The sequence below is a fragment of the Vicia villosa genome, linkage group LG6 (genome assembly GCF_029867415.1).
Source record: "Vicia villosa cultivar HV-30 ecotype Madison, WI linkage group LG6, Vvil1.0, whole genome shotgun sequence".
In the NCBI taxonomy this organism is placed as follows: Eukaryota; Viridiplantae; Streptophyta; class Magnoliopsida; order Fabales; family Fabaceae; genus Vicia; species Vicia villosa.
Genome location: NC_081185.1, coordinates 163,427,044 through 163,499,132, shown reverse-complemented (window position 1 = coordinate 163,499,132; position 72,089 = coordinate 163,427,044). Strand labels below are relative to the sequence as shown.

General features: G+C 33.6%; 7 protein-coding genes across 8 annotated transcripts in view; 5 read left to right on the top strand and 2 right to left on the bottom strand.

Annotated features, from left to right (window-relative positions):
- Window positions 1–24,429: 24,429 nt before the first annotated feature.
- LOC131613073 (replication protein A 14 kDa subunit B-like) lies at window positions 24,430–26,212 on the bottom strand. 2 transcript variants are annotated; one of them, XR_009287561.1, is made up of 4 exons: window positions 26,090–26,212; window positions 25,163–25,433; window positions 24,859–25,019; window positions 24,430–24,615 (listed from the first exon to the last, which is right to left on the bottom strand). XR_009287561.1 is itself a non-coding variant. In XM_058884788.1 (3 exons), the coding sequence occupies exons 2-3, from the start codon at window positions 25,428–25,430 to the stop codon at window positions 24,955–24,957; spliced, it is 333 nt and encodes a 110-aa protein (XP_058740771.1). In that variant the 5' UTR covers window positions 25,431–25,433; window positions 26,090–26,212; the 3' UTR covers window positions 24,747–24,954. The 2 variants fall into 2 exon arrangements, 1 of the variants encoding a protein (XP_058740771.1); XM_058884788.1 differs by lacking the exon at window positions 24,430–24,615 and having other exon boundaries at window positions 24,747–25,019.
- Window positions 26,213–28,798: 2,586 nt separating this feature from the next.
- On the bottom strand, window positions 28,799–30,635 carry LOC131613072 (probable small nuclear ribonucleoprotein G). Its single transcript, XM_058884787.1, has 4 exons — window positions 30,500–30,635; window positions 30,344–30,366; window positions 29,244–29,365; window positions 28,799–29,130 (listed from the first exon to the last, which is right to left on the bottom strand). Exons 1-4 carry the CDS (start codon window positions 30,532–30,534, stop codon window positions 29,068–29,070), a joined length of 243 nt encoding a protein of 80 aa, XP_058740770.1. The 5' UTR covers window positions 30,535–30,635; the 3' UTR covers window positions 28,799–29,067.
- Window positions 30,636–37,843: 7,208 nt separating this feature from the next.
- On the top strand, window positions 37,844–38,523 carry LOC131613071 (protein SMALL AUXIN UP-REGULATED RNA 12-like). The gene has a single exon (XM_058884786.1). The coding sequence runs from the start codon at window positions 37,921–37,923 to the stop codon at window positions 38,302–38,304; it is 384 nt and encodes a 127-aa protein (XP_058740769.1). The 5' UTR covers window positions 37,844–37,920; the 3' UTR covers window positions 38,305–38,523.
- A 9,265-nt stretch (window positions 38,524–47,788) lies between these two features.
- LOC131613070 (auxin-responsive protein SAUR15-like) lies at window positions 47,789–48,407 on the top strand. Its single transcript, XM_058884785.1, has one exon. The coding sequence runs from the start codon at window positions 47,871–47,873 to the stop codon at window positions 48,261–48,263; it is 393 nt and encodes a 130-aa protein (XP_058740768.1). The 5' UTR covers window positions 47,789–47,870; the 3' UTR covers window positions 48,264–48,407.
- Window positions 48,408–48,948: 541 nt separating this feature from the next.
- LOC131615221 (uncharacterized) lies at window positions 48,949–52,473 on the top strand. Its single transcript, XM_058886698.1, has 4 exons — window positions 48,949–50,709; window positions 50,779–50,837; window positions 51,295–51,705; window positions 51,807–52,473. The coding sequence occupies exons 1-4, from the start codon at window positions 48,949–48,951 to the stop codon at window positions 52,471–52,473; spliced, it is 2,898 nt and encodes a 965-aa protein (XP_058742681.1).
- A 6,668-nt stretch (window positions 52,474–59,141) lies between these two features.
- LOC131613069 (auxin-induced protein 15A-like) lies at window positions 59,142–59,528 on the top strand. The gene has a single exon (XM_058884784.1). The coding sequence runs from the start codon at window positions 59,142–59,144 to the stop codon at window positions 59,526–59,528; it is 387 nt and encodes a 128-aa protein (XP_058740767.1).
- A 12,473-nt stretch (window positions 59,529–72,001) lies between these two features.
- Window positions 72,002–72,089, top strand: part of LOC131613068 (uncharacterized) — a 2,350-nt gene continuing 2,262 nt past the window's right edge. Inside the window, exon 1 of the mRNA XM_058884783.1 lies at window positions 72,002–72,089. This exon is cut by the window's right edge and continues 1,451 nt beyond it. The gene's annotated coding sequence lies outside the window, so the exon portion shown is untranslated.

Sequence of the window (72,089 nt, the reverse complement as noted above, 5' to 3'; positions counted from 1 at the left end):
ATAGGTAGCTGCTGCAAAATAAACAAAACAAATATTATTGATTATGTAATGTTAGTTGTTAGAATCTTGGTTGAAACTGTTTATTGGAAAAAAACGCAGAAGGTTATGAATTTGGTTTTGTGCCGATGAGAGTTCTAATGGCATTTGATGGCTTAAGAGTTTTGTGATGCTCATGGTTTACATTTTACAGTAGATTTTTCTGTACATTCTATGCATGTTTGATTGGAATAATTTGAGAACAATTGTTTTGTTAACCATGAAATTTGTTACCGAAAGCCCAATGGTTATGATATATACATGTTACGAAAATTGTTTGGTAAAAAGTTATGTACAGGTTTTGTGTTTAGTAAATTATAAGTCACGAGTACTATCATATGGTTAAAATGAATGTTTAGTAAACAACAAATTATAATATAAAACGTGTCAAAAGGATGAAGATTGTTAATTGTGAATATTAATACAAACGCCAGAAATATTAGTATGAAAATACCAAAAAATATCAACCATCAGATAATCAGCATATGGTTAAGAGAATAAAAAATAAAAAGGGGCCTCATATGGTTAATCATCGGCCAAACATTTGAAAATCATTTGAAAAAGGGGTGGCCTCAGGTGTCATCATTGGCCAATAGTTTGAAAAAAAATGTTTAAAAACGGGGAGGCCTCATAGATTAATCATCGGCCAAAACAAGAGTTTTTTTAAAAAAAAATGTAGAAAGTTTGATGAAGAACGTATGTAAAAAAAAAGCTTTTAAGAAAAAAAAGTTTGTGAATGAAATTGTGAGAATGGTGGATTATGAGAGAATTGTTGGTTAGGTTTAGAAAATTGTTGATGAAAACTGTGAATGTGGAGGGCTCTATTTATAGAGTGGAATTAGGTCAAAACCGATCCTAAAAAGGAAATGATCCAACCAAAGGCCCATGGACCTTCCTTGATGACCAAGATTGAGAACCTGGCTGTACTTGTGTCCAGGTTCGTCCAGATGCAAAAAAGATTAAAAATAGTTAAAAAAACTAATAAAATGCACCCAGCAGGATTCGTACCCATGACCTTCTATATGCAAGTCTCTCCTTTTTACCAATTGTGCTATGTTAATTATTTGAAATAAAAAACCAATTGAAAGTGTATGAAGCATCAGCCAGCATTTTTCTATTTACTAAAATATAAGCAATTTTAAGAGTAAACTACTATATTTTAAAATAGACTTTAAATCGAATATTTATAAAATTCAGGATGTCAGTGTGAATAAACCCAAGATTTTATAAAACCCAATTTTTGAAATAGTTTTCAATTTTGAAAAAAGTGGGCAAATTTTGGGGTATGACAGCTGCCCCTGTTCAATCTTCTTAAACCTGAGGATGTAGATTGGCTTGTTTGCCTATCGTAATCTGAAGGTGGAAGAGGATTGAACACTAGAATACCCATAAATTTGCCCTTGCTGATGCAGGGACTAGTGCTATTGATGGTTTGAATGGGCTTAGAGATGCCATTAGTTTGATTGACAGGATGCTGTCGAAGGTGGGCTTAAAGATGCCACTCAGGTGTTTGACAAGATGTTTGTCTAAAGCAGATGTTCTTCAGACTGAATCATTTGCATTTAATGTATCAGGAGGAGGAATTCATCAAAATGAAGTAATGTCTTACATAAGACTACCTGGAGAGGTTCCTGAAAGGGTATATCAATGACTGATGTAAAGAAAATTAGGCTTTAAACAAAGCTCGGGAAGAATTGTCTTGTAGAAGATCAACTGAGAAACTCCTTGAAAGAGCAAGAGATGTCTTAGAAAAGATTGGATAAATATGCTAAAGCAGATTACCTAAAAATGTGGAGACATGTCTTAGAGAAAACTACCTAGAAGGGCTCCTACAAAGGATATGAAACGTCTTAAACAAGACTACCTGGAAAGGCTCCTAGAAAGGATATGATATGTCTTAAACAAGACTACCTAGAAAGGTTCTTATAAAGGATATGATATGTCTTAAACAAGACTACCTAAAAAGGCTCCTAGAAAGGATACGATACGTCTTAAACAAGACTACCTAGAAAGGCTCCTAGAAAGAATATGATATGTCTTAAAAAAGACTACCTATAAAGGTTCCTAGAAAGGATAAGAAACGTCTTAGAAAAGACTACCTAGAAAGGATTATAAACGTCTTAGGAAAGACTACCTAAAAAGGTTGATAAACGTCTTAGAAAAGACTACCTAGAAAGGTTTATAACCGTCTTAGAAAAGACTACCTAGAAAGGTTGATAAACGTCTTAGAAAAGACTACCTAGAAAGGTTGATAACCGTCTTAGAAAAGACTACCTAGAAAGGTTGATAAACGTCTTAGAAAAGACTACCTAGAAAGGTTGATAAACGTCTTAGAAAAGACTACCTAGAAAGGTTGATAACCGTCTTAGAAAAGACTACCTAGAAAGGTTCCTATAAAGGATGAGAAATTCTTTGATTGTTTCTGAATTATCTTTGGAGAAAGACTTGGAATGAAGCATCAGAATTGTATTCGTCTTGAATGAGTGTTAGGATTGAATCGTTGATACGATCGTCTTTGCACTGTACTTGGATGATAATGTTCTTTTGATTAGGAAATGACCTGAAAAGGCAAAAATTAGTTTTATGCAGTGTCATGATGCATGTATTGTGTAATGAGGTTCTCGAAATAAACGAGAATGTTGTATGTTATGTATGTAATGTGAATGAGGTTCTCGAAATAAACGAGAATGATGTATGTTATGTATGTATTATGAATAATGCATGGATGGACTATATAGTCGAAGCATATTGGTAACTTTGTATAGTAATTGCTGGTTGAGAAAATAAATCTCTGTATGCTGCTGGAGATACTGACAAAGTGATTGAGAGTTCATGTCTTCCGTTCGAGGATATCCAACTGGGGATTTTTGATCACCGCTCAGGGACGAGAATAACTTGAGTGATCTGATCCTGATATATCCTGGGGACAAGAGAGAAGAATAATCTTCTAATGTACCATCTGTTCGAGCTCTGCTGTGAGTGTCAACTTTTAATGGGGATTGTGAGTTTGAATAAACCATGTAGGAGAAGAAGATTCTGTCGGAGAACCGGTAGTGTCGCAGATATAAACTCCCTTGAGGAGCCAAGTCTCTGTTGGGAAGAAATTATTTGAAGCTAATCTTCTTGAGGATTGCTATGTGGGGATATATTGTGACAACTACTCTGTGGGGAAGATTCCCAAAGATTTCAACTTTTCATTGCCCCATGTCTTTGAGTACTTGCAGTTGGAAAACATTTTTTAACCATATATTGTCCTTCGCTTGTGGGAGTCTACCTGTCCCTAGATTCAGTAACATGGTATGCTTGATGCTTGAAGTTACTGGATTTAGAACTTTGGGTGAGAGAGTGATATATACCAGTAAATAAGTGGCTTTTACTGAGATTTGTAATTGATGCAATGTGCCTCAAGTGATAGACTTGCCCCTCTGGCTGTTCAGCGTTTTGAGAGACTCTCTGAATCTTGGCTTGATTGCCCCAGATATCTGAGCGCTCGTTTAACGGAGTATTTTGACTACTTTTGTGCCCCTGAGGGTGATCATGATTTGAGATGTTCTTGCTTGGACTCAACGGAGTTCTGAAGACAACTTATCCCTTGAAAGGATTAAACTTTTCATCATCAGCTCATGATGGAAGCTTTCCTGGTGTCAAATACTTGTTCATATGCAAAGAATGTTTAGTATGAGAAATATAATTCTAATGCAAAGTTCATGTTTGTCTTGAAGTTTAAAGAAGAATTTTTGAAAGGATGTCAAAACATCGATTTTTTTGTTGTTGTGAAAGGTGGTGTGATACCAACTCAAGCGTTTTAGCAGAACTCCTAGGAGTCAGTTTACCGTATTCTCGTTACAGTATGCTTTCGAATTAGCCCTGCTTCAATTAGGACTTTTGAGGGTTGTAACGTGGTCAGGTTCACGGTTTTAGAAAAAAAGGATTTTTAGGCTCAAAATTTTATTGGTGCCCACCCCCTTCGTGATGTTCTCCAACCTACGTTCAGTCAACTCGATTTAAGCATCCATCCTTCAAGAGGAGTTTGAGGTGATTGAGGAATCAATGAGATGTTAGGACATGGCAGTCACTTTACCTTTTGTATTTGGTATTTGATCACATGACTTTGTTCTTTTGTTGGGGATCTCACCTGTTTCCCTAGCTTTTGCCTGGACAAATTCTTTTGAATTTTAGGTTTGCAGTCCAGCGGGATGCCCTAATTTTTGCTTAAGTCACTTGTTTTCAAGTTTGTTGACTTAGCGGGCTTTCTTTTCTCTTTTTTTCAATTCATCATTTTTTCTTTTTCTTTTTTTTTTTTGAACAAGTCGTATGATCCTGAGATGTCTTTGATTCGTTAGAAAGATTGTGACTGCCTCATTCCTTGGTTGATGAGTGATAACCATTGTGGTATCGTCATGTTTTGACCTCCTAATGTGAGGGATAACCATTGTGGTTTTGACTTTCCTCAACCTTTTGAAGGATAACCATTGTTGTATCCTTAGATGCGAGCTCCTGCTGAATTTTGAACACTCAATCAGGTTAACTGAACACTACCCTGCCCCTGGGTTAAGTGTGAGGGTTTTTCGTATAGAAAAGAAACTCCTACTTCAAGGCTCAAAGCGGTTGACAAGGGATTAACTTCCTTATATCTCCAGTGTTTGGGGATTTGAAACAATGCCTGTACATCATCGACAAGGTTTTACTCGAAAGCACATCATTTGAGATTATGAGTATTATGTGTTCGTCATTCTCCCTTCAGAGTTATCATGCTTTATCACCGAGAGTTTGGTATCACCAGCAAAGAAAAACATGTTAGAGCGAGAGAGAATAAATTTTTTCAAGACAAACATATTCAATGCATCATTATTATAGTTCAAAAACAAACAATTATGACATATAAACAGTATTGAATCAAAACAAGAAAGACTACGCATGAACATGCATGATGATATAGAGATTGTCAAAGTTGAGGAGATTTTCTCCGTATGGACTTATCGCTTCAGAACATCCATTGAGTCAAAGAAGAACTTCAAATCTGGCATGTATGTGTGAATGTGACAACCATTACAGCAATCAGGTCTTGAACCTTGTCTCTAAACGGCCGACAATCATCAATCGAATGGCCAAGTTCCCCAGTGTGGAAAACAAACCAGGCGTTTGTATCTGAAACTGCAGATTACTTCTAGGGAGAGGATTCCGACGAAGCCACACAGGGGTTGTAAGTGTACAACTTCAGGGATAATAAGAATAAAGTAGTAAGAAAGTGAGAAGCTTGTCCTTTGGAAACCTTGGTTGCAGCTTCGCTTGAAGAACTTTGACTTTTTATCTTTGGACGTCCTTCTATAAGAATCAAGCTCACCATATCCAGTGGGTCATAGCCTCTGATTCTGGGTACGGTGCTTTTGAGTTTAAAGGCATATGACTAAAGGAAGATAACTCCTCTTGCCCCTTGATAGGAACTGTACCCTTGAGTTTGAAGGCTTCTGGCTAGAGGAAAATAAATCCTCTTGCCCTTTGACGGAAGTTTATTGTACTTTTGAGTTTGAACATTCTCTGGCTAAAGGAAAATAAATCCTCTTGCCCCTTGATAGGAATTTTGTTCTTGATAATCCTCCTATAATAGCACCTAAAATTGTGCGCCCTAAATCCCTAGGATCCTTGAAAAAAGGTTAGTTGAAGATGCCATATGATGAGGTAATGTCATGTGTATGCTATAGATGAAAGTGCAAATCACACAAATAGCCCTAGAAGTATAGGGTGGCGAACAACAATAGCCCTAGAAGTAATGACCATATGTAAGTCCGACAAGAAATTTCAAGTCGTTAGATATAAACAAAACTTGAAAGAGGTCATAATTGTTAAATAAAAGATATACACAAGTCCTGCAAGGAAATCAAGTTGTTAGGGTATAGACAAATCCTGCAAGGAAATCAAGTTGTTAGGGTATAAGCAAATCCTGCAAGGAAATCAAGTTGTTAGGGTATAAACAAATCCTACAAGGAAACCAAACAGTTAGATAATGAATACAAACAAGTCACACAAGCATCCTTAGGTTTAAAGGATAGCATGAAGTTCATAGTTAAGTACCCTCCCCACTGAAGTTTAGTTGGTTCAACCTGTCCTAAAAGAATAACCGGGTTCTATGGTGCTCATATCCCTGATATTTCTCGCGGGCATTGTCTCAACATGGCACTCGATCGGCCAGCCAAAAGCATCCCTAGAGTCCAATCTCAATGAGTGTAGCATCGAGTATCAACCGGCTTCAGTCAGGAATCCGAAGCCAGCCATCTCGCTACTTCTTATAAGCCAAAGTGAAGTTCAACTAAGGTTCTAAAGGCGAATTAGTGCTCATGACACCACGCGGTAGCCAAATGTCTCCTCGATCAGATTCAAGGGCCATCAGGACAAACCAAAGCGTCGCACTAACGGTGGCCACCAGTTCAACCATAACGATACATGTCGTACAGTTTCCCTGGTCTCATGCCACATACTTAAGGTACACTAGATCCGGGTGTAGGACCTTTCACACAATAACAAACCCAAGCAATTCCCTTAAAAATAAAGCATACAAACAAACAATTAAAAACATTTATAATGAACTAAGCCCTAAGGTAAACCCCTCTTAAAGACTCCCCAGCAGAGTCGCCAGTTCTGTAATACGGTGAACTGACTTTTATTTTTGTAAGCAACAATGTTGCGGTGAGCAAGAGTCGCCACCGACTTTTATTTTGTCCAATTTTAGGAAAGGTAAAAAGTACAGAAAAAGACCTTTTAAAAAGAAAACGGGCTCGGGGGGTAAGTTATGAAAAGGGAAGGTGCAAGCACCCTTTTCATCCGTAGTTATCTACGGGCTCTTAATTTGCTTAGCTCATGTTTGTTTATTGCTTGTTTGAAAAAGAGTTTTTGAAGAGAAAAGGACTTTAGCTTAAAAGCGTAGCCTTTGTTTTTTGAAAGAGGTGTGAAAAACAATTTCTTTGTTTCGAGCAAGCAAACTAGGAGCACTACCCTATACTTTGTCTTTTCTATGCTTTTTAAATTCCCTAGGACTAACCATACCATTTATGGGTAGGTAGTTCCTTTTTATTGGACGTGTTCGGGACATCGAAGGGTCATCGTATGGTCATTGAAGGCAACACTGTATGGATACCTTAGCAATTTTCCGAAGGGACTATCATCATTTACCGAAGGCAACCTGAGGGACAAGATCATATTACTGTAGGCAACATCGAAGGGTCATCGAGGGACTTATGATCTTTTTATCGAAGGGACAATGATGATTTGATTTGATAAGAGTCTTTGCTAAGAGTACCCTTGCGCTCGAGGGACATGACCATTATTCGAAGGCAACAAAGAGGGGTGTACCCTAGGGGTGAGTGTGTGCAAGTGTGTTGTATTCGATTATTTATTTATCTTGAATTAGTGAGCTAATGTTCAATTATTAATCTTTCCATACAATCCTAAGCATACATCTAGCAGGTTCATAGCAGTTTATATGAGTGCGGAAAGTAAAGGCAGAAAGTAGAGTCCTACGCTATTACAAGGCTTCGGGATGGGGATTACAATAAAAATCTGGCGGGAAAGTAAAGGTGCAGAAAAGTAAAGGTGCAGAAAGTAAAGTACTAATTAACTATTACAAACCCAAAATAAAATAAAGAAATAATATGTACAAAATTAAATAAAATTCCAAATGATAAATGTCCATGAAATTTGAAAGTCTCAATATTGAGTGGTACCTTGCAATCGAGAAAATGTTAGTACGGATATACAAAATAATGCATAAAAATGATAACAAATTTAATTCAAATTAACTAAAAAAATCTAAAAAATTAGCACATGAAATATGAAAGAAACATTAACACACTTTTTTTTTTTTGATTTTTTTGATATTTTAGAAACTAAAGTAATTATAATTTTGTATTTTTAACATGAGAATTTAAACAAAATATTTTTGGTATTTTTTTTTTAGCTAACTTAAATAGATTAACTACACAAATGAATTAAAATAATTTTATTATATTGTGTAAAACTAAATAATAATAAACAAAATAATAAAATTATACGTACACAGTACCAAGGGATCCAACTCTTTTTCCTTAGACTTTTTCTCATATATATATTTTTATTTTATATAAAGAGAACAATTAAAACAAAGACTTATTCAAAAATCATTAATATATAAAATTGAACCATGAGGAGCCGCCCCATTTTCCTATTCTTGATAATAATTAAAAAAAAACTAATTCTTGCACAAATAAAAAAAATTGACTAAATCAACAACCAATGACAATTCAACATATGAGATATTTACATAAAAATAATTAAAAACAAAAAAACAGCATAACTATAGCGGTGACGATAAGAGAGAAAGAAAAACCAAATGAAAATCTCTCTTCTCCCTCATAACTGTGTTCTTCTTCTTTTTCTCAGTGTTTAGGGAGAAATCAACAAACAAACTCATCAAAGTTTCATACCATTCACTCTCATCAAAGTTGGAGAAAGAAATCCACAAACAAATTCAACAACAACAACACAAACACATGATTTCATAACAAAACATAAGGATTCGAAGTTACCGATGATGCGGCGAACGACGCAGACTCGCGGATCTGCGCGTGCGGATGGTGTCGGATTCGGTTGCGGATCAGAGGCGTGCGGGATGTGCTGGCTTGCCGGAATCGTGGATGATGGCCGGAACCACGGTGGTTGCTGGTCGTCGAGGTTTCTGCAGATCTGGATCGGAAATCTGAAAGTGGTGGCCATGGAGTGATGATTCCGTGTGGTCGCGGCTAAGATCCGGTGTGACATCGATCTTGATTCAGTCCTTTGGATTACTTCTTTTTTCTGTGTCTTTAAGTTCCTGGCCTATAGGTAGCTGCTGCAAAATAAACAAAACAAATATTATTGATTATGTAATGTTAGTTGTTAGAATCTTGGTTGAAACTGTTTATTGGAAAAAAACGCAGAAGGTTATGAATTTGGTTTTGTGCCGATGAGAGTTCTAATGGCATTTGATGGCTTAAGAGTTTTGTGATGCTCATGGTTTACATTTTACAGTAGATTTTTCTGTACATTCTATGCATGTTTGATTGGAATAATTTGAGAACAATTGTTTTGTTAACCATGAAATTTGTTACCGAAAGCCCAATGGTTATGATATATACATGTTACGAAAATTGTTTGGTAAAAAGTTATGTACAGGTTTTGTGTTTAGTAAATTATAAGTCACGAGTACTATCATATGGTTAAAATGAATGTTTAGTAAACAACAAATTATAATATAAAACGTGTCAAAAGGATGAAGATTGTTAATTGTGAATATTAATACAAACGCCAGAAATATTAGTATGAAAATACCAAAAAATATCAACCATCAGATAATCAGCATATGGTTAAGAGAATAAAAAATAAAAAGGGGCCTCATATGGTTAATCATCGGCCAAACATTTGAAAATCATTTGAAAAAGGGGTGGCCTCAGGTGTCATCATTGGCCAATAGTTTGAAAAAAAATGTTTAAAAACGGGGAGGCCTCATAGATTAATCATCGGCCAAAACAAGAGTTTTTAAAAAAAAAAATGTAGAAAGTTTGATGAAGAACGTATGTAAAAAAAAAGCTTTTAAGAAAAAAAAGTTTGTGAATGAAATTGTGAGAATGGTGGATTATGAGAGAATTGTTGGTTAGGTTTAGAAAATTGTTGATAAAAACTGTGAATGTGGAGGGCTCTATTTATAGAGTGGAATTAGGTCAAAACCGATCCTAAAAAGGAAATGATCCAACCAAAGGCCCATGGACCTTCCTTGATGACCAAGATTGAGAACCTGGCTGTACTTGTGTCCAGGTTCGTCCAGATGCAAAAAAGATTAAAAATAGTTAAAAAAACTAATAAAATGCACCCAGCAGGATTCGTATCCATGACCTTCTATATGCAAGTCTCTCCTTTTTACCAATTGTGCTATGTTAATTATTTGAAATAAAAAACCAATTGAAAGTGTATGAAGCATCAGCCAGCATTTTTCTATTTACTAAAATATAAGCAATTTTAAGAGTAAACTACTATATTTTAAAATAGACTTTAAATCGAATATTTATAAAATTCAGGATGTCAGTGTGAATAAACCCAAGATTTTATAAAACCCAATTTTTGAAATAGTTTTCAATTTTGAAAAAAGTGGGCAAATTTTGGGGTATGACATTAGGGTTTTTATACCATTATATTATAGTAGATATCACCTAGGACTAGGGATACCCTATAGTAACCGGATTGTTCTTGATTATAATAATATTTGATTTGATCACTAATTTCGAAGGACTTTGGGATTAGGATTTCAATGTTCAAAAGTTTGCCCACTAAGGACTTAGGAGCAAATACCCTTAAGAACCGGTAATTGATAAGTTGAACTTTGTTAATGAAATAAGGGTTCAGAATTGTTACATGTTAATGCACACACCTACCCTGGCATGTTACTCATATTTGGCCAATTTAACCTTTTTAAGTTTATTTGCAATTTAATTTGTAATCACAAAAACCAAAACCCCAAGGCTTTTTGTTTAATTGAAGTGCGACTAACTCAATAATCTCACGCAGTCCTTGAGATCGATATTCGGGGAATTTTCCCTTTATTACTACAGAGGCAAAATAGTACACTTGCTATTTTACCGATCAGTGAGTCTCATCACAGTTAACAAATGTTATTGCATCTTAAATAACAACACATCATAGTTATATCATTCATCCAATTTCATCATATTCAGATTATCAGGAACATCCATCATTTACACAAACATCAACAAAACACATCTTTCAAACAGACAATCATACTCAACATTAATTCAACAAAACACGCAACCAACACATCATCAATATTTATAACACCGGAATACTTCCAATCATGTTATAAAAGTATGCATATGTATGAACTAACACTATGCATGTGGTACCAACCTCATCAAATGGGAATAACCCATGACCGATCCAACATCATCAAGATACGACCCTGCCAGCACAGATTCCACACAATGGGAATCATGCCCTTCATTGATCCAACACATCATCATGGATACAACATCATCAATGAATATGAATGAATGCAAACATACATGAACATACTTATACCATCGTCAAGTCTAATGAGTAACATCATCAAATACTCATTTCATCATCATCATCATCATCATCATCAAGTATGTTTATATACGTTAGCATCATTCAAATACAATCAATCATCATCATCATTTAAAGAACATACATGTGTCCACACTAATCATCATCAATAAGAAGAACACACATGTATCTACATCATTCCAAAACCAATCAATCAACATCATATAATTCTCAACAAATCATCACATCATAATGTTTTTCAAAACAACATCTTATATTGTCACATTTCATCATATATGTCAACAATACATCATCCAATTAAACAAATCGTCACATGATTAATATTTCAGCATAGCATGTATTTAACACATCTCATCACATATATGTACAATACATCATTCACCAAGAAATAGAACCATATTTAAAAATAATTAGATTCACACCTTATTCCATCATTTAAACACGTAGGCTATCTCATAAGATTCATCGTGCTCGAAACGGCACTAAAAATAGACCTACGGTTCGAAAGTTACACATCATTTAACTTTCCCAAGAAAACAACTATCGCTACAGCACGCGGCGCAATCAAGGTTCGCGCCGCGACCTGAACCACACAAACGAGTTCGTGACGCAACATATGCATGCGGCGCGAAATGAGAAAATAAGTACGCCTTCGCGGCGCCAACACTAGGACGCGGCGCGAACTGGCGATTTCACAGACTTTCGGGTCTGCGTCAGATCCTGCGATCTCGCCCAATTTGAGTCCAAAACTAACTCCAAACATCATATACAGGCAGTTAATCATCAATTGCATCATTACTCATCATCACACATCAAAACAACACATAATCAATCGATAATCCATGCAATTTTCATCAATTCATAACCTCCCTAAACTTAACATATAATCCAATTGACTCAACAACATCCCTAATCAATATTATTATCTAAGAACACGATAATAGATGATAACTGGAGAGTCCCCCCTTACCTTAGCCAAGAGTTCTTGATTGGTCTCTCCCTCCATTGCTCCTCTTTCACGTTCTTCGTGTTCCAAACTCTTTTCACGTTCCTTTTTCCTTTCTCCCAATTTTCCTTATTATTTATGAAAAATAACATTTTAATTAGTAAAGGGCTTTACTAACATAGCACCCCCTCTTTACTAACACCACACTTTGCCCAATAGCCCATCTCATAATTCTTTCTAAATAATTCCACAAAATACCGAATAATTCCAAATAATAATTTAATTTCCGATTAAATTAAAATTAGAAAATATGGGGTGTTACATTAACCCCAATCTTATCTCTAGAATCTAAGCTAGCAGATATCCCCCAATCAAGATTTATGATGTCTATTTCTATAACAACACAAATCCAAAGCATTTAAGCAAATAGATCAAGGAAACACCGATTAAGATTTGTAAAGCAAACTTTATACAACAATAGAGTAACAAATATACATAGGTTTAGAGTAAACTTACAAACAAACCCAACAAAAATGGTTACAAAGAGAAGAGGAAGAGAAGAATACCTAATTTCTTGTGGTGTCAAACAAGATCAATCGAGCTCCCGACCAAGAATCATCCGATTACAAGCCACAAATGTTGTTTTCTAAGCTCAATCTATCAAAAAAATGACCTATGATGAATTGGGGTTCAAAAATACCCAAAACATAACCTAAAAAAATAATCTATTTTCCCCCTATTTATACAATTTTTACTCTAATACAGCGCGCGTCGCGCCGAATCTGTTGTCATGAAAAAATAGCTTTAGTAAAAATGTCATAACTTGAGAACCGTAATTCCGATTTGCGTCCGATTCGAAGCGTTGGAAAGTTTATTCAATTTCCTATCTAACAATGAATAAATAACAACCAAATTGATGATTTATTATTCTTTTATTTTGAGCTTTATTCGTCGACGAGTTGGTTTCGTTGCTCAAAATCGCGCGTTTGAAGCCGTGTCTTCGACACGTTATTGCTCATGCTCCAAATATGCAAGAATACCTACAAAAAGACACAAACTATCAAAAAGTATAAAGTATATGAAAATACAGCTATTCATAAAGTATACGTATTTATACACAAAACGGGAAATTATTCAAACGGTATTAACGAAAAGTATCGATAAGTGCAACAAATTATATACACTAAATAACGATATTTTTGCACTTATCAATTATCACCCTCCACACCAACATTATCATCGTCCACACCAACATTATCATCCTCTACATCAACATTAACATTCTCTACACCAACATTAATATCCTCAGCTTTACCCAACTTAATCATGTTATTTCTTCACTTACATATTTTCTTAGGATCTGAATCTTCGCCAATTTATTAGTTGGTGTTGCCCATTCAACTCTGATCTTAGCCATTGATTTGAATACTTTTTCTTTTCAAAGTAAATTTTTTTTTTTTAAATTAATTCTGAACATTTGATAAAGGATAGGAGAGGTTGCTGGAGTGAAAAGGCAGAAGGTGATCACTTTCCATTTTCTTATTATTTTCAAACACAGTCATAATTATTGTTATTAATTACAACACAAACTTAAGAGAAAAATTATGCATTTGTTTGTATAAATTTCAATTTTATTATTTTTAATTTTATATTTATCTAGTCCTCTTTTTAGATAGACTATGTACTAGATAGAACCGAATTTAATTCCTAAAATAATTCTATTATGAAGATCTAAATAGTGCACATGCATGTGGCTGTTCAAAAAAGGTAATGATCCCCAACAAATCTGCTTAGAAGAATAATAACAATTCTAACCAAACACATCTACCATTTAATTTTAATCCTTACAAGCAAGTACATTGACTGTGATTTAAGAGGGGAAATGGGCATAAAGAAAAGCACATTGCCCTGAGCTACAGTTTTGGTCCCCTCATAAACTTTTTTAACTCTCAACAGATATGTCATGGTAAAGCAAAGACACACCATGACTCTGTGTTACTTTACAGAGTCTTTTACACGAGCTTCTATAGTGGACTAAAAACTTGAGTAAAGTTTGAGGTAAAAACACCAATCTACAGAATATTCTTATTTCAATTTTCACATTTAAATTTAAAATGTCTGGTACAAACATGGTTTATAGGTAGGTTAGGTTCTTACGTACGAATTGCATAAACATGTCTCAACACAATTTTAGGTGATTTTGAACTACTTTATGGTTTTGTTTTTTTGAATAGCTAACTACTTTATGGTTATTTATTGATTATTGGTAGCTGTTGTGAGTGAGCAATCCATGAAAGTTGTATAGCATTAGACCAAAATAAATAGCTGAAAATTTGATTAGCCGTTTGAATAATTTTATTAGTTTGATATGCTTTAAAAGTCGCAATTTAACGACCTTGTTTGCAATCAATTTTATAAATTTTTTTATAAATTCTCCCCGCTTGTTCTTTCATTAAAATTAGGGCTACCTGTCCTACCAAGGCTATATGAACGAGGTTGATTGGGTCAAATTCGAGTATTCGGGTATATCGAATGGTTCAAACAGTTTTTTAAACAGTGGCGTTTTGTTTTGGTTGACCTATTCAACCATGAGTTTATGGGGATTGCTTCTCTTGTGGTAAAGAAGCTTAGGAATGTTCATGGCACAGTTTGTGAAAAAATTGAATCGAATTGAATTGAACTATAGTAAAAATTTATTTAAATTGAACCGAACCGTTTCAAACCGAACCGTTTCAATTTACTAATAATTAAACCGAACCAAAATTATTGGTTTGGTATACTGTTTCAAAATTTCAAACCGCACGAACTCTTAGAAGATAATTTTCCCAAATAGAACCATTTATTAAAGAATCGAACTGTTAAGCTATTTTTCAATTTTTTTATCTAATTTTTTTTAAAAAAATTTGTTTAAGTATTTTTCATTTTAAGTTTTGGTTCGGTTCGGTTTCAGTTCAGTTGTAGAACTGTTTGTGCAATTTGGTTTGGTTCACCAATTCGCTCCTCCTCTAATATCTCTTGATGAGCTGACCTAGGTAGATCTCCCGGAGTATCTAGTGTCTTGTAAGGGTGTGACACTCTAAAATACCATTAGACGTATCCGAATGCACAATTCGAGTAGCTATGAGGTATGATACCTCGTGCTTCAGTCGATACAAGATAATCAAGGAAATAATCATACATGGCATCTAGATTAATGCGAGTCATAGTAGGAGGAGCTGAATCAGAGGTGTCTCTTAGAATAAACTACATATTCTTGAACGGGCGCATGACACGCTCAAATAAATGTGAATACATCAAATGTGACCCACAAGTCAACCATCCAAAGTAGAAGACTATATATGTTCTTAATGTGTATGCTTTATGTTGTATACCTGCTCATCATCACAATTGGCCTCCCTTGTAACCCATATAGCTACATCATATTGTGAAACCATTGCTCTTGAGGTTGATGCAGCCTCGCAATCTTCTGACCACGGTTGATGCATTTTAAAGCATCATGATCCTGTAAAAAAATAAATCATCGTCCAAAACTTTAAATATTATAACACATGGTTGATACAGTCTCTCTCCCTCCCTCCCTCTTATAATGATGTAAACTTGATATTCATTCATCCTTAGTTTCACTCTTTGACGTATTACTACACAGCCTTGGACCAAAAGAAGCATAATATAAGATATTATACTATAAAAGTTATGATTTTTATTAGAAGTCCTTACTTTCCTTTTATTAAATTAATTTTGAATAATATTGTAAAAATTGATTGCATAAAGATTTTGATTTGAGTAGTCATGTAAAAATAGACTAAATATTCCTTTATCTATCTTTGTATTGTATGAGTTCTTTAAAAAAATTTTTTTTTTCATTCTAATGTATTTCAAATTTAAAAGTGGACTTGGATTTATACTTCCGTATGTTGAAGTTACTGTTTTTTTTGCTGTTATTGTCTGACCATTATTTTACAGTCTTTATGCATTTTGATCCATAGTTCAAAAACTTGTTCCATAGGTATTTTGGGTTGTTTGCAAGATTCATAAAAAAATCCAAGAGCGAACCTCGAGTTAAAAGCACACAGAACATATAGACTTTTGCTCTATTGAAAAGCAGACAATTCTATCCTCTAGCACATCAATCAACATCTGATCCAATTTGACGTCTGAACAACACACCACATCATATACGAGTAGTTTTAACCGCTTTTGGTATATAACGATGAAGCATGTTAATTCAGATATTCAAACATTTTCACTCACACATTACTTCTTATTTATGTGTCGCATCAGTAGTACTAATCCAGCACAACAAAACACAACTTCACTATCACACATTTCAGTTCTAGTTCCTTACCAAATCATGGTGACATTCAAAATTACTCGATCAACTATTCAAGGATAATATGATATTCTAGCCGATAAAGATGGCAGTGTTCCACCTCTTCCCCCAATAGAAGATAATCAAGTTTTCTTTTAATTTTATAATTATATTTGTTGGCTTAGTAATGGTCTCCTACTAATATTAGAATTATTCAATAGGCCAAATAATTTGGGAAAATTTCTTCACCCACCTCCTAACCTTCTTGGCCACCTCTGGTGAATTTACCACAATACCCCTATTTTCGGAAGTTCATTTCCGAAAATGTACTTTTTTTGAAAAAAAAGGTGTTTTCGGAAATGTATCTCCGAAAAAGTGTTTTTTTAATATAAAATATTGATTTCGGAGATGCATCTCCGAAATAAAGTTATTTTTCAGAAAATGTGGTGTTCTCGGAAGTTCATCTCCGAATTCACCCCCCTTGGAGGAATTCGGAAATGCACTTCCGAAAAAAGGTCTGGACAGAAGAAAAATAACAAACAAGAACGATTCGCTTTATTTAATCGGATGAAGACGATGGAGGAGACGCTGCAACAGGTTAGAAAGTCCTGATCCTCTATAAATCCATACCACATTGTAACTTACCAACATAATAAACAACAACAAAAAACTTATGAGCAAACTATACTTACATCATAGTGGTGTAGATCCTTATCAGCCACTCGCAACTGAAAATGATTAGCACGAACTTGAATTTTCCTTCCCAATTGACCGTAACCAGGTCGGTTATGGAACCTAACCGCCTTCTGAGACGACGGAGCCGACTCTAGAGTAGCCTTCTGTTTAACTTCGGCAGTCAGGCTCTCGATGGAGATCAGAGCCGGACTCAAGGAAGCAACCGGCGCTGCGACAGATGGAACAAACGGCGCTAAAACAGATGGACGAACAATCTGAGCTGCAACAACAGACAGAGGAGAGGTAACCGGGGCCGGAGCATATGACGGAGGAGGTGGATGTCCGGAGGAAGAAGAACCGGAGGTACGTCCACCGCAAGAGCCACGACCACCACCACCACGGCCTGATCCTGCAGCATTGACGGATGATTGTTGAGAATGTGCAGGATATGGTTGACTCCGGCGATTTTCGGGATGATTTCCTCCACCGCGGCGAGACATTGTGATGAAATCAGTAACAAGAGATAGAAAACGTTAAAGCAAAGAAGAAGACTTAGGATCGAAAATGATTTGGAATATTTTGAAAGAAAAATGGGTGAGAAGCTTTTAAATAGGAAAGTGTTTAGAAGTTAACCGTCTGAGAGTGGTGGGGAGAAGGAAAAGGGAACTTCGAAATTTCAAAAGGTTTTTTTATTCTTTTAATAAAAATACGTACTACGTACTGTAAGTAACAAAATAGAATTAGCGCGTGGCTGTGGAGCTTCCCAATTTTTGTTACGTAAGCTTTTAAGTAGGAAAGTGTTACCACATTTCTTAGAAGGTAACTGTCTGAGTCCTGTAATGGTTTTCTTACCTGATTGTAAAAAATAAATGAATTTTGATGCATTTCGGAAATGAATCTCCGAAATCTATAAAAATCTACAAAAAAAAAACTTCGGAGATGAATCTCCGAAACAGGAGTAAGTTGGGAATTTCGTTGGGGGTGACCCCCATAGGAAGATGGGTAAAGAAATTTTCATAATTTGGCTACTTGATTCCAAGTGGCATAGATCCATTCACAATCATTTAATTAGACTGCAATGGCATCTCAATCACGATGTAAGACTTTAGGATGTTTGGAAGAATGTGTTGTTATATAATATTTGTCCAAGAGTTTGAAATAACATATAAAAATTTACAATATTTTCAAAATCAGTTTCTCTTTTCCTTGAGTAAATTTTGATCAATGACTGCAAAATATACCCTTATATTCTCTATGATGGCAAAATCATATTATATAAGGGCTTTCACACCCAAGCTTTAGGGGACCTTTCAAAAAATGCTCAAGATCAAATAGGAATCCCCTCCATTATAAAAAAAAAAAAAAATCAGTTTCATTACTTTTGTTGAGTTTATAATAATTATTTGACTAGATACCTGTCAACTCGGTTTTTTTTTAGGCGAACTGACTCCTTGCTCTTTTTTGTCTTTGATATTTTTTTTATTTTTTTTGCAAGAGTCGCCACCGACTTTTATTTTATCCAATTGTATTAGGAAAGGCATAAAAGAACAGAAAAAGACCTTTTGACAGATTTTGGGTTCGGGGGGTTGGTTATACAAAGGGAAGGTTTTAAGCACCCTTTGTATCCATGGTTATCCATGGGCTCTTAGTTTTGCTTAGATCACTTTTGCTCTTGTTTGATTTTTAAAATAAGCTCGGCAAGACATTAAGCCTTGTGCCTACATACCTCCTCGGTGCAATGGAGAAGTCAGAGCTAATGTAGTTCCGCTTTTAAAAAACGTTTGAAAAAAAACATAAACACGTTTACCATCGTCGGAGCGAATACTCAGCCATTGATCTTGAGCATGAGAACAAATGAGTTCTTTGCATCGCTAATGAAAGAAGGGCTCCAACTCGGATAAAATCAACGAGTATGCCACTAGCTCTCTCACGCAGAAAAGATCTCATTATATCAATCAATTTCAAAATCGTGGGGTATCGCAACTCACTACAACACTTAATCGTGTCTAAACTTTGAAAGAAAAGCCACTAAGGGCAAAAGGTATTTTATAAGAAAAGATTTTTAAAAGAGGTTTTACAAACATAAGAAGATTTTGGAAAAAGGGAGAAGATTTTGAAAATATAAGAAGTGGAGGAGATGAAGAGGCTAACCTAGTGCATAAAATAAAAGTTTAAGGAGAGAATGATCTGACCAAAATAAGAAACCAACAGTTGACCGACGCATTACCACTTGGGGATCCAGATGAACTTATTATCTTTAGCACCACTTTGCATTAAGCACATTAAAATTTTGATGAAAATCAGGCAGAGTAACGGCTGTTTTCGGGTAAAATCCTTATCTCAATGCCTTGGAATTAACCATCAAGGACTTTCAAGGAAATACCTGCATACGCAAACAGACAACAATCCAATGCCAGACAGAACAACCACAGAGTAATAAGAGAATAAGGGTCCAGAGGCACTAAGTCCATAAGTCCGAATCTCCAAAATGCTAGGGATAGTAACCAGTAGTCCAAGAGAGAACCTTAAGCGTTTTTTTTAGATTTTTGTTGTTTATTAGTGTTTTCGCATAAAAGTAAAGTATGGTCCAAGTGGACAAAAAGAAAATAGCGGAAACATAAACATAGCGTCCAAATGGACAAAGAGAAAATAGCGGAATATAAACGTCCAAATGGACAAAGAGAAAATAGCAGAAATATAAATAATATGTCCAAATGGACAAAGAAAAAAAATAGCAGAAATATAAATAATATGTCCAAATGGACAAAGAAAAAATAGCAGAAATATAAATAATATGTCCAAATGGACAAAGGAAAAATAGCAGAAATATAAATAATATGTCCAAATGGACAAAGGAAAAATAACAGAAATATAAATAATATGTCCAAGTGGACAAAGAAAAAATAACAGAAACATAAATAATATGTCCAAATGGACAAAGAAAAAATAACAGAAATATAAATAATATGTCCAAGTGGACAAAGAAAAAATAACAGAAACATAAATAATATGTCCAAATGGACAAAGAAAAAATAACAGAAATATAAATAATATGTCCAAATGGACAAAGAAAAAATAACAGAAATATAAATAATATGTCCAAATGGACAAAGAAAAAATAACAGAAATATAAATAATATGTCCAAGTGGACAAAGAAAAAATAACAGAAATATAAATAATAAATAATAAAATAAAGCATAAAGCAAGAAATATAAAGAACAATATAAAAAAATGCGATAAATAATAAAATAAAGCATAAAGCAAGAAATATAAAGAACAATATAATAAAATGCGGAAATTAAAGTCAATTGTTAGTATGTTAAAGATAACCATCTTGAAACTTGTCAAGTATGTTATCAAAGTTAGTAATAAAGATTGATGGTGAGTGAAGGATGTTCTTGGATTTAAATTCAATGGAACTTTATCAGAAGCTTGATAAAATCATAGCGACTACACGATAAAATTCCATAAGTCTTAAATCAACCGCATACAATTCTCTGCCATATTTGATCTTTTATTCTGATTCGGGACAAAGGAAAAAGATAAGAAACAATATCAAATAATATACAAAAATAAATATAAAACAAATTAAACTTAATTCATTCTTTTTGTGATTTTTTGGAATTGATTTTAAGTTAATTAACAAGCTAATTAAACAAATAATTATACAAATAATTAAAATTAATGAGAAAAATAAATCTAATTATGTATAAAATTAGTATATAATATATAAACCTAATTTAACAAAAGAAATTATTTTTTTGGAATTTTTTGATAGGTTAGAAATAGTTAAAAAGCAAATATATACATAATTACTAACTAATTAAACAAAATAAATAAATTATAAATAAAAATAGAATATTTTTATGTCAAATATTAGATTATAATAATATAAACCTAAATTTAAAAGGAAAATATTTTTTTGGAGTTTTTTTGATTGGTTAAAAATAATTAAAAAAAGCAATATTTACATAATTACTAATTAATTAAGAAATATAAATTAATTATGAAAAGAAATAAAATATTTTTATGTTAAAAATTAAATAAACATTTTATCAACTTAAAACTAAAATTAAAACTTTTTTTTTTGAGAAATTGAAAATATGCATAAATATGGAGTTTTTAATTCATGAACTCCTAACACTACTACATATTAAAAATTACATTGTACTTACTCTATGATGTTCCAAGAGTGGAAAAGAGTGATTGAAATTGATTGAAAGTGGCTATTTGAATGAGCCTTGATTTTTACAAGTTTATTGAAACTTTTGGAAAATATAAAACTTATGCTATGACTTTGGTGTTTGTTGTTGTGCTCTCCTCTTGTTTCTCCCTTTTTTTCCCCCCTTGAATGAAGAAAATGAAGTTCTATTTATAGGCAAAGAGTTTGATCTTGGAAGCCTTGCAAGTGGAAATTGTCATGATTGATTTTGTGGAAAAAATATGATAATGGAATATTTTCAATGAGTGTATTTCTTAACCATGGTTAAAACACTCAAGTATTATTCTCTTCAACCTTGCAATAATATATTTAAGCATCTTGAATTGGTCTTGATTGGCAACCATAAGCATCTTTGATAATATCTTTGAATTATCTCACTTTAATTAAACTTTAAATGAATAAAATTTAATTAAAATGAAATAAAAATGTCATGAATCATGGATGGGTCGTGGATGCCCTTTAAACATATGAGAATCAAGATTGAATCACAAAAGAATTGGCCTTTTTGAAAAAAAATCAAATTTTGGTCATTACTTGTTTCATGCATTTTTCCAAAAAAATGTCAACTTCATCAAGGCATATCTCCCTCAATTTTGATCCTATGAAAGTGTTCTTTAACTTTTTGGAAAGCCCAAGATGTCCTCTACAAGCCACTTTGGAAGCGTTTTTGCATTTGGAGAAGTTATCTTGATGATATGGGCTTTGACAAAAAACTGCTTTTTGTTGACTTTCAAAATGACCCGTAATGTTTTGGCTTATATCTCTTAGGCGGAAGCATTTCTTGACCTTGGTCCCAACATCAAAGTTGTAGAGAATTGAATTTCCTTGAGAATGAGCTTTGGTTGGAATTTTTCTGATAAATTATGAGAGAGTTATGGTTGGTCAAAGTTCAGTTGACTTTTAGCTAAAAAACTCTAATTTTGCAATTTTGAGTTTTGTCGATTTCTGAACTTTTCTTGATGAATTATGATCAACCATTGATCACATGATGAATATTTTGACAAAATATGGATGTTGACAAAAAATTGCATTTTTGACTGTCTGTTGACTTTTTTGGTCAAACTGGTCGTCTGTTGACTGTTTGAGCTGTTGACTGTGCGTCTGAGCGAATCGAAGTTTGAAAATTTGTCTGGTGGTATTTTGAGACATATGGAGATCCATGAAATCCATTTGAGGTCTCAAAAACTCGTTCTCCTGGAAAAAAAACAAAAACCCTAATTTGGCGCTTTTGGCGATCTTGAGAGTTGTCTGCCTTAAACTGAGCCATCCTTGGACTTGAATATTGATTGAAGGAACCTTTGAATCTTGAGAGAATGTTGAACCTCTTGTGGGCCTCAAAACCCTGAATTCTTCAGCTTTCTCTTGATCATTCTCCTGTCTTTTTAACACACAAGCAACAAACTTTTTTTCTTTTTATTTTTTGTTAGTAAATAAAAATATGCATGATGATAAATGATAATGATAATGATCATGATACTTAGAAAAATGATGGGATCTCAGAGGTCAAAAATTGGGGTGCAACAATACCCTCAAAACAATACAAGACTAGTTTAACAATGTTAATTGGATGTATTTAAAAAATGTATGGCATGTTGTAACAATAAATGTAAACTGTAGTTCTTGTCAAAAAGAAAAAAAAGTCTAAGTTGTAAGAGTTCCATTAACAACCAAGGATTTACATGTTAGATTAGTTATTTAATTAATTAAGGATGGATAACATAATTAGTTATTAATTAATTAATTATAATACAGTCAATTGTTATTAAACACTATTAATGAATTGTTTGATTGAGTTTTGTGTCTGAATGGACCATGATGGATTAGACTATTCAATTAAGTCCAATGAGAGGTCTTTGACCTTAACCGTTTAGTTATTTAAGCGTTACCCCATTTAGGGGTGATCGCGGTGCGGTTTGGGCGGTTTTGACGAAAAAATCATCCGAACCGCAAGAGAAAAAATCGTGCGGTTTGGTTTGGTTCGGTTGGCTTTTAAAAAAAATCCGAACCAAACCAAACCAACCTAATGCGGTTTGGTTCGGTGCGGTTGGTTCGGTTTTTTAGAAATATTTTATTGAACCATTCATATACATATAGATGATAACATAACTTTGTATTTAGACATTCATACACTATCAAATAACAACAAAACCTGTCATATTTTGACAATAACTTTCTATTTAATATGTAAAAATTAAATTAGACAAAAGTGGAATAATAAACATAAAATAATAGTATAAAATAATATAAAAATTATTAGAATGAAACAAAAAAATAGAAGATACGAGAGATTAGTGAATGTGAAGAAGAAAAAACAAAAGAGTTGGGAGATTAGAGAAGAAGATGGGCAATAAAAACGAAACTGAAATAGGAAACATTTGCATAAAAATGAGAAGGTGAAAAAGAAAGAATATAAGAGAGTAAAGATTATAGAAAAAGAGGGAAGATGTATGTGGTAAAGAAGAAGCGATAATGCTATTAGAGATTTGAGAAGATCGGGACTAAAATCATGTGTAAGGATGAGAAAATTGTTCGTAATCATAAGGTTAAGGTATTATAGATTTAAGTTTGGGTTGGATGTGAGTTAAGTAAAAGTTAGGTTGTAACATAATGGGGTTTGATTCGGTTTGGTTCGGTTTATAAAATACAAACGGCAAACCAAACCGAACCATGAGGTTTTGTTAAAAGATGACCCAAACTAATCCGAACCAAATGCGGTTTTTTGCGGTTTCGGTTTGGTTTGGTTTGGTTTGCGGTTTTCTATTGGGTTGGTTTGGTTTTGATCACCCCTAACCCCATTAAACAATTATACAATGAAAACCTAGGCGGCAATAAGAATAGTAATCCTTTCATATTCACCCAGCCGTCTCTCAAATCATACAAGATACACTTTGATTATTCATTCTTAATTATTCTTTAATATAACAATATGCTACAATTTTTGTCTATTTGATTCAATAAGTCTATCATTTACATGAAAGAGCGTAGAGACATAGAATTGATAATGGTGCATGCAATAGAAAACTGTAAATTTAACTAAAAGAGACATACATTAACATCATTTAGTTAAAACCACTATCATCAATGATCCATCATCCAATTCCAGTGAAATAGTGAAGGATTTTTGGATTGAAAAATCAACCAGAAACATAACCATGACCATATTAACATCCCCAATTACATTTTACTCTCAGCAGTTATACAGTTTCTGTTGAAAATTCTTAACTTTCACTTCAGTTATAAATGTTTACCAAAAAAAATAGTAATCTGATGCTCTTGTTCACTAGTTCAAGTGCCTCCAAATTTAGCACACTATTTCCTCTCTGATTACCAGCAGAATGTGAGTAAAATTAGTAACTAACAATAAACATAAAAATAATGTTCAATCTCTATTAGCTGCATCTGAACTAAACCAACTAATCTATTTCTCATATATCTAATCACGGGGTAATGTAAAATATTGAAGATAACAAACAAGTGTAATAAACATCCAGAATATGGTTCCTATTAGGTATGAGCCCCAATTTTTTTATAGATTTCAATTATAACAAGCACAAATTATTTACCATGAAAACGAAAACATTTGTTTAAATCCTCCATTTGCGTCTGATAGAGATGTCTTTTTATAGTCAGATAAGCTTGTTGTAAGTTGTAAACTCAAGTCAGAGGAACAAGTGTTTGAATTCTCCATTTGCAAGCTGACAAAGCTTATGGTAGCTGAACATATCTGCCAACAGCTTTACATGCTTAGAAATTTTAAATTTCACTTACAAGGATAATAGTGAATAAAAAATGATTCCATTAAGTTTAAAAGACATGTTTCAAAATCAATACAACAACCAATTTGAGAAGGGAATAACAAAACAATACCAATTTCATCGCCAAAGTTGGTCCATAACTCAGCTTTGATGGACTTGTCACTGCTAACAATACCAATAACTTCTACAAAACCCGTATGAGGAGATGGTAGGGGTGAATCAGGTGATGTTTTTACAATAATTTGTTTCTCATCAGGTGATTTTCCAATGACAACTACACCGTCAGATCGCATAACTTGGATCACAGTACGAACCCTTCTTCCAACACAGAAGGGTAACAGTTCAGAGTTGACAAAGACGGCAGGGCTTAGTGAATCCATCTTCTGCAATATTCAACAACAGAATGACTTGATCTGAAGATCAGAATTATTGAAATATATCATATCCTATTTAATTTGCACTTTGTTTACATCAAAAATTCAAGCCGGACAATAAATTTAAATGTAAATAACAGAAACAATGATAAACAATGAAGCTCGGACACGATACACAACCGATAAGGTGATACACCACGGATTGAATGAAGTAGGATACGATGTGATAGCCATTAAAAGGTGAGTGAGTGATTATTCAAATAAATAAATTCGGATACTTGTTCAATACTATCGGCTCCTTATCATGGCGAATCGACGTATCGGTATACATCAGATATGATTTTAAAGCATCCGTGCTTGATTAATGATAAGTAACTAATCTCAAGTCATTCATTTCTTTCCTTCAGTTGGATCCACAATTAATTGAATTAAATTCTATCAAATTAAAGTAGCAACACAAATCAATACAATAATGACATTAATTGTTCAATCAACAACTAAGACCACACTACTATTCATGTTAAGCAATTTTGAAATTAGGTTTATCTAGGATATACAAAGAGTAATCGGTGCATAATTTTTCGATTCCAAACAGAGAAAGAGCGTAAGGAAACATCAAACATGGTTTGTAAGAGCATGGAAAGATGAATCGGAAGGATTGTTACCAGATTGATTCAAGTGCAGTCTACAGATGCGAATTGGAGTTGAGAAGAACACGAGAGCAGCGAGGGAGGGAGAGAGCGCGCCTTTTTCTTTCCACAATCTTCCATTTCAATCACTCCCTCACTTTATTTATAATAACACACGAATATTTCAAAATTTTGTTTTTTTTTAATTTAAAATTGAAAAAACCAACAAAAACAACTCTTGAAATAAAGAAAGAAATAAAATTTAACATTTAAAATTAACACATGAATAATTATTTAATTATAATAATCAATAATAATATAAACATTAAATTATACATAAAAAAATATGTGAAATGGAAGAAAAAAAATTTTAAAATAAAAATTTATATCTCAAATAAAAACAATTAATAATTATAATAAAATAGATATTTTGTTGATAATGATCTACGAAAAAATTTTAACATTTGAAAATAAGTATTTTATATCTCAAATAAAAATAATTTTTAATTAAAATAAAAAATATTTTACTAATTGTGACCCGTTAGAATTTATTTTTTAACATTTGAAAATAAAAATTTTCTGTCACGAATAAAGGCAATTGTTAATTTAAATAAAATATGTATATTATTAATAGTGATCCGTGAGAAAAAGAAAAATTTTGACATTTAAAAATAATTTTTTTTTGTCTTAATAAACATAGTTGTTAATTAAAATTTTGACATATTTTGTTGATAGTGACATGTGACAAAGAGATAAATTTTAAACTTTGAAAATAAGAATTTTGTATCTCAAATAATAAAAATCATTTATTAAAATAAAATAGATATTTTTGTGATTGTGATATGTGAGATGAAATTTTAGTTGTGTGTATAACTATCAAGTAGTATTAATTTCATAAAATAAATTCTTAATTTTATTAAAATTTAAAATAAATAAATTAATATTTTTAATTATAATAAAAAATAAATGGAATTGAGATATACCGATATACCGTAAAAATAAAATTAAATGTCAATTGTATACATTTATACAGCAATAAATATTTAATATGATCATTATATATTATAATTATACATTTTAATATATTAAAAATAATTGGAAGAAGATAAAATAATAATATGAAAAGAGAAAGAAATATAAAGGTAAATAAAATTATTTTTGAAAGAAGAATGAGATGGTGAATGAAAAAGTGAGAAATGGAGAGAAAAATAAAAGTTGAAAAAATATCAAATAGAAATTTGACATTGATAGCTTTTGGCTGAAATAGAGTGAATTTGGTTGAAATGTAGTGAATTAATTTGAATTTTTTTACTATTTTAACATGGCGACAATTTCTCTCCTCATTACAAAAATTTGAATAGTGTGGACAATTTCTCTCCTCATTACAAAAATTTGAATAGTGTGCCTTCACTTGATCAGAATACTATTTAATTTTAACATATTTAATTATTCATACTTAATTATTTATTAAATGATATATTTTTTGATATTTTGCAAGTGTAAATTTCTTTTAAATGAAAGGCATTATTGATAGTTTTATTAATAGATATAGTTGATGTCAGAAACTCTTTTAAGGTTGAAACATATATAAATGTTAGTTTAATTTTAAAAATATGATTAATAGGTGCACGATGACCAAAAACATCTTATCTTTCTTCTAGTTAACGAGTAAATTTTGTTTTTTAAAATTTTGTTTTTTAATTTCATTAAACTTGATTTTTTTAAATTCATTAAATAGTTGATATATATAATCTATATATAAACCAAATACATTAATTATTAAATAAATTTACACACGCGCGATTAGGTGTATGTGAATCACTATTAGATGTTATCAAGAAAAATCAGAAACCAACAATCACCAATTGTAGTGACTTGTCCACTTTCTAACTTTCTACATTGAACAATGTTTAATCCCTATGCATTTCAAATGCAGTTTAAGAATTCCCAATATTTTTTACTTTAAAAGCAAGAATAGAATGAGTTGAATTCAAACGCAATATTTGAGTCATAAAAACATTATTTTGAGTGAGAACAAATTTCGTTGCACTAATTAGACATCCGTTCATGAACAATGTGAAGTTGTTTTCCAATGGCAGTTTAAACAAACACAACAGAAATGCTAATAGTAGAGTAAGTTACATGATGCAATAAGAAACTAGTAGAGTAAGTTACATGATGCAATAAGAAACGACCAAGCTCAATCGTAACCAATTGTTGATCGGGTTTGATTCAAGTGACCCCAATACCCTCAGCTTGATCAGTAACTGATTGCACAAGCCTTACAAGAGGAAAGACTTACATGCCAACACAACACACAGGTAACAAATTGCACAAACCTTGTCCCAAGAGAGCTGTTTATTTAAGAGCCGGATCCAAACTTTCCCTCTTTTCTGCACTTTTTAATAGTCAAATTTCCCAAGTATTTATAGAATTCTCTCAAATTAGTTCTGTCAAGATATTTCTCTCCATCTAAAAGATTATCAAAAATTCTCTTAATTTCAAAGAGTGCTGCAAAACATCTTAAAGAGAGCATCAAATAAGCGAGCCAATAATTTCTTAAATGCAAAATTCAGGAAACACAAGACCATTTTAAATGCAAAAATTAGAGCAGACACTAGTAAAAGAGGAGTGAAAACTGTAATTCCTTAAAACAAAACATTAAGTGTAATTCCTACAAAATGAAAAGAGAAGTGAGAACTGTAATAGTCACTATCAACAACTAATATTTTAAATTAAAGAGAATAAAAAGAAAGTGAGAATTGCCAATGTTATATGCAGTAGAAAAGTATCAATTCAACTGAAGAAGACATATACATCATTTTAGTTAAACCCAATACAATCCACTGAACTACTGAAGGTATCCTGGATTGAAAATAAACCAGAAACAAAATCTCATATTAGCCGCTAGCATGGCAATACTAAGATTCCCAATTACATTCAGAAACCGGCAATTGTTGAATTGAAACCTTAAACCGTACAATTTACTTATAAATGTTTACAAGAAACACTTATCAGATACTCCTGTTTACTGGTTCAAGTGCCTCTACAGTTACCACACTATTTCCTCTGATTACCTGAAGAATGAGAGTGAAATTAACAATGAACAATAAAAAAAGACCATGTTCAATCTTTATAATACACCTAAACTGTTAATACAAAATTGAAAATGAATAATTTGAGGACTTACCACCATCCCTATCTCATTTTTCTCATTGCCATTCACCTCCACAGTATTGTCAACAACCAAATTCATAAACTGGTCAAAGCCCCGGAGAGTACCAACAATCATGCGATTTGCATTCAGCTTGACTGCAAGATAATAACACATATTTCAGTATAACTCCTCACCAAATTGTAAAACATATTTTTAGCAAAGAAGCACCAAAATCTCTAGATACACATGTTTAAACCACGTGAGCATAGATACATATCAAGAACAAATTGGCAAGAGCAAAATTCACAAGTGCTAAACAAAAATGTGAATAACTAAGAAAATAACAAAACTCAAATAGAGAAAAGACCTAATTCATCCCAAATGAGCTATGAATAAGATTTATATGCATAGTCGAAAAAATCACTAAAAGGCATATCAAACCCTATTCTCATTTTAAGCCTAAAATTTTTCCTAATTGCTACAACGACTTGAGCATCACAAAGCTGCACAGTGGAGACAAAAGAGGAGTGGCCAGAGAAAGGAAGGAGGAAGTCGAGCCAAAGGAAGCAGTGTTACAAGAAACAAAAAGAACTGTGGCCGAAGCGAATTGGGCGCGTCGAGAACTCTCCATTTCTGTCTACACGACCCGTATCCAAATTGATATTTCAAAACAGGAAAATTATAATTACCACCTATGAAGTATGGGTAAATGTAATCAACACCTCTATTTTCTCACTCAGTACAAACTCCCTTATTTGCTTCATAAACTACTCACAAGACGCGATCCCCCTCTACTTAAAGCTGTTATGTGACAGCCCAAAACATTGTTCATGTATATCTATGAAGGAAACACATGCTATCTTGCTTCCTCAGTACCCTTTAATCACCCAAAAAAACTGTGTAAATACTCATTACACTCTCAATTCATCTCAGCCTTAAGTGTAATAGAAGTTGTTTATGGCTATTATTTGATTAACTATAACATAAACTATTGAAACTCGGAACAGCTAAAAACGAAGTTAACGAATAATATTGCAGCTATTCTACACAAACCTCCATCCACACATAAACTATGAAAACCCAATTTGATGCAAAACAAGGATGAAACGAACAATTAGCATAAAGAAACTTACTTTGAAGCTGTTTGTCCATGTACCTGCAAAAAATAACCACAAAAAAAACGAACAAAAAAAATACATATTAATTTCGATCAAATGTAGCAGAAATTTAAAAGCAACGAAAATTGTAATGATGAATTGAAGTGAAGTGGAAGCGAGAACAAGACTTACTTCTTCAAATCCGGTGGCTGGCCTGACCTGCTCATGGTGAAGAGTGAAGAAGAGAGGATGCAGAAGGAAGACGATGATTTGAAGGGGCTGAACCGCGGTGTTTTTAACGACAAAACCCTAAATTTTGATGGTTTTTGCAGGATATATATGATGGGCCCAGTTCAAGAAACGTATTAGCCCAATGAAACTAAAGCCCATCAAGCTTGAGCTTCTTATAGGATTTTTTTGACAATTTCTTTATCCACCTCCAACCTTCTTAGTAACCATAGTGAAATTCCAAAAACGACCATATATTTCGAAAGTGCATCTTTGAAGTAAAAAAAAAGATGATTTTAGAGATACATCTCCGAAATCATTTTTTTAAGTAAAAAAAAAAGTGTTTTCGGAGATGCATCTCCGAAAACAACATTTCGGAGATGCATTTCCAAAAACATCTGCGTTTGCAGTTTAAACAAAATAGCTTCCCCCTATTTTTCATTTACCCTAAAACACCAAAACTTCAAAATCACCAACCATTTGCGCTCACACAAATCAAAGGCTACTTCCAAACAACAACAAATTGCTCTACAACCTTCAAAAACTACTTCAAAAGCATCCTCAACATCACTTCAAATCTGTAAGTTTTCACAACCTTAACTTTAGAATTGAAATGCATATTAGGGGTGTTAGAAAATAGCACAATGTATTAGGTTTAAGTTATTATATGTCACTAAGTCTCTTTATATAGTTAAAATTTGATTTTGAAGCATTTAGGGTAAGATTGAAGCATTTCTCTAAAAATGGAGTCGCAGGTGTTTTCGTTCGGAAGTGCATTTTCGAAAACACCTCCATGACCAGTTTCGGAAATGCACTTCCGAAATGAATTCAGAATTGTTTTTTTTTATTTTCTTGATTGTCTCGCCTTCTTACCGATTTCAATTTTTTCAGGAAAATGTCAGGAAACCCCAGACGACTTAGACAGGGTAGGGAGACCCAAACCGCATCGGCTCGACGCGAGCGGGCCTCACAGTTGGCATCGACACGAGGACAGAGTCGAGTATCCGTCCAACCGGATGAGGCATCTGCTGGTTTGATATTTGGATCTAGGAGTCGGCTGACTCGGGCGTCTTCCTCTCGTGAGGTGGTACGCGAGGAGAAGGAGATCGAGGAGGAGGTGATACACGAGGAGGAGGAGATACCTGATGCTGACCCTCCGCACGGGGAGGAGGAGGAGGAGGGCTACCTGGGAGGGCCTACGGACACTTCTGTGCTGATTTACTACCACGACCACGTTGCTCGACGTGTCTGGGTGGGAGAGATATTTTTTTATTTAGGTTTTTAATCGTGTTTTATTTAGGCTTTTATTCCACTTTCTCCAAACGGTCTTATTAACAACCTTTTTTGTTTATGTTTTTGTTGTAACAGGAAAGGCCGGCGATAAAATCCGTGAACCACACACGAAAGATTTTTGATCTGTTTAAACCAGAGGCCCAGTGGTTTAATGATGTTGTAGCTGGTTTTGTGCTTGGCAGGTTGTGCATGACCGAATATACCACTATCAGCCACGACATGCAGGGGGCTTTTGTGGAGTGGTGACACAAGGAGACGTCTTCTTTCCACTTTCCTGTTGGTGAGTTGATGATCACCTTGCACGATGTTCAGTGTCTGCTCCACCTGCCGATCAGAGGGAGGCTGCTGCACAATTCCCGGTAGACATGGAAACAAAACCCATACCCGCGGGTACCCAACTAAACCCGCCCCAAAGTTGACGGGGAAAACCCACTTTAACTGGGTTTGGGTTTTTCCCGATTATAAAATATAGGGTTGGGTAATGGGGATACTAGTACCCACCCCGAACCCACCCTGTTTATTTCATTATGTACATTATTATTTATATTTGATACTTTATTTTATTAAATATGTGGCTAATGTTTTGATAATATGATTTGTATTTATTATTTAAAATATTTGAAATGTATGTATGAAATTTTTTGAGATTGTTTTATTTTATTATTTATAATATAATTTGATTTTCGAAAAAAAAATTATTAAAAAATTAATTTTATTAAATGGATGGTGGCGGAGTGGGGATATCTGAACCTAATCTGAACCCGTTTGAGACGAGTTTGGGTTTTAATTACTCGTCTCTGATTGGGTTTGGGGCGGAGAACGGGGATTGTTTGGGGATTCGGGTTTGGGTTTGGGGAGATAAAAACCGTCCCCGACCCGCCCCGTTGCCATGCCTAATTCCCGGATACAGAGGGTCGAGGCGATTGAGTGGATGGTCGACTATCTGGGTATGGACCTAAACATGGCTGATTATAAGTGACAGGCGACGAGTGGGGCCCATATCCGGTTCTCCAGCTCGAGAGAGCTGTATGAGAACCACTTGGTAGCGGCGGCGTAGTTCGAGCAAGAGGGTGACAGGCTTTTTAAAGAGTATCACCGTGCCTGCGCTCTACGGTGTTGGTTCATGTTCTTGGTAGGCACTGCACTCTTTGTGGACAAAAGTGCAATCTACATCGACATGACATATCTCCGCTACTTTATAAACCTGACTACCATTGACTAGTGGAACTAGGGGGTAGCTATTCTGGTATACCTATACCAGAAGCTGAATGAAGCCTCCAACTAGAGGACCAAGCAGTTGATTGGATCTTGCACACTCGTGACAGTACGTTTCTTTTTAATTATTTCACATTTATTTATGGTTCATATTTATTTTTAACATATTATCGTATTTGTGTTTCAGGACTGGATCATCTCGTACTTCCTCTGCATCCACGGCTTCATCATTGATCCTGCGTACACTGACGCTTTGTCCAGGGCCGCCCGATACGTTCTCCAAAGGGGGAATAGCACAACGGGCCCATATCGCGTGTACCTCGACCTCACTGCTCAGGGTGACATCCGTTGGACGCCGTTCACCGACTACCGTGATATTGTCCCATTCGACCGCATCGCGTTATACTCTAGATGGTTAACACGCGGGGCCAACACCATGGTGAGGTATCTGCCGGAGCGGTGCATGAGGCAGTTTGCACGTGTGCAGATGATACCGAGGTCACCGTTTGAGGTTACTCCCGACACAGTTACCCGAGTGGATCTCACTGCTATATTTGTGGACTAGGTGCATCATTTGGTCTCGGAGGAGTATCGACGTATGGCGGCCACCCAGAAGTGCCATTGTGTAGAGGGGTACGTGACATGGTTCTATTGGATGTCACATCTTCTGATGACACCCGACGCTCCCGGAGCTCCTAGGCCAGCACACGAGGAGATTTTGGAGAACCAGCAAGCCGAGGATGACCATGTCACTGATCTCCTGCCTATATGCCAGCGGATAGAGATGCTTGGGCGAGACGCATTGGACCGAGGAGTTATTGAGCACATCGGTCCAGAGGTAGTTGCCATTGTGGACAGGATGGTCGGTGACGCGGCCGGTGCGACAGCCTATACGAGAGAGGAGGTCCCAGAGAGTTAGGGTTAGCCATACTCAGTAGTAGTTGCCTATTTATTTTCTATTCTTGACTTTTTTGTATCCGGGTTGTATTATTTTGACATTTATGTACACTATTTTTGTATATATAATATTAGTATTTTATTCCAAATTGTATGTTATATTTAGTTTATATCAAGCATTGTTTACTTTAAGCATTGTTGTTTAATTTAAAATACGGGACTAACCATTGTTTAGAAAATAAAAAAAAAAATAACTTCCTGCATATTTCGGAGATGCATATCCGAAAACACCAAAAAATATGAAAATGGGTGTTTTGAGAGATGCATCTCCGAATTCTGAAAAAATCTGAAGAAAAAAAAGACTTCGGAGATGCATCTCCGATGTTAGGGGTATTTTGAGGTTTTCAGCAGGGATTCTCCCCCCAGGGGGTCTATAAAAAAATTGTCATTTTTTTTATCGTTTGACACTTTGTTAAATACCATAATTTTAAAAAAAAAAATTGGAAAGTATCGAAATTTGGTTAATTCAAAAAAATGAAAATTTTCGGTAGTTAGTGAGGCTAATTTTTTAAATTTTCCTACATCATTTTTTCTCAAATAACTAATTTGATAAAAAAAACTACCCGATAAAACAATACACATGATAAAAATTGTTCTACATATAAGAATACAAAACAAATTAGGATAACTTCCTAACTTCGCCATCCCAATGCCTAATGCGTCTCGCATATGCTGATTCTCTAGTTTTTGCATCTTCAGTACAATTTTGACTCCAACAATCAGTGACGGGCAGGGGTGTTTTCGATCCAAATCAGTCGGGGTATTCAATGTCCCGGGAGTTGGACCGAAACCGATCTAGTACGTTCGAGTAAACCTAGACCGGACCAGATAATGGATGATTTGTTACTGAAAACTGAGACCGGACCGATAATTTTTGGATTGGGTATCCAAAACACCCGAATTAGAGAGGAAAAATAAAAAAATATTTTTTTAATCAAAATTCAATAACAGTTTTCATTCCAATTTGACATTCACATTACATTTTAATCAAAATTTACATAATCAGTTCACATGTTCAAAATAGAAGTTAATGCAAATAATTAAACCTTGTTCAAACATAAGTTATGAAACTTATGTTTTCAAGAAAACATAAAATATCATTACATTTGTTAATAATGCCTAAGAACAATCTCATCATTGGCATTACAATTATATATCTTCAAGTTGTTGTTGTAGAAGAAGTCACAACCGGATCCTCACCAAAATGATATGTTAAAGGTTCATCTTGTGGTTCTTCATGCTACAAAAGTAAAAGGATAGCTTCATAAGCACCACAAATGTAAAAGCATAAGCCATGTAAATATTCAATTAAAATAGACCATAAGCAAAGTTACTTACAATACTAGCAGTGCAGCCCTTTTTAATTCCATACTTCTCATTCACCCAATGACCCCAACAAAGAACCATTCCAACTGTCTTAGTTTTCATAGAAGATCGTTTGGGATCAATAACCGTTTTACCAGCACTAAAAGTTGCTTCTGAAGCAACAGTTGTAACTGGAGCAGTTAGGATATCCTTTGCTAATTTACTAAGAACATGATACTTGGCTTCATTCCCCATCCACCATGTTAAAACATCAAACTTAGCTGTATGAGGGACTTTTAAGGGAGGCTCCTCAAGATATAATTCAAGATCAAATTTTGAATTAGTGTCACCAACAACTGTTTCTAAAAACATCTAAAAACTCCTCCTTCCCAATCCAGAACTAGATCCCACCTCTGGAGTTTCAGATACAGGGACATTCTCATCATTGGTTCCATAGGTATCTTGATATAATTGGAAGAGAGATTTTAAGTTGGGTGCCAACTCTTGTTCATAGGCAGTGGCTTGAGTAGGATTTAGATACAAGAAGGGATATACCCATTTGATGAAGATCATTTTATACATATTTGAACAAGTAGAGTTGTCAACCAACTTAAATTCATCTATATCTATTTGCATAATTTATTTTCAACATTGTTAGGCCTCACAATTTAATTTTACCATAGGCAACAAAAGTCACAAGGAGGTGACAGAATTGGCCTTAGATACAACTAAAGTCACATCACAATGAGGTAACAGAATTGGCTTCAGAGACTACTATAATCATAACAAGCAGATCAAATCAAATTCATCATAGGCACAATTAAATCATAACTCACTAGGCAACATAATTAAATCCTAGGCGCAATTGAGTCATAACTCACAAAGTAAGAGAATTGAATCATTTCACAAGCAGATTAAACAGAATTGACCTCAAATCAAACAAGGCAACAAAATTCATCATAGGCCAAGGTTGAATCACATATGAACAATTGATCAAACAGAATTCACAAGTAGATCAGGCAGAAGTGGCCTCAAATGAATTTTCATATGCAACCGAATTTATCATAGGCCAAGGTTGAATCACAACTCACAACAAGGCAACATAATTCATCATAAGCAAATATCACATATGAGCAATTGATCAAACAGAATCACAAGCAGTTCTGGTAGACATAAGTGGCCTCAAATAATTTTTCATAGGCAACACAATTTATCATAGGCCAAGGTTGAATCACCATTCGCAACACGACAACAAAATTCATCATATGAACAATTGATCAAATAGAATCACAAGCATATCAGACAGAAGTGGTCTCAACTCATATTCCATAGGCAACAAAATTTATCATATGCAGGCACCACAACAGAAAGCGCGAGGAGCATGTGTGACCTTACTCAAACACATAACACATAATTCCGACCTCAAACATATTTCTCATTGTTAGATTTAATCGGACGGTGATCCACACATAGTGTCGGATTAAGTAGAAACAATTCTAGATCACCTAAAAACTATATAAAACTCTACATACGCCAAATCCAAATATTCTATTCATTTTCCTACACTCAAACTACTTATCATTTATTCACTAACTTAGATGTGATAACCTAGCATGTCCAGTGGCGGAGCCAGGATTTTTATGCAGCCTGGGCAAAAATTTTATACCATTAATTATTCATCTGTTTTAATTTTCACACCCTATTTTTATTGATTTTGTCCCTATTTTGCCCATGATTTTGTTTAAAAATTGACTATTAAATTGGAGGGAGTACATAGAAAATAGGGGTTGAGCCCGGGCGCTTGCCCAGGCTAGCTGGGCCTTGGCTCCGCCCCTGAGCATGTCCACATTATTTAGAAACACACTCTCTCTCATATCAGAACCCTATCTCACTATGTCATCAATTATACCTTGTTCATATTGAAACATTGCATTTTACAATAAACCATTTGATTAGTTGAATAGTCATTAACAACCTTTCCTTACATTGAGTGATTGAGATTAGACGCGAAGAGCGCATCATGGACGTAGTCATAAGAATATGCCATTTGCAGTTTTGATTTCAACACTAAAATATTATAGTAGCATACATAGTATTATATAGTATTCGAATTTTAATTGGCGCAATGTTGATTGATTAATACGCCTGCAGGATTGTGATGATCATACGTGTATTTTAGATGCCACTCTTAACAATACACCAATCACCAATTAGTTTGTGCCATTTCATTGGCACTTATGCTTTTATTAAGTAACATTATCTTGCAGTCAACAAATGTGACTCTAAAATGAAACTCACATCACACCAACTGCAATATAACTAATTTATTACTATAATATTTTATACTCATATTAATTAAAGTTATGAAATAGCGCATGTTCCTAGTTGTAATAAAAAATGAGATTAATGTTTCAGTCATACATTCAAAACTAAGAAAGTGACTCTAATTTTTATGTAGTATACTAGTATTATTCCTCATAATATATGTTATCTTAGCCAAAGATAATGCTATAAGTCGTTCTTACTTCACCATTCACATACATCCATATCCCTCACTCATATCTTCCTAAAACTAAAACTCCTTTGAAGGTGTTTTAGATTGGAAATTAAACAAGATGTTAGAGAAAAAGATTGTATCACTTAAGAAACTAGTGAAAAAGGTGAAGGTTGTAGTTAGAGTTGACCGCGACACTGCGAATAATAAGTTATTGAAGGAATATGAAGAAGAAGAAGAAAGAAGACATCCAATTGTCAAGAAAAGTGGTGTTTTTGCACTATATGTTGGAGAGGAACGACAAAGGTATGTTGTTCCAACTAGCTATCTTTGTCATCCCTTATTTAAGATGTTGTTGGAGAAAGCATACAATGAATTTGGGTTTCAACAAAGGAATGGTTTGGTTGTTCCATGTAGTGTTTCAGCTTTTCAAGAAGTGGTTAGTGCTATCGAATGTAACAATTGTAAGTTTAACATGGAAAATATTTTTGATGAATTGATTTGATGTAAGTGAATATATCATTCAATATAGTGATGATCCTTAATTTTTTAGGGGTTTAGAACATATAGTCTAGCTATAATTTGATCACATATTAATCTTTAAGGATTACATTTGTTTTTTTCGAAATCTTTAATATTAAAATTGTTACGCAAGAATGATTTCACATGATTACTTATATAGAAGCATATACTAGTGCATATGTCATTTCAAATTTACAATAAATGCATTTGTCATTTTTGTTTTTCTTAAATTCAATATGATAAGATCTTCTTTTCAAGTGTATTTGATGATGACGAGCTCGGCTACAATGATATATCTTTGAAAAACACCCAATGATTGAGGTGTATTTGTAAATACAACGATGATCAAATTAGGTATAGTCGTAAATTTGAGATTTAGGGTTTTAAAATACCGAGCACATGAGTTTGAGTCCTTCATTATAATTTATAGTTATGTTTTAGGGTCTAACATCCCTATAACCTTCTCTAGGACAATTGTCTTCTTGAACAAGTGTTTAGAGACCCTATGGTATTTTCCATCCATCGGATGATGGAAAGTCGTTCAATTAGGATCCTATGTGCCTCAAGGTTGTCTCCATATCTTAATCCATATTGCTTTTTGAGATTTATGTGACCCGGTTTTCTATGTAATGGGTCTTTCCCCAAACCAGAAAAATAGTCCCTTAAACTCAGATCAATGGAGCCAAGTTTTGACTTGTCTCATGATCTCTTCGAATCAGGATGGTTGTTACAACTATGGCATTTGTTCCTACCGAGATTTAAAAATGTTATAGGATTTCCAACTGTCATACCCCAAAATTTGCCTTCTTTATCCCATCTACAATGAGGGTTCTATCCAAACAACACTCCCTAAATCAAGGGCCTCCTGAGGCTAGGGTTTGAGGCTCTCTTGAAGAGATCAATAAGATAAGGTTCTCCATCAAGGTTCTATGGTTAATAACGACCCAAGATAACTCTATGGCAAAGATCAAGGCTCCACTCCAAAAGTTACCTGCTCAAATAAACTCCAAAATTCACAATTAGTGGATTAAACCTAAAAAGTCAACCACAATCAAAGCATGGTCCAAACCTCTGATCATTGATCAAACATCAAGTATAGAAGTGTATATCTATCATTTGATCAAAATTTGATCATGATTTATCAGTAGAAACTCAGAGATGAACAAATACAAAAAGGTTCAAATTAGGGTTTCTCTAGGAGAAAGTCAACTCAACTTTGACTGGCCATAACTTTCACATGGAACATCAGAAATTCCTCACTCAAATCCTAGTTGGAAGGAAATTGGATTCTCTACAACTTTGTCTCTCACAAGCCAAGGCAAGAAATGATTCATTTGAGAGGTATAACGCAAAAGATTACAGGTCCTTTTCAAGCATCCTCCAAAAGCAGTTTTTTGTCAAAGGGGATATGATCAAGATAAAAGCTCCAAATGAAAAATATGTTCCAAATTGGCTTATAGAGGACCTCTTGAGGTTTCCAAAATGTCCTAGAACTCCCTCATAGCTTAAAATTTGAGTGAGATATGCTTGGTCAAAGTTGGGTAATTTTAGAGGACCAAATGTGAAATAAAGGAGGTCCAAATGGAATTTCTTGCAAGTGGGCCTATATTTTATGACTCAAACTTGATCCACAAGTTATTCAAACCATATGCCACGAATTTCACATTTTATTTAATTTTTGTATGATTTTTATTTCATTTAAAAATGATTTAAAATAATATAATTAAAGAAAAATCAAGTATTATGTGAAAAAGATTCATATTGACTATTTCCAATCACAGTTATGACAGAATTATAATATATTTTCGTGGTATGTTGATTGGGAAGGGATTAATAGAAGATTTGGACAAAGTTAGAAAGTTTCCAATCAAATTTCTAATTAAATTTCTCAATATTGCAAGATTGGATTCAAGTGAGGATTTGGACAATTTTATTGACCTAACTCGTTGCCTATAAGTACCTAACATATACCACATGAATAAGGGTTGGAAATTCTGGGCATAAGCACACTTGCAAGAGCGTAAAAAGTCATCCAAAATTCAAAATCGATTTGGGAGAATTAGGGCACTTCAAGAGGTTTTGAGGAGTGCAGAAGAATCTTGGGAGCATTCTGAAGCTGTGGGGATCACTACGCTTCATCAACACCCCCAGAATTTCTTTGTATAAGCTAAACTAAGTTGCTCTGAATTCTTGATCGATTAGCATATTACGTGCATATCCATGACGTTTTGATTGTGTGTTTGACTTTGTTTTATTGTTGTGGATGTTTCTGGATTGGTTATTTGAGTTTTTGTGCATTATAGCGTGATCGGCCATTGGAGGTTGAGTAAGGTTTTAGGGTTTAAATTGGGGGGTTTTCGTAGGGGTGAAATTAGGGCAAGATAATAGCATGGTTAGGTTCGTGTGATGAAAACAAATAGATCTAAGGGGTCGCGCCGTATTTATTCTAACATATATGCTATTCGTTATTTTTGGTGGTTTGGTTTTCTACGGAAAAATCGCAGCTAAAGCGTAGCAAACTGTTGCAGGTTTTTGTGTCTTCTTGGGGAAGACGATGAGGTGTCCCCTCACCACTGGGCAATTTAAAAATTGGCGCGCGTGATTATTGTTTTTCCAGTTTTTTTTATATATTTTGATTCAGGCGTGTTGTTATCAAATGATGTGTTTGGTTGAGTTGGCTGGACGCGTATGTGTGAGGGAGAGGTCGCAGGTTCGAGCCTCCCCTCCAACATTATTTTTTATGAAAAGTTGGTTTCTTGATTCAATACGCGCGCGCAGGGATAGAACACCATAGTCCTTCATAATCTGGCCTCAGGAATCATCCCAACTATAGATTAACACATCCAGATGCATACCCCATACCATGAACCCTCTTGAGCACCACACTTGATCACTCGGTCCTTCCTTAATGGGCCAGGACCTTGCTATCAGCACCCTTTTTGTTTCCTTCCTCAAAATTAAATACACCCCCCGTTGTTACATAAAAAAATAAATAATAAGAATTAATAATTTTTAATTGTTGGAATATAATTATTTTCTCCTCGATCCGATTATTATTATTAGTCGCATTGACGAGAGATGAAAATTAATTGATTTAATTTTATTAATTTAATTTAACATTAATATTTATCCTGTTTGAAATTCTCTTATTGATCCGATTGAACCTATTGGTCGTCTTAAATAAGAGATAATAATTAACTTATAAATTAATCCGTCATCATGTAATAACTAAATATATTGGTTATGAGGGTTGATGGTAAAAGTAACTTTTATTAAAACATGTTCATTTGCTGCCCGCGACGATCAAACCTATTGATTTGAGTAACCAGTGATACACCATTTCATTCGTTAATTATTATGATCAAATCTATTGATCATCGCACCTAACGAAAACATATTAAATCAGGGTTGTACGCTCACAACCTTAAAACACTTCCCAAACCTTTTCCAGAACTACGATAAGGCAACTCAAAAGCCTTCAAACCATATCAGATCAAATTCTAATCCTAAGGCGTATAACCCTTCCCCGAACTACGTAGACTCTGATCCTCCCTAAGGAGGTACGTAGGCACTTGGCAACAAGGCGAGTCCCCTCCCCCATAAATCTCATTTTTTCCGATTTAAATTATAAACCTTTAATTATGATAATTATTTGCCTTAACCCTGTTTGTCATCTTTCTTTATCTTTTTTGCCACAAACCTTGACTCTACAATGCAAACCTTAGGAAAGGGTTTAGGGTGCCTAACACCTTCCCTCGACCTGAAATAGTATCTTACCCTGAATCTTTATAATTGCGCGAGGTTTCCTATTCGCCTTGGTAGAATAAGTGGCGACTCTAAAAATTTAATTTTTTAGGGCAGGTTGCTACACCAACAACTGTGAATGCAAAAAGATTCAATTCAGAAAGTTTGTGATTTAAATCAAGAAACTTGTGCATGGATTATTCAGATCATGCACATCCATGAATTGAATCATGAAAATTTTATTTTCCTAGAAGGCTGCTTCATGAAACATGACTCAAATACGGAAGGACCGTGACTTGAATCACGATCAAGTTTAGAAACTTGGAAATTAGTACTAGATACGTGGCTCGAGTCATATCCTCACTCAACTCGAACCATGAAATGCTTTGACTCGATCATGATATGGTCTAACTCAAATTATGAGCGAGATTTTTCATCTTTGAAATGCTCACTATAGATGTGACTCAAATCATGATTTGACTTGACATGGATTACTTGACTCGAGTCATGACTCAAATCAAACACACAAAATCTCAATTTTCATATCATGGTTCAAATTATTCTTTCACTAGATTTGACACACCATTATTTGTTTTCTATTATAATCAAATTGTCATTTTTATTCTACTTTAGTGCTTTATCTCTGGCATATACAAAGTCTTACTTTTATCTTTCTAAATAATTAATCCACAAAATAATTTTTTAAAATCTTTGGTGTTTGTCATTCACATAAATCTTCTCTTCCAGATTAACATTGAAAAAAACTTTTTTGAGTGTAATTTATTGAGTTTTAAAAGATGTTGCGTGAGTTTTATTTTATTTTAAAAAACTTCATCTTCTTCCTCAAACCAAATCCACCATGGATGAGTATTGCTTAACTATAGGAGAGAGTATGACTTCTAACTGTGAGGATATTCATTAGGTGTTATGATGCTATTGTGAAGATTATTTTTCAGATAGAAGAGTCAAATTGTAGATTTCTGAAGATTGACATCCAGTGAAGAAAAAGAAGAGGTTCTTCTCCAAGAGGTCTTGTAGTTTCTAACACAAGAGAATCCTGGTAGGATGGAATGATGTTTGATACAGACAAGATCAAGGAGTGCCTTGGTTCTGAGAAGGTGGTTTGAGTCAAGATTGAAGATCTTGTAAGTTTTGCAGCTTAGTGATAAGTTCCAAAATTACGTAAAATACATAGCCACTTAGTAACTCATTTAACAAGTAATCAATCGAAAAAACCTCTTATTTATCAACTAAAATTTATAAAACACCTGTTCGGACTATTTGACTACACATTATCCAAAAAAATAGCTGAAAATGACTGAAAAATCACTTAGAAACACACAAAGGCCTTGCTAAGACACATTCCTACAAGAAAGGATTGCAAAGCTATGATCATAAGCATGCTAAGAGATCATATGAGACTAATAAATCTTCAAGACTAAGTAACTTAATGGTGAGGAAATGTTTTGTGCGTTAGTCAAAGATGGGCAGTGTGTCTAGCGAGATAAGGCGGTTAGGCCAAGTTGTAGGACAACCGACATTTCTTAACAAGGAAGAAAGGATATGCTCTAGGAAAATATGGGTAGTGCGTCTAACTAACCTGCCTTTCTTAATCCTATAAATAGGAATGCCATTTTCAATTTAAAGGGTTTTTTTTGTGGATTCAAGGTACTAAAGGCTACTAACATCAAAGATATAGAATTAGAAGATGAAGCTGAAGAGACTTATTGATGCAAAGAATGTGACAAGAAGAAGAGAAAAAGTATTGCACTAAAAGCTACTAACGTCAAAGATATGGAATCAGAAGATAAAGACTGTCGAGGTGAGATTAATAAATACATGAAACCCATGTTTAAAAAATTCAAAGAGTTCATAAAGCACGAAAAAAATTCGAATTTCCAAGTGCAAATGAAGAAATATACCTTTCATTTCCACATGCCATCTATGCGGAAAGGAAGGGAACATAATACCAAATTGTTGTCAAAACCAGAGAAAAATCATAATTAAAAAAGATCCAAAAAATCGCAAAAAGATGTCAAGAGAGCCTACATATCTTGCTCGAAATCACATTTTATCACACAAGAATTCTCCTATATAAAGGACTCTCCTTATTTGAAATCACACAAGAATTCATATTTGTCATAATTCTTTGCATTTTATCACTCTATCCTCTCTCTTTAAATATTTTCTTTCACCAAAGTTGCCTTAGTGCATTATGAGTGAAAACTACTTTTATTTCTTGTACTAGTGTTGTGCCACTATTTTATTTCAAGAGTGAGATACTCTTAAAGATCGATTTTGGTTCTTGAGATCTACCATTGAAAAATTTAATTTTTCTTATAGAACTCAGTCCGTAAAAGATTTGTTTGACTATTGAGATTATTTGGTGAAATATTTACTTGGTTCACGAGTTCATCTAGTAAAAAAAAACTCTCTTTTGGTTGGGGAGATAAGTCAGTGTAAAATATCGTGATTCGCTTGTAAAGAAGGTTCATGGGCATAACCTATAAAAGCTCAAGATTTTTATAACTCTCAAGAAGATCTCTTGGGGAAAAGAGTAGGTCAACATTCAACTGAACCTGTATAATCTCGATGTCATCTCTCTAACCTTATCTCTTTAAATTCTATCATTTACTATATTATTTTCATATTATATATGTTGCTTTTGTCACTGCCTCTTTACTAACACAAATTGGTATTTTTAAGTAAGAAAATATTTAAATTAATCATGAGTTTTAAATACTACAATTCACCCCCCTCTTGTGCTTAAAGTCACTTGTCCAAAATAATTGTTAAAGGAGGGCCTAAATTCCATTCTAGAAAACAAACACTCATAGAAGGGAACTAAGCATCTTCTAAAAGAACTGTATAACCTCTTGCCAAATTTAATATGAGAAATGTACTAATCAAAATACATTCCCATATTCCTATGAACACTCTCTAGTATGCGGGCCTCAGTGAACACAAAATTCTTCCCACCACTTATACATCTACCCATTAGTACTTATAAGCGTCTGCACGGAACTCAAGACTTTTTTGTTCCTTTTGAACCATCTCCTCCTTAGTGTCAGCAAAAATAAAATGTCCATTATGAGTTCTAGAGCACCCTCGAAAGTCAAGGTGTTTCTAAACTTCCATGTTGTTAGGTTCTTAGCCATTCAAGGATCTAAAGATTTTCATATAAGAACGAGCCATAAGATCATCCTGATATGCCTTGATAACTGTAGATCTATGACATGCAATTCAAGAGAGGATAAACCACAACCGGTTTCCCTAGTTTCAAGGTGAACCAAATTCACTTCTCCATCTCCTCTACAACCCCCTACATTTTCAACACTATAAGGACCCATGATCTCACTATATCTATCGAAGAAACCCCATAGACTCAAAACTATTGCTCAATACTATTAAATTTGCAGGAGGGATTACAATTGCTAGAGGGACGATATTTAACACCTTTAGGTCAACCAATATCGTACGAGACAAGGCACCACTTACCTTATCACCACTAGTATATCCATGAAGTATGCATGTCCATCTCCTAAGTTGGAAATATCTAGAAGACAAAATAAGAACAACAATAATAAATGGAGAAGGATGGAGATGGTACCTTAGAAATATGGGGGGTTAAAGCTAATGAAACGATGAAGGAATCACCCAGAAGTGCGAGAGACCAAAGTGGGCCGCGATACCAGAGAAAGAAATGTAAAAGATTAAGATGAGGTGTCGCCGAAGTTCAAGGAAGAAAAGTTGGAACTAGAAAAAGATAAATCGTTTGAGCAAGGGAACAAAAATGTAATTAGTAAGGAAAGGGCACATATTTATAGTGAAACAATGGAAACAAATTTATGGCTTAGAGAGAAAGGAAACTCAATAGACATAATTAATGGAGGGATCTACCTCGATATTGCAATGACACTCAAGTACACTTGAGTACTCTAAGCGACAACGTCCCACCCTACCCAAGAGACTTATGGCCATGTGTAGAAGCAATCATGCGAAATGTTTTAGTGACAAGGCTAATATTTAATTTGCTTATTCCTAAGATCACTTGCTCCCACTCATTAGTCTTTTACACTTCTGCATGGTAAGAGCCCGCCAGAAAGACTACGATAGAGGATGAAGGTGGCCCGATAATCTCAAGTCTTCACATTTTTACGCAATAGCAGAGCCTTGGAGGCAAGTGTTCTGGGCCGACCATAGACCCTAAAGACGTAGATGCCCAGCCACAGAAGTGTTGAAACCAAATACACATTCAGTGAATTTCTAAAGACAGGGTGTACCTGCGACCAGAAGACCAACACTCAATCTTTACCGCATGGTAATCACCCACCTTCGAATTTGATCGAATGATCCCCCATATCTCATGCGCGGTATAGAGAAGTTTTTATAGTCCTCCATATATAAAGTCCATCATTCGCTATTCACATGTATGTACTCATCATAACTCCTTTATAATCATTTTTCTCACATCTCACTTACTTAGGCATTATAGTGTTAAACTTGTAAGTATGTCCTATACCACCGTATTAGTAAACACTCGTTGCCGCTCCAATCGACTTCACATCTTTATATCCATCATTTCTAGTTTTATTAGGGAACACTTTCTATTTTTATCTTTTAGCTTTTAGGCTTGCTTTGAATGTAGTGTGAATCAGTCAACCGTATCATTGAATGTTACTATCAACAATATCAAAATTTGAAGTCTTAAGTAGGGGTGGCAAAACAGGCCGCCCGCCCCGCCCCGTCTTAAGCCCGTCAAAAAAAGAGCGGGGCGGACAAGTCCATCAAGTAAAAATGGACATAAAAATCTAACCGACCCCGCCAAGATGGCGGATTGGCGGGTGGCGGGTTTGCCGACTATTTCTCATTTATTTAATTTCCTTTTTTTTAATAGATTAATAGTTTTTTACCTTTCAATTAGATTTTTCACTTATTTTTTAAAACAATTTTTATAAAGCATATTTTAAACAAATGTTACTCAAAAATATATTACATATATTCACAATAAATGTATAAAATAAAACCATAAAAAATAGTAATTAGGAGAGTTAACTAAAAAATGATGAACTTACGGGTTGATTGATAAGCGGACGGTCTTTGGCGGGCGAAAGATTTTGGGTGAGACGGACTTTTGTGGACGACAAACCTAAAATTACAACACAATCCGTCATATTTTAGCAGGTGCGCAATCCGACCCGGTGGGCCATGATATGTTTAGCCACCCCTAACCTTAATCAACCAAATGATTGTGCCATTTCATTGGCACTTGTGCTTTTTTTAGCCACCAAAGTTACTTTTAGTTAACACACATGACGTCAAAATGAAACCCACACCTACTACATTGTTATGCTAATATGTGTATAGATTTTTAAAGTGAGCCACATGTTACGTATATCGATTTTACAAATCACAAATATATAATAATAATAACTATAACATGGAATAACTTTCTCTGTCTCTTTGAACACACTCATATTTGAGTTTTTTTATCACCATAAAGAAGAAGTACTCTAGACGTACAAGCAGTCAAAGTCCTAGTTATTATTAAAAAATGAGAATAATGTTTCATTCTATACCTGAAACGAATTAAATAACACTCTAGTCATGTATTCAGAGAACTAAGAAAGCGACTCTAATTTTCTTTTTTTCTTCTAATGTTATTTTACCCAAAGATAATGCTACAAGTCATTATCACTTCACCTTGCACAATAATAGTCAATTCCTCTACACAACACACTCTTCATTCATCTATATCTATATCTTCCTAAAATCAAAACTTCACTTTGATTGAAAATCAACAAGATGCTAGGGAAAAAGATTGTGTCAATCAAGAAACTAGCCAAAAAGGTGAAGCTTGTAGGTAGAGTTGACTCTGATCTTGCTCAATATGAGTTGTTGAAGGAAGTTGAAGAAGAAGAAAAACAGCCAATTGGTAAAAATATTGGGTCCAAAAAAGGTGGTGTTTTTGCACTATATGTTGGGGAGGAACGAGAGAGACATGAGGTTCCAACTAGTTACCTTTGTCATCCCTTATTCAAGATGTTGTTGGAGAAAGCATACAATGAATTTGGGTTTCAACAAAGGGATGGTTTGGTTGTTCCATGTAGTGTTTCAGCCTTTCAAGAAGTGGTTAATGCTATAGAATGTAACAATTGTAAGTTTGACATGGCAAATATTTGTGATGAATTGGTTTGAAGTATGTGCTTGTATCATACACAGATATAGATGTTGTAATTAATGCATACATATGTGCAAGTTTAATAGAGCTAGCTTTCAGTTTGATTGATTGTTGCTGCTACAAATGGTTTTAAATTGTAATTGATCTGATAGATTAATGATTTGATGAAGTTTGAATAGTTATGAATTAGTTATATTTCATGTGTCTATGTAAAATACAACCAATTATTCTCACAACTTGATGATAAAATATTGGCTTAATTACTCTTTTAGTCCCGTAACTTAATTTATTGTTTCAGTTAAGTCCCACAAATTTAAAACGTTTCATTAGCCTCCTTCAAACAGTCTCCGTTAGTCAGTTAAATCCATTCTGTGAACAAACGTTAAAAACAGATTATGTGGCATTTAGTAATATGATGTGTCAATTATGCATATACTGATGTGTCACAAATAGTAACCTCATTTCCTCAAGCTTTTCGTTTCAAGAACTTCATTTTCTCATTCTCCTCATTTCCATAGTTTGTCTCAGAAACCCTAGCAGATGCAAAGAAACCCTCAGGCTGAAGACGAAGTTTGTTTCCAGTTACTCATTTGCAGGCTAAGGTACGTGGATATCCCTCTTCATTTCGTTTTCATCCTTGTCGTTATTAGCTTGTTGTCTTCTCCGTAGTCTCACGTATTCCTTATTCGTTGTGATTAGGTCATGAGTGATCGGTTTGAGTGTGTCGTACATCATGGGGGTGTGTTTACTGAGTTCAATAGGTTAGGTTATGATGGGTTAGAGGAGATTTGGGGGGTTGACCCGGATTATTGGAGTTATTTCGAGGTTATGGATAGTTTAAAAGAACTAGGGTACCCAAAAGTAGATAGTTTGTGGTATTACGATGCAATGGATGACAATGAGTTAGTGATGTTGAATGACGACACAGGAACAACTAGAATGAAAGTTATTGCATTGATTAATGGGAATGTGCATCTATATGTCATGCATCCGGTTGAAGCAGAAGCTGAAGTAATTAATGAGGATGTGGATGAATTGAATAATGCTGCTATAGTAGGAACTTTTGATGAGTTAGGGACCATTGAAGACTTGAATAACCTAGGTGACAATGTTGATGAAGGAGGGCCCACTGGTGTAGAAGAATCAGCCAACCAAGAAGATCCTTTTGGGGAATTTAATAAGGATGGGACCACTGGGAACTCAAATGAGAATGTTAACTTTGAGGGGGACATTGTGTCTGTTGATGCTATAGTGGATATCACTTTAGATGGGACCACTGAGGCTGTTGAATTTGACCAAATAGCTGAGGGACTAGTTGGTAACCACAATGATACAGAAGGACTAAATAGTAACAAGGAATCTGAGGAGAAGGGCAAAGGTGCCAAGAAACCCAAAGTTGGAAGACCAAGAAAACAAAAGGTGGTGGAAGAGGAAGTTGAAGGTAATGGTTTATTTGATGATGATTGTGAAGCTGAGGTTAATAAACAGAACTTTAGAGGTTTGAGTGATTCTGAGGAGTATGATACTGATGAGTTACCACTTGACTATGATAGTGAAGATGATGAGGTTATAAGAGATGATTTTCCAACTTTCAAACTTCCCAAAAAAATGGATGATTACAAATGGGAATTAGGGACTTATTTTGCTTCTAGTGAAGACTTTAAAGAAGGAATTAGAACTTATGCCATACACTCAGGTAGAAATCTCCAATTTAAGAAAAATGATAGCAAGAGAATGAGAGTCATATGTAAGCAAGGATGTCCATGGGAGTCATATTGTGCAAGATTAGCAGACAAAAAGACATGGCAGCTGAGAAAGATTGTTGACAATCACACATGTAGCAGAGACTATAAGGTTAGGTTTTTGAATTCCAAATGGTTGGGCAAAAAAATTACCAGTACTGTGAGAGAGAATCCTGACTTGAAGCTGAGGGATATCATGGAGAAAACAAAACAAAAGTGGAATATAGGGATCAATAAGACACTTGCATACAGAGCTAAGTCAATTGCAGTTGACATTGTAGATGGTTCTTTTAGGGATCAATATACAAGAATCCATGATTATGGACATGAGCTTTTAAGGTCCAACCCTGGTTCAACTGTGGTTATTAGTAGTCAACCTTGCCAACCAAGTCAAGGTGGAGAGGACAACACTGAGAATATTGATAGGCCTTTGAATCCACACTTCCAAAGGATGTATATCTGCTTCAAAGCTTGCAAGGACAGTTTCTTCAAGTGTAGACCTATTATAGGTTTGGATGGATGTTTTTTGAAAGGCTACTATGGGGGACAAATCCTTGCAGCAATTGGGAGGGATCCTAATGATCAAATGCTGCCCATAGCATATGCTGTAGTTGAGGGAGAAACCAAAGAATCTTGGAGCTGGTTTTTGGAATTATTAACAACTGATTTGGGAGGTGTCAGAATATGCAAGACATACACATTTATAAGTGATCAACAGAAGGTTAGTACTAATACTTTTATTCTCTTATTTAGTTTGTTACATGCTCTAACCTATATGAGTTTGATACAGGGTTTGTTACCTGCACTTGAAGAGTTGCTACCAGGAGTTGATCAAAGGTTTTGTGTTAGGTAAACATATTCCTTGTTCTGTAAACACTAATTCCTTGTTCTGTAAACAGTAATTCTGGCTGTCATCATATTCAGGTAGTTAATAAACATATTCCCTGTTCTGTAAACACTAATTCTGGCTAGGTACTTATTCTGATTGTGTTAGGTAAACATAAGGTAGTTATTCTGATTCTGGCTAGGTAAACATTTAGGTAGTTATTCTGATTCTGTTAGGTAAACATTTAGGTAGTTATTCTGATTGTGTAGTTATTCTGGCTAGGTAGTTATTCTGGCTAGGTAGTTGTTCCATAAGGTAGTTGTTCTATAAACATATTTGTTCCATAAGGTAGATGTTCTATAAACATATTGTGTTAGGTAAACATTGTGTTAGGTAGTTATTCTGATTGTGTAGTTATTCTGATTGTGTAGTTATTCTGTTTGTGTACAAATATATTTGGTTGAGTAGGCACTTATATAGCAATTTCAAGAAGAAGTTTCCTGGTGTCAAATTAAAGGAGTTGATGTGGAAGGCTGCCTATGCAAGTCATCCAAATGCTTGGGAGAAAATTATGAGACAGATTAAAGATGAGAATCCAGATGCCTTTAATCACATTTGGAAGATCCCACCTAGGTTTTGGAGTAAATCAATGTTTAAGAGTGGTCCAAAATGTGACACTTTGGTGAATAATATGTCTGAAGCATTTAACTCTGTCTTTGTAACTGCAAGAGCCAAGCCCATTGTGACTATGCTTGAAGAGATTAGGGTGTATCTGATGATGAGATGGGAGTCTAACAGGAAAAGGATTGCAAAATATAATGATACTATTCTGCCCAATATCAGAAAGCAGTTGGCAAAACAATCTCAGCTGACTAACTATTGGATGGTTAGGTAATTTTCTTTCTTAACTCTGACCTGATACATGAAGTAGATTAATTGTGACCTGATGCATGAAGTAACTCTTATGTATTATATTCCTTTATTTGTAACAGGCGTGCAGGTGAGGTAGAATATGAGGTTAGGCACATAACAATCATAGAAGAAAAGTATTCTGTGAATCTGTCAAAGCATGAATGTTCATGTAGAATATGGATGCTGACTGGGCTACCATGCTGTCATGCATATGCATGTTTGAAGGATCAACGATTAGAAGTAGATGATTTTGTTCCTGATTATTACAAAAAGGAGTGCTATGAAGCATGCTATACTCCTGTGATATATCCGGCCAATGGAGCTACTCTTTGGACCAAGACAGATGCTGCTGACCTACAACCACCTCCTATAAAAAGACAACCTGGTAGACCCAAAAAGAAAAGGAACAAAGAGGCTGGGGAACAAGTAAGAAGTGCAACACAGCTTAAAAGGGCAAAGTTTGGCATCAAGTGTAGTAGGTGCAATAAGGATGGCCACAACAAGGCCACTTGCAAGTTGCCACCAACTGTGACTACTACTCCATCAAGCCAACAAACTGAGACAACTACTCCACCAAGCCAACCAGCTGCAACCACTGCTCCATCAAGCCAACCAGCTGCTACCACTGCTACACCAACTACAAATGTTTCTTCTGCTACACCAACAACAAGTTCATCTCAACAACCACCCAAAAAGAAAAAGAGACTTCAAAAGGGTCCCAAAAAGCAAGTTGCAAGTCAGCCCTAAGTTATAACTGTCACTTTTATGCTGTGAATTAATTCTACTTTTGTGTACTTTGAATTAACTGTCTTTGTAAGTGCTGTGTTGACATTGGCTTATAATGCCACCTTTTGTGTACTATTGTTATGGCTTATAAATGCCACATTTTGTGTACAATGACTATGGCTTATAAATGCCACCTTTTGTGTACAATGACTATGGCTTATAAATGCCACCTTCAATGTAACTTACTTTTGCATAATTCTGTTGAAAATTGATACCAATTATGCAATTGATCTTGCTTCCTACAAATTTATCAAAACTGCACCTAACTTGCTAACATTTTACACAATCTTCACATATATATGTTGGTATTTTAATTGTATGAAATCTATATATAGTGCTATATCCAGTATTCTCTATTTATAGATGTCATAACATCTAAAGCTGATACATCTTATAACACATAAAATTGATACCAAAACAAAACAATTCAGAGCAATATTTCTCATAAAACATAAAGCTGAAACTGATACATTGGGTCTGTTGTAAACTGATACCAAACCAACTCATTCCAATTTTTCTCATAACACCAAAACATTACACAATAAGCTCATACAGTTAACCAATCTAAAAGAAAACCTAACCCCAACACAACAATACACATTAAGCTCGTACAGTTAACCAATCTAAAAGAAAACCTAGCCCCAACACAACAATACACATTAAGCTCGTACAGTTAACCAATCTAAAAGAAAATTGTTACAAAGATAACATTACACATTAAGCTAATTATTCCAAGAATTATAGTCACTTTCAACCATCCCCTAGTGTTGTTGATCTCTTTCTTCAATTTCAGAATTTTCTTCTTTTGCCTCTGGATCTTCAAATCCCTTTCATCAATAATGTCGTCCTCGAACCATTTGAAGAAATTGCAGCCCTTATTAACATGGTTTCGGAAATTTCGGCACCCCCAAAACTTTTTCCCAAAATTCACACTGTTCATGTCGCCCACAGTACGCAGCACACATTCATCTTGGCAAAAACATTCCTTCCTCTTGTTTCTGCGAATGACGGACGTTGTATTAGAATCACAGCTTGACATTAGAAACAAGTATGAAACAAGTATTAAACAAGAAGAAGTTGAAAGAAGAAGATGAATACAGAAAGGAGAAGAAGAAATCGCTCTAAGAAGAACAACATATATTTGATACCCTAGAAATAATAAAGATACATCGTGTGCTGACTCATGGCAACAGGTGCCATGCCACGATGGCAATAACAGACGGCGTAACCTTGGACTCACAGAATGGGATCCAATTTGTTAACGGAGCAATAACTAAGGGACTTTAATGTTACTTTTTTTAATTGTGGGACTGTTTCGTAACTCAAAATTATATTATGGGACTGGGGGACTAATTATGCCTAAAATATTGTAGTGAAATTTGATGTATTGGGTCACATTGACAGGTTTTGCCTAAAATATTAAGCAGGATGACAAATACTTTTTAAAATTTAAATCAGTTACAAAAAAAAATTATATTTTTGAATATTTTTCTTTAAAAAAATATTAATTTCTTTATATTTAATTATTGTATCACTTCTAAAAATATAATTCACAAATCAATTATCAATAAATAAATATCAAGAGTTTAACTTTATATATAATAAAGATGAAATATAATGTTAAAGACAACTAAATTGTTAGCCGTCCAAAGATATTAGACATTGGAGTTCAGGTTCAAACTCACAATATCTCACTTGTTCACCTTTAAAAGGTGAATTAAAACCGATAAATTATTTGATCCAGAGTTTAATTTATATGTGAATAATTATTTATATTTATGTATTAATATAAACAAAAATTAACTAAGTTTGCATAATTAGATTGAAATGTAAATTTAAAAATATCAATTGATAAAACTGATAAGAGAAAAAAATTAATTTTTAATCTGACCATTCGATTTAAACAGGATTACTTTTATTAAAATTTATTTAAGTAATTTATGGTTGAAAAATATTTTATAAATTAATTTAATAAATAAAATAAACAATTTTATATGGTTAAAAGAATTTTTAAATCAATATCTTATTGTTCACTAAATTTAAAACAACCAAACTAATGTTAATAATGTCTCAGAACATGCTAGTAAAAAATAATTCTAAGAAGGTGTTTCTTAAAACAAAGGCTAAATTACAGTTTTGGTTCCTTTATTTTAAGGTTTTTACGATTTTAGTCCCCATATTTTGTTTTTAAACACTTTTGGCCCCTCATCTCCACTTTGGCTTCAAAAAACACTAATGTGTCAAATTTTAAAATAATTTTTTTGGTCCCCATCCTCACTTTTGATCCCCCATCCTCATTTGAGGATGAGCTACGTATTTTAAAAAGTGACACATAAGTGTTTTTTTAGCCAAAATGGGGATGAGAGATCAAAAGTGTTTAAAAACAAAATAAGAGGACTAAAATCGCGAAAACATCAAAATAGGGAGACCAAAATTATAATCTAGCTTAAAACAAATAAAATATATTAAAAAAATGTTAATGTTGAGGGTGCACTGGCACTCTCCCGTATCCATGTTCTTTAGCTATTGTTAATTGTACATTATTTTCTATATCAAATACTTTCACCATATTTTGTTCCCCATATTTATACGATATCCTGTTTTTCGTATTTATACGGTAAATAGTGTTTTTATTAAAATATTTTTATTTTTGAAAAATATATTTTTTTACAGAAAATGTATTTTTAAAATATATTTTATAACATAAATATGAGATTACGTCATTAACCAACTTCACAATTGGATTAACCACAAAAATGTACTCTCTCTATCCCAAATTATAAGAGAAATTCACTTTTTTTATTCATTGAATAATTAATGTATCTGGCCTATATATAGACCAGATACATTAATTATTCAATGAATCTAAAAAGTGAATTTCCCTTATAATTTGGGACGGAGGGAGTACGTCATTAACTATTTATTTTACTTATCTTATTAACCATTTTCACTATTTTATTAACCAATAAAATACATATTATTAACCATGTTCTGACACTAAATTATAAAAATATTAACCAACTTTTACACTTCATTGACCAACTTTATTTTACTACTTAATTTTTTTTTTTATATTTGATATCTCATTAACTAAGTTATGAATTGTACTAACCAACATAATACATAATATTAAGCAAAATTGATTTACTACGTAAGATTTAATATTTCATATCAGAACAATCGATAACCAAACTTTGAGCTATATTAACCAATTTATAATACTCAATTAACCAACTTTACTTTATAACTTAAAAATACTTTTTTATGTCAGAATATATATCAACCAAACTCTGAGTTGTATTAACCAAGTTCTGATATTTCATTAACCAAAGTAATTTTTAAAAAAACAGAAAAATCTATCAAAAAGACAAAAAAAAACACTATTCACGTATTTGTGAATAGTGTATTGGGTGTAGGTGTATGAAATGGTGTAGAAATATCATTTCGCATACCAATACCACTTTTTTATGTATTTAGTGTTTGTAAAAATCATTGCAAACTTTTTTGAGAGAGAAAAAAAACTACGACTAATTATATCCCAAAAAATTGAAATTCCATATACTAAACATTGAGATAATTGCAGTATTCGTGGGTTCATTTGAGTTATATCTCTTATTGAAATAAGAAATAAGAGAGAAGGAGAGACGTTTGAATAAAATCGTATGTTTAAACAGTACTATGAAGATCTCCCACTTGATTGTTGCATATGAGTTGTGTGGTTTGAAGATCTCCCAACCTAAGTTCTGAGAGTAAATTTTAAAGTCATGCAAGTTCCTTTGAGGTTGCTGTCATAACACGATATTCAGCTTCAGCACTAGATAGTGCAAATGTATTTTGTTTCTTTCTTCTTCATGAGATCGTATTACCTACAATAAGTACACAATATCCATAAGTGAATCTCATATCCGATGGTGATCCGATCTAGTCTGCATCTAAATAAACAATATAAACAGTAAGTTTAACATTACCTTTATCTTCATATAATAGTCCTCTTCTTGGTGCGTTCTTTATATGTATAAGAATTTAAATGATTGCATCCCAACGACTATCACAAAATGCGTTCAAAAAATGGTTCACACTGCTCATCGCGAATGTAATATTCAGTCTGGTGACTATAAGATAGTTGAGTCTACTAACAATTCATTGATATCTTCTCGTGTCTTTCAATGACTCCCCCTGACCCAGAAGAAGTTTGACACTTGGATCCATATGAGTGTCAATAGGACAACAATCAAGCATACCCGTTTCACTAAGGATGCCTAATGCATACTTATGTTGGTTGATTGCAATGTCAGATGAGGATCGAGCAACTTCAATGCCTAAGAAGTATCTGAGTGGACCCAATTCTTTTGTCTGATTTTAAAAAAAATGAGTTTTGAGACGCTGGATACCCTTTGTATCGTCTTCAGTGATAACAATGTCATCAACATAGACCACAAGAAAGATTCGTCGATCACTGGAGGAATGAAGGAAGAAAATAGAGTGATTTGCTTCACATCTAGTCATACCAAACTATAACAAGGCAAAGCTTAAGCGACCAAACTAAACACATGTAGATTGTTTCATCCCATAAAGAGAATGACGAAGCCGACAAACAAGTTAAGAATTATTAGGATTGTAAAACATGAAGGTTGATTCATATAAACTTACTCCTCCAATTCTTTGTGTAAAAAAGCATTTTTAATGTCCAAATTATGAAGCGGGCAATGATTAACGGAAGTCATTGCAAGAAAGAGGTGGACTGAACTGATCTTGGGCATCAGAGAAAAAATGTCACCATAATCAAGACCAAATATTTGTGTGTATCCTTTGGCTATTAAACGAACTTTGAAACAATCGATTTGACTATTTGGTCCAACTTTTAACGTATAAATCCATCGACATCTCACTGTAGTTTTGTTAGGAGTTAATGTAACAATGTCCCAAATTTTATTTGAATTCAATGCTGTCATTTCTTCCAAAGTCGCCTGATGCCAATTGGGACCAGTCATAGCTTCAATTTTAGACTTAGGACCAATCATAGCCAATTGGCAGAAAGTTTGTCTTTACCTAGATTGACGTCATGAACAAAGCATGTGCTACCAAAGACGCGAAGATGAATGGGGTAGAGATCATATTGTGGGTTTAAGATAGAATATGGAATATGATATTGAAAGACCAATGAAGGCATTCAATTGATAAGGTGACAAGATGTGAAAATAGCATCACCCTAAAATGAGAAGGGGCATTATGGCGAAGTAAAAAAGTATGTGCAATTTCAACCAAATGACAATTCTTTTGTTCACTAACACTATTTTGTTGTGGTGTGTAAGAACGTGATGATTGATGAATAATCCCATGTGATGTTAAAAAGGATTGAAATTGGGATAACATATATTCACGAGCATATCAGTGTGTAAAATTTTAATGGATGTTGTAAATTGATTTTTAATTTCAGCATAAAATTCTTGGAATATATTGAATACATCTGAACGATTTTTCATTAAAAATATCCAAGTACATCGTGAAAAATCATCAATGAAATTTACAAAGTAATACTATCTTAAAGTTGACTTGACACAACTAGGACCCAAAATATCATAATGAACTAAAGCAAAAGGTAATACAAAACTTTTATTTATTCGTTGACAATAGGCGTGACGAATATGTTTGTCTAATTGACATGACTGACACTCAAATGAAAAAAGCTTAAAAAAACTAGGAACAAAAAACACATTTTATTAAGGCTAGGTTGGCATTAGTGTCCATTTTGACACATTAAACCTGAAAACTAGGACTTAACATATTTTCTAAAGTTGTGAAGGGATTAGTTCATGAACTCGACGGAAAGGGTTATTGACCACAACAGTTGAAGCTCAATTTAAATAATTGTTTTTTAATCTTATCTAAACGTCGAAGACACATGAAAAAAATTTAAGAAGTTGAAAACCCCAAAAAAAAAAAAAATTACGCGTCAAACGCTAAAGATATGTCTATTGTATAGAGTTATTTTTCTAGTAATATATTTAGTGGTCCTAGCTTAGGATTGGGGTGGCAATATATATTATTTTTGTCTCAATTTATAGAATTTATTTGGAACAATTATGTCCATTTGAATAGGATATCCTATGAATATTAATTTGTATTATTATTTTTTTACCAATATACTTTTTATTTTATTTTTTTACTTTTTTTACAAACAATAATTATGGTTTGACCAAAAATAACAAATTTAAGAATATTTCTATCAAAATTTTGATTTGACCAAAAATAACAAATTTAAGAATATTCTATCAAAATTTTAATATTGTGATTTGACCCAAAAAAATTTATTTAGTATATTATGAGATTTTTTATCAGAAAAAGTTAAAGTGTTTTAGAAACTGACTCTTTAATTATTATTTTGCATGTCATATATTCCATTGGTAACAAATTATAAGTAAATTTTACTTTTTAAATTTATTAAATAATTAATGTATCTGGTATATATATAGACTAAATACATTAATTATTCAATAAATTTAAAAAATAAATTTTGCTTATAATTTAGTACAGAGTAGTAAGTCATTATCACCTAATGCACAATAGCCAATTCTTCTACATATCATCATCATCACCTCTTTGAATTAAAATTACTTTGATTGAATAAGATGTTAGGGAAAAAGATGGTATCACTTAAGAAGCTAGCCAAAAAGGTGAAGGTTGCTAGAGCTGAACTTGACCCTGCTCATAATAAGTTATTGAAGGAATATGAGGAGGAAAAAAAGCCAAAAGCCAAAAAAAAGAGATCCAAAAAGAGAGGTGCTTTTGCACTATATGTTGGGGAAGAACGAAAGAGATACGTGGTTCCAATCTCTTACCTTCGTCATCCATTATTCAAGATGTTGTTGGAGAAATCATACAAGGAATTTGGGTTTCAACAGAGATATGGTTTGGTAGTTCCATGTAGTGTTTCAGCTTTTCAAGAAGTGGTTAATGCTATTAAATGTAAGAATTGTAAGTTTGACATGACAAATATTTTCGATGAATTGATTTGAAGAAAGTGCATATATCACACTTATATATATTAATAATTAATAATTAGATACTAACATGTATCATACACATAGATCTAAGATAGCACTCACTTTATTTTAGGTGTTGCTAGAAATTGTTTTCAATTAATTTATCTGACTTTATTGATTAGTGATTTGATGAAGTTTCAAATTGGTTTATCAATAATGATTGGTGGCTGTTATTGTGTATGTTAAATTTCTTAAGTATGTTTTGCTTTGTTTTGTTTTGTATCACAATTAGGGGTGGGAATAGGCCAGGCCGGCATACAGGGGCCTATGGCCTAGCCTACTTAAGGCCAGGCCAGGCCAGGTCTATTTGATAAAAAGGCCAGGCTTGGGCTTTTTTAAAAGCCTATTTAATAAAATAGGTCAGGCCTAGGCTATTAAAAAAGCCTATAAAGTCTTGTAGGCCGGCCTATATTTTCATATATATTAAAATTAGTCTAAATAGTTTGGCCTATATATGCATATATATTAGAAAAAGTGTTAAATAGATTGGTTTTAATATATATATATATATATATATATATATATATATATATATATATATATATATATATATATATATATATATTAGAAAAAAATGATAAGTAGGTCGATCTAAATGTTCATATATATGCAACCTATTATGCTTCTTAAGTAATATGAATCAATTGAAAATATTAATAAGAAAGAGGCTTTTAAATAGGCTTTCAGGCCCGGCCAGGCTTTTAAAAAGGCTAGGCCAGACTGAAAAAACAAGCCTATAGTAGGCCATAGGCCAGGCTCAGGCCTTGTAAATTTATCGTAGGCCAGGCTCAGGCCTTATAAAGCCTAGCCTAGCCTAACCTATTCCCACCCCTATTCACAATAGTTGAGTTCGCGTATATCAATTAGTTTTAATTCTTGGGATTACAAATAGGTCTAATTATAGTCCCATGAATTCAATTCATGATATTGCTTTAGTTCTTTAGTTCACATATATGATAATTAAGTGAGAAAATGTGTAATGAAATTTGGGTTGAGGTCTTATTTCTCAAGTCAAAGTAAACAGTTTTTCTAATTGACCTTGTGAATATATGTTAAATGAACATGGACACAACTATAGTTTAAATACAAAGTATTCAAGAAATACAAAAATGGAATAGAATGATAAAATATATTTCTACAAAATTAAACAAATATATAGTTTGATTTGATTTGTTTCGGTTTATAAAATACGAACCGCAAATCGAACTAAACCGCGATTTTGTTAAAAAATGGCTCAAATACATCCGAATCAAATGTAGTTTTTTGCAGTTTTGGTTTGATTCGATTCAATTCGATTTTACAGTTATCTATTGGACCGGTTCAGTTTTTTGAGCACCTCTACATCCTACATTCTGATACCATATTTTACCGAGTGTCCAAAGTTAAAGAGGTGTTGAACCGAGATAATGACGTTGTGTGTTTGGTTCGAGGTAAAGCGATGAGAGAGGAGGGGAGGGAATATTTATAATGATTTGTGTTTGATTCAATTTAAGGAAGGGAAAGGAGGGGAGAGGAGCAAAATTCCTCCAAATGACACTTTTTGGGTCTGTTTTGTTCAAATGAGAGGGAGGAGAGGGGAGGGATTTTAATGGAGGGGAGAGAATGAGAGGGGAGGGATTTTTTGTAATTATATATATATTTGGTTCAAACGAGGGGAGGGGAGGAATTTCGTTTAAAAATATGTTTGGTTCACGATGGGAGGGGAAATATTTTAATAATAATTTACAATTTTATCCTTGTAATTTTATATAAGTGATATGCTATTCAAAGGTGAAAATTTCATAAATATTTTTTGGAAATAATATTTGCATAGTTGAGTGATTAAACAGTCATAACTTATCACATAACATTAAAAAAAATTGAGTATACCTAATTTGTATTATAACTCTCGACACAAAATAAACTATGCGGTGATAACAACTTTTTAATACGTAAAATAAATTATAATAAAAAACAAAAAAATTACAGTAATTATAATTTTTATTAAATAAAAAATAATTTGAAGGTGAAGAATAATTATAATAAATTGATGGAAACAATAGAGAAAAATCACAAAAAGAAAAGCAGAAACATGAAAGATAATAATAATTTTAAAATAATAAGATAAAACTGAGGATATTTTAGTAGATATATTAATTTAATTAATATTACAACTCAGATTCCCTCTCTTCCCCTCCGAATTCTCCTGATTTGGGGGACGCAAAAAGTGTTATTTGGAGGGATTTTGCTCCCCTCCTCTCCCCTCCTAAAAATTGAACCAAACACATTTTATTATAAATATTCTCTCCCCTCCCTTCTCCTCCCCTCCCCTCGCTCTACCTCGAACCAAACACATGGGGTCTATTTGGTTCAAATGAGGGGGAGAGAAGATGAGGGATTTCAATGAAGGGAAAGGGAGGGGAAGAATTTTTTTCAATATATATATATATATATATATATATATATATATATATATATATATATATATATATATATATATATATATATATATATATATATATATATGTTTGGTTCAAAATAGGGGAAGGGAGGGGAAGAGAGAAATTTTAATAAAAGATATGTTTGGTTCACAAGGGGTGGGGGAGGGGAGGAATTTTATTAACAATTTACATTTTTATCCTTATGAACTTATATAAATTATATGATATTAAAAAATTGAAAAATTCATAATTATTTTTCGGTAATAGCACATGCATAAAAAATTTAACAAAAAATTATTTAGCTGAGTGATTAAAAAAAATTACAACTTATTATATAATGTTAAAAAAATTGAATAGACTTCATTCACAATATAATTCTCCGACCCAAATTAAATCATGTGTTTATAACAATTTTTAAATGTGATGAATCATTTAATGAAAGAAATACATAAAATAACTTATTATTAAATAACATAAATACAAAAAGTATTATATATAAAAAATATTATATATGATTTATATATAATTTATATTAAATAATAAAAAATGAAGAAAAAAATAATTTAAAGGTGGTGAACAATTATAATAAATTGATGGAAGTAACATAGAAGATCACAAAAAAAATCAATAATACGAAAGAAAATGAATAATTTTGAAATATAAAAATAAAATCGAGGATACTATAGTAATTATAATAATTTTTTAAATATCAAAATTCAGATTCCCTCCCCTAAATCCCCCGATTTTGGGGATATAAAAAGTATGTTTTGGAGGGGTTTTGCTCCCCTCCCCTCAAAAAATTTGAACCAAACACATTTAATTAGAAATATTCTCTCTCCTTCCCTCCCCTCCTCTCTATCTACCTCGAACCAAACTAAAGTACCCACATCCCAGAAAAATTGAAAGAAATAACTGTTGAACCCATTCGAAACTCGGGGTTGCGTCTCCTTCATTTATAAAATCACCAATTTTATTTGTTTCGGGGTTGGAACTACTGCCAACAAAAGGTTATCCTGCTGTGTAGCAATGTTTAAAATACTCTCCTGTATCATGGAATTTTCTAAGCAATTATTCTTTGAGCAGAAAATAGATTTTAAATACTGCACAAAGTGTTGTTCGATCTCCTCTAGAGAAGATAGAATACCAGTATCGCAATGAGCTATGTGAATCTTCTTAGTCACAACTTTAATCTTCTCCATAGGATGATAATAAGAACTATTTTGACCTCCTTGCAAAAATGTTGAACTCACGCTTTCTTGCGTCAGAATTGATCCTGAGTTAACAGAGCTTATGTGAGAATCAATTGAATTTGATAATCCTGTTGCTTTAACATCTCTGTAAGGCCATCTTGATCAATTAACAGTTGAATCCTATTAACCTCCTCCCCTGCGATCTTTACGTTATTGTCCACATTTCTGAAAACCATCATATTCCAAGATTTAAATGCAACTTTTAACCTTTTCAGTTTCATTTGAAGTCATAAAATTGGATTGTTGATCAGCGGTTTTGCCCAAATTTCCTTAACGCATGGGAAGTCCACACTTTGAAAAATCTGAATAGGCCTTGTAATACGGTGGGAGAACTGACTTTTAAAAATGTTGCGCATAGCAAGAGTCGCCACCGACTTTTATTTTATCCAATTGGAAAGGCAAAAAGAACAGGAAAGACCTTTTAAAAGAGATTGAGTTCGGGGGGTAGGTTATACAAAGGGAAGGTGTAAGCACCCTTTGTATCCATGGTTATCCATGGGCTCTTAATTGCTTAGCTCACTTTTGAATTGTTTGATTTGTTTTAAAAGAGTGTAGTGTGTGTTTAGAAAAACGTTTTGAGAAAAGGACTTTAACTTTGTAAATAAAGTGTAGCCTTTGAAATTTGTTTTAAAAAGGAGGTGTGAAAAGCATTTTTGTTTGAATTGATTGTGAGCAAGCAGTTAAGAGCTACCTACCCTAAGTTTGTCTTTCTTGTTCTTTAAGTCTTTCGTTTGAGGGAAAGAAACTATCCACACCATTAGTTAGTGGGAAGTCCTTTCATTGGATGTAAGGGGACATCGAGGGTCATCGTATAGTCATAGTGCTATCCATACCATATATATGGTAGGAAGTCATATGTATGGATGTGAATAGTCATAAAGGTAGCAAGTAAGGATACCTTAGCAATCGAAGGGACTATCATCATTTAATCGAGGGACAAGATCATTTATATCGTAGTCATAAAGGTAGCAAGTAAGGATACCTTAGCAATCGAAGGGACTATCATCATTTAATCGAGGGACAAAATCATTTATATCGTAGGAAAATCGAAGGGACTATGATCTTTTTGATGACTTTTATTCGTAGGTTGCAGGCTAAGGTATCCCTACATCCGAGGGACTTGACTATTTAATCGAAAGGCAGCATAAAAGAGGGTTACCCTAAAGGTGGGTGTGTGCACCAATCACGTGTGTTATGTTCAGATACTTTAATCTTTGAATTAGTGATCTATGGTTTATTTTAGTCTTGAGCATTCAATCCTAAACCATACAGCTAATAGATAAATAGCAGTTTAAATGGTGCAGAAAGTAAATGCGGAAAATAAATCTACGCTATTACAGAGCTTCGGGATTAGGGGGTACATAACCAAAAATCGGGGGATGCAGAAAAGTAAATCCTAATTACTATTACATCAAAAAGGAATTGCGACCTATACACCTTCTAAAATTTAAATGACAGAATAATTAGATGGAAATTAAACAATCATGCGTCAATCACTGGAGTTAGAGATGAGAAGAAAAATCAGGAAGAAATTACAAGAAATTAGTTTTTTATTTTATTTTAAATGGAAGCCTAATTTAAATTAATTATTAACTAATTCTAATTATAAGTTAATTACCTAATTAATTAATTAACTAAATAATTTATTTATTTTAGTTAGAAAACCCTAATGACTAGATTGATTAAATCCTAATTACCCTAATTATTAAATCAATTAAAAGAACTAATCCTAAATTATAATTATTTAATTAATAGAAATTAAAATTAAACCTAAATTATTTAACCTAAATTAATTAATTAAATTTATTAATTAAGTTAATTAAACTATTAATCCTAATTTTCTAGATAATTAAACTAATGGCCTAACTAAGCTAGGTGATAATTAACCTAATTATTAGGTGATAATTAACCTAATTATTAACTAATTAATTAAAAAAAAGAAATTGTTAAGAAAAATTATAAAGAGAAAATAAAAAAATAAATAAACAACATTGGCCCCTAGCAGGATCAAACTGGTGACATTGAAGCCCTTGGAAGACGCACGTTGCCATCTGGACCGAACACTTTAACTGTCATTTACTTTCAACCATTTGATCAAATCCTTTCACTCGTTTCATATTCCTCGTTCAATGCGTGGACACACGAGCCGTATGACCAACCAATAGGAACGAGGGAGAGAACTTTGACCAGTTGACTGACTAGCCACCACCTGCCACGCAACTTCGTCTTCAACCTTCGTCCTCCAGACTCCTGGCTACGTATTTACTTCGGAAACAGCTGCGAATTAACTACGAATATTCGTAGCAAAATCCTGCAAGGATCAAAACTCAAAATAACGCGTTAAATAAAAACCAGTCGTGCCCAGGTCTACTGAACAGATCCCCACGAATTCAATGGTGGTTGCGGTTTGGAACGATAGCGCCTGCAATTTTAGTCTCTTAACATTTATTATTTTAGTGAGTCATGACTTTAACTAATTTTGGATATTTTAGTCTTTGGTTATTTTGATGCTAATACGATTTTATGTCATGCAACTTTAGTTTGTTGGTAGTATTTTATGATAATTTTTATTAGTTAATGTTATCATTTATTATTTTGTGATGCTAAAAAAAAGTAAAAATAGATTATCTAATTTTTTTTAAGAAGATAAAAATGTTGAATAATTTTTATGAAAAAATATGATGACTCATCATTTAATCATTTAATATTAATAAAATAGAAAATTATTTGGGCAAACCACTACCCAACCCAACTCGAAATTTAAAGGATTTATCCAAACCGACCCATTATTGTAGAGGGTGGTTATTTTACCTCACCCAAACCAGAGTGTTCTATATGTATTGATTAATGAGTTTGGCCAAATCTAACCCAAACCAGCCCATGTACACTCCTTGAAAGAAGAGTTTGGGGTTTTATTCAATTGTTTTTTTGTAATAACATTTATACAATTATATATTATTACGTTTCACACATTTTATTGAATAAGTTAAGCAACCAAGCGGATGATTATATTTTATCCAGTCAATAGGTCATGTGTTTGAGTCTGGTTGTCATATAAAAGCCATAATTGTTTTGTTTAAACTATCTATATATAAGATAGCGCTATTATAACTGCGCGGTCAAATTTTAAGTCTTTGTTTTACTTGTTTCAATCTAAGATAACGCTTTTCGTAAAGCGCTATTAAAGACCCAACCCTATTTTTTTTCAGTCTAAGATATCGCTTTTCATAAAACGCTATTATAGATCTAGGTAATTTTTTATTTTATTATAACTTATGATAGCATCCATCATAAAAGAGCTATAATAGGTTTTGGCGTAATATATTTAATAGCGTTTTACATTTAAGCACTATTAAATATGTGATATTATTGATCAAATATGTAGTAGTAAATCAAGCAATCTCTCTGATGATGATATCTATCATGAAGAGTTATCAAGCCACATAAGATAGAAGAGGTTAATTCCCCGATTAAGGATTGAATCATTGTTATATCAAGCAATGGATCTTGAAATCTTCAGAGTTGCAAAAGAGAGGAAGTGTGAAATCTTACCTTGTTTGTGTCAAGTGATCTGTGTTTGTAAAGGCATAAGATTACACTACTAGAAAACTACTTTTCATGACAACGGTTTCACCTCACGTATAAAAAAATAGAGGTATAATCCCTTGGCGCGTCATATTTTTTTTCTTAAAAAATATACAATATATTTCGTCAATTTTTTATGAAAATTGAGGGGTAAAATATTTCGTCAATTTCCGATCAGCTTTAGATTATGTTTTTATTCCATTAAAAGTGGAGAAATTTATACTTATATTCTTACGTTGCAAATCTATCCTTACATGATTGGACAGATTTTAAGAACTAGTGAGGTTTATTGGACAGCCAGATGAGCAAAAGGTATACCTAGTGGTTTGTTGATATCGGGAAAAAAAAGAAGATTTAGTTATTCTCTTAAGCTTTTTAGGTGATGGTTATGTTGGGTTGGACACAGCGTGGAAGGACCAAGTTTGCTACTTTATGATCATCTATTCATCTTATTGTATTATTAAGAAGAGACAATTGTGGGATAAACTTATATTTCTAAAAGGCTTATGGGGAAACGAGGATTGATGTATAGGGGGATTTCAACGCTATTAAAAAAGCGGAGTAAAGAAAAGGAATGAGTGCCCTCACTAGATTTAGTGAAATCCAATAGTTCAATGATTTTATTAAAGTAATGGGTTTAATAGGCGTACCAACAATAGGGAGGAGATTCACGTGGATTAAAGGAGATGAGGGCTCGATGTCTAGAATTGACACATTCCTCTTAAGCGATAGTCTGGTTGATAGATGAAGTATTGTTGGCTAAGAAATTGGGGATAGGGATATTTTAGACCATTGCCCTATTTGGTTTAAAGTTAATGTTTGGAACTAGGGTCTTAAACCGTTTAGAACTATAAACTATTGGTTTAATCATCCATACTTTTTTGTCTTTTATTGAGAAAGAATGGAATACCTAGAGATCGGGGAACTCAGACATGTCATATTAAAAGAAAAATTTAGATTGCTAAAAGACAAATTGAGATTGTGGAATAGGGAAGTTTTTGGATGGATCAATCTGGAGATAGAAAATGCAGTCAAGGACTTAAATCAGGCGAATAAGTTCCTTGAAAATGTTAATGGGGGTGTTTAGGAGGTTTTGTGTAAGAAGAAAAAAATCATCACATTCATTTTGGAGTAATTTCCAACTCAAAGAGAGTTTGTTGAGGCAAAAATATAGGCAATCTTGGATTAAGGAATGAGATCTTAATACAATATTCTTACATACAATGCTTAAATCTAGATTGAGGGGAAACACCATATCTGGAGTTAACTTTAGTGAGGGCATAATTGAAAGCATGAAGGGGTTATGGAAAAGGTGAAGAGATTCTTTGAAAATAGATTCGTGGAAGTTAGTTAGAGAAGACCAACCCTGGAGGATATCTCTTTCAAGGTGTTACCAGAGTCAAAGAGGGGTTTATTGAAGGGGGTTTGTTATGGATGAGTTAAAGGAAGCGGTGTGGGATAGTTATGGGGGAAAATTCCTAGGTTCAGATGGATTCAAGTTTAACTTCACCATGAAGTGCTCGAGTATGTTGAAAGAAGACATCTTTAAGTTTATCGTTGAATTCCAAAGGAAAGAAAAACTTCCTAAAGCTATATCGGCTTCCTTTTTAGCCTTAGTGCCTAAGTTCGAAAATCCTTAAGACTTAGGTGATTGTACATACATTTTCTTAGTGAGTAGCCTTTATGAGATCTTAGAGAAATTTATGGATTCAAGACTAAAGAGGATGTTCGGCAAGGTTATTTCATCTTGCAAAATAGATTTCATTCCTAATAGATAAATTTTGGATGGAGTTTTGGTGATGAACAAGATCATCAACTTGGAAAGAATGAAAAAGAAAGAATGCTTATTGTTCAAGGTTGATTTTAAGAAGGCGTATGACAACGTGAGTTAGAGCTTTCTTTATTCCATGTTGATGAGATTAGGTGTCAGTGAGTTTTGGATAAGGTGGATGATTTCTTGTATGAGTTATAATAGTCTCTCTATGTTGGTGAATGGATTCCAACTAAGGATTTCAAAGCGGGTAGGGGATTGAGACAGGGGGGCTCTTCCCTTTTCTCTTTTCAATTATAGCGAAAGGGTTGGCTGGGATGATGGGATCAACAATTGAATGTCACATCTGTGAAGGTTTCAAAATTAATAATTTAGTGGAGTACAACATTCTTCAATTTGCGGATGATATCTTTGTCGGTGTAGGGTCTTGGCATAATTTGTGGGGAATTAAATCATTATTAAGTGGTTTTGAATTAGTTTCGTGATTAAGCGTGAATTTCTTCAAGAGTAAGTTCTATGGTGTTAACATTCATGAATAATTCATGCATTCCGCTTATAATTTCCTGTACTGCAGCATCAATGATATCCCTTTCAAATTTCTTGGTATTTTGGTTGGTTCTAACCATAGAAGAGTCGCATCATGGAGGCCTATTTTAGATTCCCTTAAACAAAAACTTTCTTCTTAGAAAGGAAGTATTTTGTCTTATGGCGGCAGGGTTTCTCTAATCAATTCAGTTTTAAGCAATTTCCCTATTTATCTCCTTTATTTTTTCAAGGCACCAAAACAGGTAGTGAAAGATATCAAAAACATTCAAAGACATTTCTTATGTAAGGGCGGTATAGAAAAGAAAGGGATTTGTTGGGTCAGTTAGAAAGAAGTGTATAAATTGAGAAAAGAGTGAGGGCTTTAAGTCAAAGATGTCGAAGCATTTAACTTGACTTTATTTAGTAAATGGAGATTGTGAGTTTTTTTTGATAAATAGGCTATTTGGAGAAGAATCATTCACCATAGATATGGTAATTTGGAACCATTAATGATTGGTGACGGAGTCTCATGTCTTAATAAGATATACTTTCTTTGGTGGAGGGATCTCATCACTCCTATGAGTGTAGAAAAAGCAGGGTATGGTTGGTTTCATAAGGGAATTGCGTGTAAAATTGGTTAAGGAAATTCAATTCTATTTTGGAAACATATATGGATTGGATCAAACAAATTGGATGAGGTTTTTCTACTTCCTTTCGAACTATCTACTTTGAAATTTGGTTTAGTGCAGGACATGTTCTCTTCATCGAACAATTGTTGGAACATTCAATGTCGATCAGAAATAATTCAGCCTGAAGCAAAGTTGCAGGTGGAAGCCTTGCAACGCATTCTTTGTGATGTTCGACTTGTTCATAGTCGAGACAATAAGTTTGTGTGGCTGCATGATTTTGTAGGAAATTACACTATAAAACCCAATCAATAGAAACATATTATCTTTGGTCGTTTTCCGAGGTTGGGCGTGCCAAATGTTGTGGCAAACCAAAATCCCTCCTAGAATCCATGTGTTTGGATGAAGGTTGTTTATAAATAACTTGCCAAGAAAAGACCAATTGTTGGTGAGGGGTTAATGCTCGATGCTCATAGTAGAATTAGGGGTGTTCGCGGTGCGGTTTGGGCGGTTTTGACGAAAAAAATCATCCGAACCGCAAGAGAAAAAATCGCACGGTTTGGTTTGGTTCGGTTGGGTTTTAAAAAAAACATAACTTTGTATTTAGACATTCTTACACTATCAAATAACAACAAAACTCGTCATATTTTGACAACAACTTTCTATTTAATATGTAAAAATTAAATTAGACAAAAGTGAAATAATGAACATAAAATAATAGTATAAAACAATATAAAAATTATTAGAATGAAAAAAAATAGAAGAGACGAGAGATTAGTGAATGTGAAAAAGAAAAAATAAAAGAGTTGAGAGATTAGAGAATAAGATGTGTGATAAAAATGAAACTAAAATAGGGAACATTTGCATAAAAATGAGAAGGTGAAAAAGAAAGAATATAAGAGAGTAGAGATTATAGAAAATGAGGGAAGATGTATGTGGCAAAGAAGGCGCGATAATGCTATTAGAGATTTAAGAAGATCGGGACTAAAATCATATGTTTAAGTTTGGGTTGGATGTGAGATAAGTAAAAGTTATGTTGTAACGTAATGCGGTTTGATTTGATTTGGTTCGGTTTACAAAATACAAACCGCAAACCGAACCGAACCGAACCGTGCGGTTTTGTTAAAAAATGACCCAAACTAATCCGAACCAAATGTGATTTTTTGCGGTTTCGATTTGGTTTGGTTTGGTTTGCGGTTTTCTATTGGGTTGGTTTGGTTTTGATCACCCCTAAGTAGAATATGTGTTATTTGCTTTAGGGAGGAGGAAGATCTCAAAATCATATATTGTTTGCTTGCCCTTTCTTAATGAATGTTTGGAATTCAATTTTGGGATGGTTAGATATGGAGGATATTTGTTCATTGGAAGCGCATTCTCATGCAAAATTGTTTTGGAGAATTTTCAAGGGTAGATTGTCAGTTAATAAAGTGTTATGCTTTGCTATAAACTGGATTATTTGATCTTAGAGAAATAATATTTTGTTTAAAGGTGACGTAGCGGATATTGATGATGTCGTTTTAAATACAAATATTATCACTTGGTCGAGACATATTACTGGTCTAAAAACTAGTGGGTATTCTAACTTTTATGATTGAAGCAAGACTCCTTTGTTATAGGTGAATTCTTATCTACCCAACTCAAAAAGTTGGGTAAAGTTACCTTCAATGTAAAATGTCTTGGAAACAACCAAAAAGTATACTATTTAATAATTAATTAAATAAGAGAAAACTAAATGATACAATGTGATTGGTGGAAGGTACACTACCCAACTTTTTATGATGGGTAGAGAAGTTGTCCCTTTGTTATGGTGAATTCTTATCTACCCAACTCAAAAAGTTGGGTAAAGTTACCTTCAATGTAAAATGTCTTGGAAACAACCAAAAAGTATACTATTTAATAATTAATTAACTTGTGTTAATTCTTTGTATTTGAGTTGAATTAATATCACTAATATTTGTTGGATGATTTTATTAATCCATTAAATATAACTCATATAATTAAAAGTTTGGTTTTAAATAAAAAAATATCTTAATGTGATGATTATTTAGGTTGATGGATAATTACGCCAATGGGGTTTTTATTTTAAAATTTAAAATAAAATTTAAATCCTCCTTCTCTTTTTATGACTACAGAGACATGACTCTTAAAAATGAGTTGTGATTGTTGGAATAAAATGCCTACACAGCACTAAAATAGGGGCCCCATTTTTTTTAATTACTACATATTATTAAAAATAAACAAAGCTATTTCTTCTCCAAAACATGTATGACACTCCAAACGACACACTATCTCTTCTTCAAGGTCCAATCAGAGCTCTCTTTCTATTCCAGAACAAAATGCTCTTACACAAGTTCACT

What these genes read in the sequence shown, in the direction of transcription:
- LOC131615221 (XM_058886698.1), top strand. Translation starts at nt 48,949, where the DNA reads ATGAGTGATCGGTTTGAGTGTGTCGTACATCATGGGGGTGTGTTTACT. An exon ending in TTATAAGTGATCAACAGAAG is followed by an intron (nt 50,710 to 50,778) that starts GTTAGTACTAAT and finishes AGTTTGATACAG; the next exon opens with GGTTTGTTACCTGCACTTGA. An exon ending in ACTAACTATTGGATGGTTAG is followed by an intron (nt 51,706 to 51,806) that starts GTAATTTTCTTT and finishes TATTTGTAACAG; the next exon opens with GCGTGCAGGTGAGGTAGAAT.
- LOC131613069 (XM_058884784.1), top strand. Translation starts at nt 59,142, where the DNA reads ATGTTAGGGAAAAAGATGGTATCACTTAAGAAGCTAGCCAAAAAGGTG.
- LOC131613073 (XM_058884788.1), bottom strand. Translation starts at nt 25,430, where the DNA reads ATGGATTCACTAAGCCCTGCCGTCTTTGTCAACTCTGAACTGTTACCC. An exon ending in CAACTTTGGCGATGAAATTG is followed by an intron (nt 25,020 to 25,162) that starts GTATTGTTTTGT and finishes AGCTGTTGGCAG; the next exon opens with ATATGTTCAGCTACCATAAG.
- LOC131613071 (XM_058884786.1), top strand. Translation starts at nt 37,921, where the DNA reads ATGTTAGAGAAAAAGATTGTATCACTTAAGAAACTAGTGAAAAAGGTG.
- LOC131613072 (XM_058884787.1), bottom strand. Translation starts at nt 30,534, where the DNA reads ATGAGCAGGTCAGGCCAGCCACCGGATTTGAAGAA. An exon ending in CAGCCACCGGATTTGAAGAA is followed by an intron (nt 30,367 to 30,499) that starts GTAAGTCTTGTT and finishes TATTTTTTGCAG; the next exon opens with GTACATGGACAAACAGCTTC. An exon ending in CATGGACAAACAGCTTCAAA is followed by an intron (nt 29,366 to 30,343) that starts GTAAGTTTCTTT and finishes ATTATCTTGCAG; the next exon opens with TCAAGCTGAATGCAAATCGC.
- LOC131613070 (XM_058884785.1), top strand. Translation starts at nt 47,871, where the DNA reads ATGCTAGGGAAAAAGATTGTGTCAATCAAGAAACTAGCCAAAAAGGTG.